Consider the following 72,089-nt stretch of genomic DNA (forward strand, 5'->3'; position numbering starts at 1 on the left):
TGCTGCCCTTAGTGCATGGCGCAAACTTCCCTCAAAAAACAACACAGGTACCCCCTTAATTAAAATACGTCAGGCTTCTGGGGAACCCTATTCTGATTTTGTTGATTGCCTCCAAACTGCTGCAGAACACATGTTAGGAGGTACGGCTGGATCCTCTGACTTTGTCCGTCAACTGGCCTTTGAAAATGCTTCTCCCGCCTATCAGGCCGCTATATGTCCCATTCGCCAGACCACCTCTACCATTATGGATTATGTCCGTGCGTGTGCAGACATTGACCCTGCCTACCAACAAGGACTGGCCATGGCTGCTGCCTTCTCGGGACAGACGGTCGCCGCTTACGTGGCTGGCCAAACACAAGCTCAGGTTACTTGTTTTAAATGCAAAAAACAGGGCCATTTTGCTAGAAATTGTCCCTCGCCTGCCGCTCCCACGGTATCCCGTTCATCTCCGTTTCCCTTCACTAATCAACAACCTCAAACCACGGCTACTACTACCTCCGCTTCTTCCCGACCCCCCCAACTCTGCCCACGCTGTCGTAGGGGTTACCATTGGGCCCGCGAATGCCACTACCTCACTGACTCAGATGGAAATCCCCTACCGCACCCCATTCGGGAAACTTCAAGCGGGGCCAGCCCCAGGCCCCGCAACAAACAATGGGGTTCGTTCCATCAATGACCAGTCCCACCCCGATAAGTGGCCAACTTCCCGAGCCACCTCAGGTAGCACTGGATTGGACCTCTGTGCCGCCACCAACACATTATTAACTCCAGAAATGGGCCCACAGGTGTTACCCACCATGTCCACGGGACCGCCCCCAGTGGGAAACTGCGGCCTCCTCCTCGGCCGTTTCTCTCTCAACCTCCAGGGCCTGCATGTCTTTCCTGGAATCATAGATCAAGACTTTACGGGCACCCTTTTGGTTGTTGCCTCCGCATCTCTCCCATTACAAATACGCCAGGGCCAAAAAATTGCCCAGTTGGTTCCTCTCCCCCTGTTGTCCGGGCCGCAACAACAAACCCTTCCTCATCGAGGGTCGCGCACTAATGTCACAGATGTCCTTTGGGTTCAGCCCGTAACTAAGGACAAGCCCTCCCTTACTCTTTCTTTGGATGGCCGCTCTTTCACCGGCCTTATGGACACGGGAGCAGATGTCTCTATCATCCGCCAGTCTGATTGGCCTCCCTCCTGGCCTACCGTAGCCACGCTCACCAACCTTCAAGGTATAGGACAATCTGCCAATCCATTACAAAATTCCAAACTCCTACAGTGGACAGACACAGAGGGCCATACTGGCCACGTTAAGCCTTATGTCTTGCCCGGCCTCCCGGTTAATATCTGGGGTCGGGACCTCCTCTCTCAAATGGGTCTCATGATGTGTAGCCCTAACGAGGTGGTTACCGCTCAAATGCTGTCTCAGGGCTTTCTTCCGGGTCGCGGCCTTGGATCCCGCCTTCAAGGCATTACGTAGCCCATCCAACCTAAGGGCCAGGTAAGCCGTGCCGGACTGGGAAGTTTTCCGTAGAGGCCATTGACGTTCCTGTACCCTCCCCGGACATTATCTCTATTTCTTGGAAATCCGATGACCCGGTCTGGGTCGACCAATGGCCTCTGTCCCAAATTAAACTCCAGGCAGCATACCAACTGGTGCAGGAACAGTTGGATGCCGGTCACATTGTGCCTAGCACGTCGCCCTGGAATACACCTATTTTTGTCATTAAAAAATCGTCAGGCAAATGGCGACTCCTTCAAGATCTTAGGGCGGTTAATGCCACTATGACACTCATGGGCGCCCTACAGCCTGGCCTTCCCTCACCGGCTGCCATCCCAAAAAACTTGTTCCGGGTTGTTGTGGATCTTAAGGACTGTTTCTTCTCCATCCCACTTCACCCCAATGATCAGAAAAGGTTTGCATTCAGCCTTCCTTCTATCAATTTTCAACAACCTCTTCAGCGTTTCCAATGGGTGGTTCTTCCACAGGGTATGGCTAACAGCCCTACTCTCTGTCAACTTTTTGTTGCCCGCGCCATCCGGCTGGTACGTCTTCAATGGCCCTCTATTTACATCATTCATTATATGGATGACATCCTATTGGCAGGCAATCCCCCCCAAGAGGTTCTAGCCTGCTTCCACTCCCTTCACTGCCATTTAACTCGGGCAGGGCTAACAATCGCCCCTGAGAAGGTTCAAATTTGTGACCCCTACACCTACCTTGGTTCTGTCTCGATGGTCCGTACATTACTGCTAAAAGTGCAACTATTGCGACTGACCATCTTCACACCCTTAATGATTTCCAGAAACTTCTGGGGGATATTAATTGGCTTCTCCCCTATTTAAAGTTGCCCACAGCAGACCTTAAGCCCCTTTTTGATACCCTCCAGGGCGACCCTGATCCTGCGTCTCCGCGATCTCTGTCCCCTGAGGGCCAGATTGCCTTACAAAAGGTACAAACTGCCATTAATGATCATTTTCTTGTAAGTTTGGACTATTCCAAAACATTTTCCTTGCTATCTTTTCCACTCAACACTGTCCCACTGGGCTCTTTTGGCAGGACAACCCTGTCCTGTGGCTCCATCAATCAGTTTCCTCAAAAAGGACCTTTCTCCCATATTATGACCTTGTGGCTGACCTTATTGTTCAGGGACGTCTTGCATCCCACAAATACTTCGGCCTTGAGCCTTCTTCTGTGGTCACTCCTTATTCCAACCACCAGACTGACTGGTTGCTACAGTCCACTGACACTTGGCCCATCGCACTGGCTTCCTATCTGGGCGTTTTGGATAACCATTACCCTCCTGACAAACTTGTTCAGTTTGCTTCCAGCCACTGCTTTGTCTTTCCCAAATCCACACAAAGATCGCCCCTTCTGTCGGTCCTCACAGTTTTTACCGACGGATCCTCCAGTGGAACATCCGCATATGTGGTGCATGGTCATTCCACTGCCTGGAAAACCCCTCATTCCTCGGCCCAGCTTGTAGAGCTTGAGGCGGTGATCACTGTTCTTTCTTCCTTTGCCCATCAACCCCTTAATTTATATACGGATAGTGCTTACATCGCCCAGTCGGTCCCCCTACTTGAAACCGCCCCATTTATCAAAACATCCTCCATGGCTGCGACCCTTTTTCAACGCTGCCAGGAGGCCATACAAGACCACACTGCCCCTTTCTTCCTTGGCCATCTTAGGGCCCATTCGGGTCTTTCGGGACCCTTGACACACGGAAACAACTTGGCCGATGCAGCCACTCAGACAATCCACGTTCTTTCGGTCACCCAGGTCCAACAAGCCCATGACCTCCATCATCTCGATGCCCGGTCCCTGCGTGTGTTGTTCCGTCTCACCCAAGACCAAGCCAGGCACATTGTTCGCTCCTGCCCAACGTGTGCTACTTCCCTTCCTGTCCCTCACTTGGGTGTCAACCCTCGTGGTTTGGCCCCTCAAGACCTCTGGCAAATGGACGTCACCCATGTTTCTGAGTTTGGTAATCTCAAGTATGTCCATGTTTCCATTGATACCTTCAGTGGATTTTTAGTGGCTTCTCCCCATGCTGGGGAGGCCACCAAACATGTTATTTCCCATCTCCTTTACGCCTTCTCTGTTTTAGGCGTGCCTAAGGCCCTTAAGACTGATAATGGACCGGGCTACACTTCCAAGGCATTTTCTGAATTCTGTGCCACCCTTTCCATTACTCATACTACTGGCATACCACATAATCCCCAGGGACAGGGCATCGTTGAAAGAGCCCACCAGACACTCAAAACCGTTATTCACAAAATCCGCCAATCTTCTTGGTACCCCTCCCGGTTGGCGCCCCGCAATGTCCTGTGTCATGCCTTGTTTATTTTAAATTTCCTCCGCCTGGATGATGCTGGTAAAAGTGCAGCCGACCGCTTTTGGCACTCCTCCACCTCCACTCAGTTTGCGTTGGTCAAATGGAAGGACCCACTTACCGGCTCTTGGAATGGTCCAGACCCTGTTTTGATTTGGGCTTGTGGAGCGGTTTGTGTCTACCCCCACGACGCTGACTCTCCTCGCTGGCTCCCAGAGCGCTTGGTTCGTGCTGTACCTGCGCCACCCAGCGCCACTACAAAACCTCCGGACGCCGCCGAGGCGCCCCGTCCACCCCTTCCGCCCAGGGTGGCTGAGTCCCTCTGAGGCGTCTCTTTTGTTTCCTTTTCAGGATGCCTGTGGCCACCTGGATTCTCCTGGTTCTTCAACAGTACCCTGTCACCCGTGTCTTAGCCGGCCTCAGACCACCCGCCTCTCTCGCATCCGCGTCTTCTTCCTTGGATACGCCCTGCAACTGCAAGGCATTACCTCTGCCCTGGCCACGGGTGCCTCCGGTTTGGCCATCTCCATTTCCAGGAACTTGCAACCAACCCCTTATGGACTGGCCTTAATGGACTTTTGCCGTATTTGCTTCCCCTGTTGGGTCCCCCCTGTTATCTCTTTTTATTGTTACTTGCTATAGGTCCTTGTGTTTTAAACAAAATTGTTGGGTTTGTAAGGCAACAAATACAGCCCCTTCAGGCGAGACCTATCCAGGTGCACTATCACCACCTGGAAATGCTGGAAAGCGGGGACGCATATACGGATCTCCGGTCGCCGTCTGCGCCTGGCCAGTAGGTAGCACAGCCTACATGCTATGGGAGTCCCACCGTCCTGACCTTTGGCAGCCTTTTAACTTCAGTCATTATCCAGCTTCCTGGCTGGGCCCCCTTGAGGATGCTGGAATGGATAGCCAATGACGGGTAAGATGGAATGCGGGACAAGACCAACCTAAGACAGCCCGCGCTCCCTTTCCATCTAGGACCGTCGGGTGATGACGGGTAAGGCTCGTCCCTGCAATTCACAACCTAAGACAGGCACATTCCTCCTCACTAATAAAGAGAAAAGGGGGATCTGTTGGCGCCTTACCTCGTGGCATCAGGATACTTCCCCTTTCCGTGATTGGCTGTGCTCCTTTCGGCCCAGTGCGCATGACGACCTCTGGCACACCAAATAAGGTTATGTGTTTAATCATTGGCTAGGCACTGTTGGCCTGCTTCTTCCGCTTCTGGTCCCCAGCTATAAAGCCCCGCCGAAAACGAAAGTAAAAGAGACCTGCGATAGCTGAACCAAGAGTGTGCGTGTCTCCCTCCGTGGTGTACCCCTGTTCTTCAGGTCGCTGCTCTCCCCTCGAGAACCTCGTTGACCAGTCCACGGGCTCGGGCAATAATAGGCCACAGAGTCATCACAGATGTCCCCTTTAGGATGGCCCTCTGATCTGCCACCCCAGGGTGGGTAACACGCATCTGTGGCAGCCACTGTGCAGTCACTCATGGTGTTATTTGTAAATGGGCCTCCAGCACACGACCCCAAGGGTCTTCAAGAGCCACCCAGCGCATGTGGGGATCCTTCACAGTTCAGCGCTATTCCCAGTCCACAGTCTGCCCTGGGTCCACTCATGTTGGGGCTGGCAATAAAATGTTGCCCTGCTGTCCAAATCCAGGCTTTAGCAAAATATCTGAAGTTTGTATCTGCAATTGCATGGGAGCACCGGCACGATGCAGCCACACCTCCACTGGAGCCAGGCTGCCTTTCCTGATCCTCTCATTTAGTGTTCATAGCACGTTCCACAGACGTCGGCTCCACCCAGCCAGCATCAGAGTGGGGACAGTAGCTCTCAGTCCTTACTTTAGCAGGCCATTATAACGCTCTATACTCCCTGCAGTTTTGGGATTATAGGGAGTGTGAAACTTCCATTCAACACCCATGTCCTTGGCCCACTGCTGCACCTGGGCTCCTGTAAAATGAGTCTCTTGGTCGCTCTCCACTACTAGCGGATGTCCATATGCAGCACATAGGTGTGCCAGTGCTGCCAAAATTGCCTTTTGTTCCACAAGTAGAGCAGGGTAAGCTGCCAATAACCTGGTAGCAGTGTCCACACAGGTGACCGCATACTTTTGTCCTTCAGAATGAGGTAGTGGTCCAATGATGTCAATCTGCCAGCGTGTCTGGGGTACCTTCCCCCATAATACTTGGCCTGTGGATGCAAAAGGTCTCTGGGAGTAAGTCCTAGAACACACTACACATTGTTCACAAACAGTCTAAACCTCCTCTAAAGTTATAGCTAGACCCCAAGCACACACAGTGGCCCACATTGTCTTTTGCCCTGCATGGAGCAAGCATTTGTGCAGCCACTGCGCAGCGTCCTGCCCCCGAGCAGTTTCAAGCCATCAAATCCGGTCTAGGGTATCTGCCTCATCATTACCTGGTGAGGCTAATGGGGCATGTGCTATGACATGATAAACAGTCACCTGCTTCTGATGCCCTAGATCCCATAGATCTTTCCATAGGGCCTGGCCCCACAATGGCCAATGCATGACTGTCCAGTCATTTAAATTCCACGTGGAAATCCACAGCGTCAGGCCCCTGTACACAGCCCAACTGTCAATACAATTACTAGAGGGAAAGGCTCATGGGCCACCACCATCCATACTGCTCGCAGTTCAGCCCATTGGTTGCTCTGTCCTGTCCTGGTTTCAAACCAAATAGTGTCCTTTTCTGGGTGTACAGCCACAGCTGTCCATGATGCTGACTGGCCCTGACTGGAGTCTGTAGACCAGGCCTCCGCTGAAATTGGTGCTCGTCCCTCCTTGTAGGGACTAGCTTCAGTTTCAGCTTCCACACAGGCTTCTGAAGTTGGTTCCATACTGACATACGTCACCGGACCAAGAACCTCCTGCAACTCCACCCTCAAGGGACTAGTTGACAGGGTGCAGCGCTGTTCTAGGTAGGCCCCCCAACTTCGCCAAGGTGGGTGTTTGAGCAGTACCACTATGGAGCTTTATTGTCCAGTCCCATACCCATCCAGCTGTTGGGTAAGTGGTTCTCACTAAGACAGGCGCTGTGGCAGTTAGACTTCCAGTAGCTAGAAAGGCTGCATATACCTCAGCTCTGTTTTTCAGTTAAGGAATACCTAACCTCAGCCCCCTTCCAGAGTTGGGAACAGAACCCAACAGGCTGTCGTAACCTCTCCGATTTCTGCCAGAGTCCCCACCCAAACCCTTCCTGAGTAACATGCACATCGAGCACACAGGGTCGGGCTGGGTCAAAAACCTGCAAGGCCTGAGCAGTCTTTATAGTTCCTTTGGCCGTGGCAAATGCTGTGTCTGCCACAGCTGACCAATCCCACCTGGCCCCCTTACATATCAACATATACAAGGGTCGTAGGAGTTGGGCCATGTGAGGTACAAATACCCTCCAGTAACCCAGCAGGCCCAGGAAGGCTTGTAGCTGCTTCACTGTGGTTGGAGTGGGGTAAGCTTGCACTTTATCTATTACAGCATCAGGGATAACCTTTGTCTTACCCGACCAAACAACCTCCAAGCACTTAACTGACAGTCCAGACCCCTGCAGTTTACTTTCATTGATTGCCCAGCCACATGTTTTCAGGTGTGTCAACAGGAGAGGTACTGCCTTTTCCAAACCTGCAAGAGAGTCACTAGTCAACAAAATGTCATCAATGTAATGATACAAACACACTGAAGATGGCCTTTCCCACTGGGCCAAATCTGCTGCCACTAGCCCATGGCACAGAGTAGGGCTGTGCAGGACAGTAAATGTGGAAGCACAGTAAATGTCCATTGCCGGCCTTCCCACGTGGAGGTCTTGACTCTCTGGAGCTATATCTATTGAAAAAAAAGCATTTGTCAGATCAGCTACAAAATGATACATACCTAGCTCGTGGCTCAGACGATCCATCAAGTCTGCTATTGAAGGCACTGCAGCATGCAAGGGGGAACTACCTTATTTAACTGCGATAATGTACTGTCATGAGCCAAGAACCATTGGGCTTCTTCACCGGCCACACCGGCGAATTGTAGGGACTGTGGGCAGTATGCACAATGCCCACTTTCTCCAATTCTGATATTGTGCCCGTAATTTCCTTGTGGCCTCCAGGTAACCAGTATTGCTTGGTATTAGTCACTCGCCAAGGGACTGGCAGTTGTATGGGTGGATGCTTAGCATGTCCTCGCACCACTGCCTTTACCACATGCACTCTAAGGTGAAACTCTCTGGCTGTGGTCTCTAGCCATAAGCCACGTAGTACATCCACCCCCAGGATGTACTCCGGGATGTGCAATACATATACTTTATACTCTTTAGGGGGTAATCACCCAATCCCCAGGGGTAGCCTCACTGCTGTCACCTTGAAAATCTGGCCTCCATTGCCATCAATGTAACAGGCAGACCCTTGAAATTTTTCTGGATTTCCATAGAGCAGAGTACATTCTGCTCCGGTGTCTACAAAGCCAAAACCCTTTGCACATTAGTCGAGGACCAGTGGATGGCAAGCTCCACATGTGGCCTCTGGTCCCCGCTCATCCCCTGTGGATGGGTTCCTTGGCCCTCACCCTATTCAAAAGCGATCAGGCCTTCGCCCTAGGATGGGGTTGGCAGCAACTGGTCTTCCAGGCACAGGGCATGTGCCTGAAGCCTGAAGCTTCCAGGCTTCCCCTTAGCAGCAGTCCTTCTCATGGGTGTGAACCTCTGGTCTTCTTGCAGCTGCTTCCATAATTCTAACAAATACACATTGGGCTCTGCATGTATTTTAGTGCAATCTACACCTGCTCTCACTAAATCTGTCCACATTTGGTTACCGGTAACTTTAACAGGTTCTGTGATACCAAGAGGCTTCCTTGACCTCCTTGGCATTCCTTTTGACTGTTTAACAACTATCCGTATTCATTTCTGAGTTTGAGAGCGCCAGCTCTCAACTTCACCCCAGCTAGCTCTCATTGTTGTGACGTCGTGTATCTGACGTCTCACATAGGGTGCTGGAACTGCCATGAGGGATCCAAATGAGGATGAGGGGGTATCCTTTAATACCAAGTCTCTCATCCCTGTTGTGAAACACTTGTCATCAGCACCACGAGTATTCACACTGAACATGGCCTGCCGCATCCCCAATTCCCAGAGTACCTGAACCAGCTCAGTGTATGTCTGTCATCTGCTCACTGTCTCCGGCACATCTCCTGCATCAGCCCATACTGTTCATATGGCAGCCATTGTCCATTCCAGCCGGGTGTGATTGCCTTGGTCATACTGCCGGCAATTCTGCAGCCTCTGTCTCAAGGATGAGTGTAAAGTCACTGAGGCCAGTCTCTCCATCTCTTGTACTGTGCAAATAATCCCCTCCACCCCCAGGTCCCACAAATGCAGCAGCCAGGCTGCCAAGGGTTCCCCTGGTTTCTGACAGAACTGTTTGCCCAAGTCCACCAGTTCTGCCTGAGTGTATGGTCAGTACGTAGTAAATTCTGTCATTTGTGGTGGTCCAGCAGCCTCACCCCCTGGGGCCATGCATGGGTCGCTACTGCTTCATCTTCTGAGTCACCACCGGGCGGGCCTGGAGCATGGGACCAGCCTCCTCCTCCTCTCCAGAGAAGTCCAGCATCTCTGGAGTGGCAGGTTGTTTTGCCACCAACGGCTGAAACTCAGGCAAAGGGCCAACTTCCCTCTCCTCCTCTCCTGAGGAGAAGTCTGGCATCTCCAGAGTCGCAGGTTGGTTTGCCACCACCGGCTGTGACTCAGGCAAAGCGCCAGCCTCCCTCTCCTCCCCTCCTGAGAAGGAGTCTGGCATCTCTGGAATGGTGGGTTGGTTTCTCTGAACTTTTTCCTCCAGAATCCTCAAACGTTGTTGCAGTATCCACATCTCTTCCCGCATCTCATCCCGTACTTGGATTCTGGATCGCTCTTTCTGCCTGGACTCTCACAGAGCTGTGAGAAACACCCATCCCACGGTCCCTGTGGCCTCGTGGGCACTGTATCTATCCAGGGTCTCTTCTATTTTGTATAGGGCCTGTTCCAACTGCCCCGGGGACCCATCTACCTCTGGCCATTCCTGGGGAGGTGCCCACTGGGAGAGGAGGCTGGCCCCTGAGTACCATCTGCTCGTGGTTGCCCACCCCACAATCCCTCCCCAGGTTTCAAAGGGTTCCATACCCATCTGCATTGAGCAGTCCTGCTTTGAACCATCCTGCCATCTACACCAAATGTTGTGCAACCAACCCACACTGGGTAGGTCCATTACCAGTTCTAGCAGGCCTGTTGGTTTCTTCATGCTCTCCACTTTCAGTCATCGCCATACTCCGTAGCGCTCTGCCACTCCACTCCACTCCTCTGTCCTTGGCACCGCACCACACTGCATTGTACTGCACTATGCTACGCCACCCACACATGCACACCACGCATGCCATGCACACAGTGCCACACCATTTGGCTGCATGTACATGCACAGTGAGAGGGTGGAAAACCTGACATTTTTCCTCCCTACTCACTCCACAGACAGATTCCTCAGCTCCTCACCCTCACTCAACAATGAGTGGGACATTACCCAGAGGTGATTTTAAGAGACTCACTGGCCTTCTTTAACATACTTAGGCTGCTTAACAGCCACTCAGGGCTTCCCAATCTCAGCACCGTGAGCTTTTGCTTTTCTAAGTTGGCTTTTTGATACTTCATGTCTGCCTGGCTGCTAGGCAGTACACAGGCTGCTTTGATCAAGAAGGCCCACTGGACACTCCCAGATTCCCATCTCCTGGGGTGTAAAAACAATGCCATCCTCCCCCAGCGTCCCCAAAACATAACATTATCCTGCCAAAGTTCCTCCGCCTTCTGGAGGGATTGTCAGTCCTACTCCATCCGTTGTTCCTTGTGTCAGCAGTGGTGAGCTCCGAATCGTGGTCCTTTCTTCCCTGATGATTCTGCTGCCTCAGGGGTTGTGGGCTCTGGTCATTGTAGGCCGTGTCCTCCTCCACTCGAGGTGTCTTCCTGCAGCTCGGGGACCTTATCCACCTCCTGTGCTCCTGCAGCGTCTCTAGCTCTTCCCATAGCTCCTGGTCTTTGGTCATCTGCTGTGCTGCCATGGCACATCCAGCGTTGTCATAGGCAAACACAGTCGGCTCCTCAATTCCTCCTGAGGTCTTCGGAGGGCTCCATACCCTTCTGCACTGATCATGCTGCTGACTACACCAGCTGTAGTGCCAGGAAGGGTGCAGATATGGTTCTATGATCCGGCAGACAGGTAAAGGAGGAGTCCTGGAGCCCTCGGTGGCTTTCTCAGGCTTTTATTGAGCTTTTACATCTAGTGCAGCAACTAAGTACATGACTGGCAGGCTTCCCAGCCCCAGGCAAATCTTCACTCTGTGCTCTTGGTTCTCTGGTGTTCTCTCTTCCTCTCTCTCCCCCTCTCCCTCTCCCTTCTGCCTCTGCTTCTCCTGGCCAATATATCAATACTCCAGTCATGGCCCACAGAAGTAAACAACACAACTTATAACAATGTAACAAAATGCTGGTGACCCATCAGGCAGAGCAATCCTAATGGTGGGAGGGCAGAAAAGCCTGAAGATCATTTACCCTACAGGGTTGTTTGGTGTGATCACAATAATTTTTGCAAGGGGACTCACAAGAGAACCTATGTGGGACCACCTTGTCTTGGAGCTCAAGTGTGGTTCTACCAATTTGGGAGAGAATGAGTTCAGCAGTTTAGCCTAAGAGACACAATAGCTCCCTCTCCTGGCTCACTCAGCAAGTGATAAAATCCATAGCTGCTTACTTACCCTAGGGAGGCAAAGAGTTAGTAGAAGCCTGCAGAATCTCTGTGCTAATTGTTGAGGGTTGTAGCCTGTATGAGGCCAGATCATAAAGACCAGAGGTTGGGCTGTTATGAGTGTTTAACACTTGTTATATGGAGCACAGGGTGCCAGATGTGTAACCATGGTTTTATAACAAACCACAAGAGAAATTTAAGTAGAAAAGTTTATTACAAGTCCTAGAGAAAGGACACAACTACCGTGTGAAGCCTGGGAGAGGTCAAGACAGTGTGACGACAGACAGGAACTGGGGCTCGTGCCATTGCTAGGGGTTCTTGGTGAAGTGCTTTGGAGTCCTTGAGCTAGGGCTAGATTGGTTAGTTCAAACAAAAGAGAGTCTGGTTTTGGTAAGCTCCACACTTACCTTACCTAGAAGTTGCATGAGTCATACAGGCATTGGGAGAAAGGGGACATTTGATCACAACAGCTATTGTGGAAGTGATGAGGACTTATATTTACTAGCCTGAGTTTGCACTTGCAATGACCTGTTTGGTTGGTGGGTCCTCACCTATATGCTTGCAACTGCAAGACACAACTCAGGTTCAGGGTGCAACAATGGAGTTCATTAACAAAGGGGACATTGGGGAAAAGGAAAGAATTTCTAAGGTCATAAGTGCCCAGCTGTCCTAGCCCAGATAGTGTCTGCAGTGTCCAGTAATTCAAGGCAAAGGTTGCTTGTGTAAGATGGTGTTGCCTCTTCCACAAGAGCCTGGAGCTGTTGGCACTGATAATTGGTGGACCAGGATCCAACTTACAGTGGTGACTAGAGGTGATCACATGTAATGCTGCTGAGGTGGCAGTTCAGCAGCCAACAACACCTTGGCTTGGAAGCTTGGCTTGGAAGCACCAGACACCAGACCAGACAGCACCAGAGGCAACAGTATCAGGAGGTGGTGCTGGGGGATCAGAAGTGGAGGGCAGCTCTCAAAGGTAGCTGGACACATGTCAGCAGTGCCAGTCAGCTCCAGTCAGCAGACAGCAGGACCAGAGACATCAGTGTTACAGCTCTTAGAGATACTGGGCATAAAGCACTGGCAGACATCCCTCTTAGAGATGATGCCAGAAAACCCAGCACCAATGTACATGTTCTTCAAAGACACCAGGAATATGGTGACAGGAGGGATGTTGGAGGCAGGAACAAGAGGTAGGAGCAGCAGTGGGGCTTCAGTTTGAAACAGAGGTCAGAAAAGAACTTCACAGAGGTCTTCGAGGTCTGTAAAGTTCTGGGAATTTCTGCAAAATTTTGCAAAGTCTTGGAAAAAAGTTCTTCCCTGACTTACATCCTTTCAAGTCTGACTCGGTCATTTGCATTTCAGGTCCTGCTCAAGGTCAAATCCAGTTGGTCTGTTTACAATCCTAAATGATCTCTAAACCTTAAATGGTGCTGGTGAGAGCTTGAATCTTATTTATCACTTGGGAGCTTGAGCCTGATGGAGATGTTTTCAATTCTGGAATGTATTTCAAAACTGAAACCCTGCCCACAAGTAAAAGATATATGCTGTGTTGGTTTGCCCATCTAATGCCAGCTGGGCAGTGCAGGGGGCTAAGTATAGCTGGGATATATTTCCAAGTGGCTAGAGCATAGGTTACTGTCGCCTTAGAAGCCCATGGAGCTCTTCCATGGTCTGTGCACTGATTTCAGGAGCCTCAGCACTCTGCAGGCTCTCTTTCACCATGACTCACTCTGTGCTCAGCCTTCAAACCTGGCTTGCTCCAGGTGTCAGCATGCAAAGCCCTCTCAGGTATGGTTACCCATCAAATCCAGTCCATGCCACGATCATGGCAGAGAAGGTAATTTCCCCCACAGCAGAGAACCAGGAGCCAGAGAAGGCAGGGAGGGGTCTCTTACAAATCCAAATTTTCTCCCTCCATTTATGCTCTACTTGAGTAAATCTCAAATTTCAGAATGAATCACCTAAGTTAGAGGGGAGAAAAATAGAGGTTATTTTTTCTATGGAACAAATGACAAGTAACTTCACAGAAAACAAGCCTCTCATTAGTGATTAAAAACCAGAATCAAATCTGGGTGCATTTCCCTGGTATGTAATCTTTGTACAAAACTATTAATGCCAAAGTTGACACTGACATGGCATATGGTTTTGCTTATTTCCAGGTTTTAAACAGTTTTTGTTAACAACATAAGCATAGTTCATGGACAATATTGAGCAGCTACTAAAACATGAATTTTTTTTTAAAGATTTATTTTTATTTATTTATTTATACAAGCACTGGGTACAGTCAGAAGCGCGGGAGGGTGAGAGAATTCACCAGAGCCAGAGCGGGGAGCAGAGCAGGCAGAAGGACCGAGGTACAATGCTGAGGGGAGCAGCGGGCGGCAGGAGAGGTCTGCACGCCAAGTGAGACCCTCCTCCGGTGGCCGGGGAGCAGCCGGGGATCGAACCGGCACTGCAGAGGCTGCGGGCTGCTTTGCAACCCAGCGCTCAACCGCCATGCCCCGGGGGAGGCCCTAAAACATGAATTTTGATAAACATAACTCAAGGACCAGCAGGGAGGCAGTGCTACTACACAAGGACTTGGCGGGGGAGGAGAAGGGGAGGGGCTTAGTTTACCCCACTCATGAACCTGGGGGATTCACAAAACCTGGGCCTCAAGAAAGTGGCCAAGGGCCTCTGAAGACAGTGAAGCGACCTCGGTCACAGCAAAAACATAAATGGAGATTGTGGCTTACAAGGTCCACACCTTGAGCACACAAAGTGTGGATGCAATAAAAGTAGCCAGGATAAAAGTCTACTGTCCCTGTAGCTAAATGGTTTCCTAAAGCAATCACAAAAAGCTCAGAAAAATACTTTGCACTTTGCAATTTGATCAATATAACTTCCAATACAAACTGATTACAAAATTTACACACAGATCCATTTTTTATATCAGTCAATTCTGGCAAAATTCTGTCATAGTGTAATCATGTCTTATGAATTGCTTAGGTAACTGACTCGCTTGCTTATCAGGATGACTCCTAGTTTCTGTGGATAATTCATATCACACATATACCTGCCTTTTCTCTCTAGTTCAAAGTAATACAGTGTCATAAGGCTACAAGCTAAATGGAAAGGGGACTATATATATGATGGAAAACATATTAATACACAGAATGCTTAAAATTCACACAAGAAGCCAGAGGAACATATTTCCATGACTTTATTTTGGGGGTGAACCTATTATGAGAAATTATAAAAGTCTCTATTTCTGTTTTCCACACAGTGTTCTATGCTGTGCCGCACCCCCTCCCCACCCCTGCCAAGCTGCCTTGAGATTCTAAGTTTATATCACCCAGAGTCCAGTCAGGAGACAGAAACTACTTCAGTCTCTGGAAGAGGGAAAAACTGATACAACCATTAGCTAGCAAAAAAGAGGTTAGATACTAAAAGAATAAAAGAAACTATAAATGGCATATATGGGAAGCAGACACTGCCTCTGGGGCTGAAGTAGAACCGGAGAAAGAAAGCAACATGGGAGAGGGTCTCAAAAATCCTAAGTGTCAGGGCATATGGGAGAAGATGGAAATGTGGACTCTGGAGGTAAAGTAGGAGTTATACCCCAGACCAAGGCTGATGGGAAGAGACCTCCCACTGGGACACTGGAGTGATTCCCTGGGGGCCCCTCTGGAAATGTGCCTGCTGCCAGGGAAGAGAAGCTGGCCATCTGCAGGCCTCTGGATTCACACCATAGGGTCCAGAAGAAGAGCAGCATAAGCAGGAGAGATGAGTGTCCTCGGCTGTGACTGGAGTGTCCCCTCCAGGGCTCATCCTGACACTGTGCAGGGGGCAAAGGGACAGGCTCATGGGGTCCAGCTCCAAGGTCACAAAGCTGAGCAAATACAGGATGGATGTGGAGCCAGAGGCAAGAAATTGGTAATGGGCAGAGTCCACAGTTTTGGCTGCTCAGCTTCCATGCACAATTTATACACATTTGAACGTCCATATGACACCACCACTCTAAATATTCACCCAACAAGTAGGCTACCCTTATCAGTAAAGATCCCACCCTTTCCCCAAGAACACACGGACCCAATCATTATAGCCAACACTGCTATATTATTTATTATTCAGATTTAGTCACAATCCCTTTGACTATTATGTTCCCTAAAGCCTATAATAGGAAAAAAAAAAAAAAAAACAACTCTAGAAACTTTTATAAAAGGATAGGGTAAGACAAGAGAAGAAGATATGATTGATATATACAAATAACACAACACACACACTCCCCAAGCCAGAGAACATGCAAAGCTGTGACACTCTGAAGGAGCTGGTTGCAGACCAGAACCAACTTCCTCCACTTTCTGTCCCAAGTTTCCTCCCCCTCAGCCAACACCACAGCAGGCCAGAGTTCTCTACCTGGTGGAGCAAACACACCTTCACTCCTGAATGTCTGAGTCCTTGCTGGTCCTGCCCTTCTGTTGGCTGTGTTTTTCCATGAACCTTCACCTTTGAACTTGAAGTACTAAAAGGCAATATATTGACTACTGAACCATGCTGGAGGCAAAAGGTCTCTGTGGTTCACTCTGTGTCTGAAAGGGTTCTGTTTAGTCACCTCTCAAGTCAGGCAGCTGCTCAATTCAGGCACTGTCAGTAATTGGTATTGAAACAAAAGAAGAACCCAGACCATTCTTCGGAATCCCCTAAATTAACACAGCACATTTACTGGTAACAGAAGTTTCCTGAAGGTGTATGACATCCATACACCTATTTTCAGAATAGGAAATAAGGAGGAGAAATGAGATTCTTCTCATACAAACCCATCAGCCAGCTATCTCCCCAGAAAGTTTGGATGGCCAACATTTCTGGACACATAATATAGATCCCCCCAATAGAGGTGGGACCCCTCTTTTATCCTTAGATTCTTCTGCACAAATTCAAATTAGATAAAGTAAACCCAATTTTATTCTTCAGAGTTATTCAGTGCTCATCCCTTTTCTTATCTAAGTTACATGGAAACCCCATGAAATATGTTTCATTACTAAAAAAATTTAAAACTGTCTTCCCATTGTAAAAATCAAACAATACTCAATGTTTTCTGTTGCTGAACACAGGCATGAACTCACTTCTCTCATAGTCACACCCCAGGGGTCTGTCCTCAGAGCAGCAGGATGAGACTCTCTGTCACCCAAGACTCACTCAGAGGCTGTGCCAGAGATTGCTCACTCAAAGAGCCTCTGTTAAGGGGAGGGACAGAGATGGGGCTCTAGGGGTACACAGCTTCAGAGTTGGAGGGGAGGAGGGGGCTTCAGCCCCATCCACACCAGAGCCTGAGGGGATCCCCTCCCATAGGGGACCCAAAAGCTCCTCCAGAGAAGGAGAATTGTTGATGGGCACAGAGGGCTTCTGAGGCCCAGCCTCCAGGAGGCAGAGGGTCATGGACACGTCTCCTGAATCACATCTGAAGTATGGAAGGAGAGTCCCAGAAAAGGAAGCCGGGGGGAAGGAGAAGATGTGGGAGCCATCAGTCATGTCATAGAAGGAGACATCCCCATGATCATAGTCCAGGAAAAACCCTATCCTGTGGGGAACCTGCCTCAGGGGTAGTGAAGTGATATCAATTATAGAGGGACAAAATTCTAAATCAACATACCGCACAGTCCAAAACCCCCTTTCTGTGGTCTCTCTATACCAGCCTTTCCTGTTCACATCACTCCTACAGACCCCCAGAGTCCACACACTTCTGTCTCCATTCTTGACCTCCACCTCCCAGTAACAGCGCCCTGATGTGATGCCTTCAAGGCCCAGGATGCTGCAGGAGTCTCCTGCATCCTCATAGGAGTCCTTCAAGGTCAGAATCTTCTTGTCAGGAGAGAGGACAATGCTGTCATGAGCAGAGCCTGGATCTAAAGTGACAGACCCTGCAGAGAGAAGAAGCAAGTATGCAAGAACACCCTGATCTTTAACAAGGGCACACAGCTCACCTCAGACCCTTAGTTGCATGGTGAGAGGACTCACCACCTTACCCCAGACCCTTAGCTTCAGGAGAGGGATAAACTACATGAGATGAGAGTGTTGTGACATGAAGCCCACAGTCCTTTAAGCAGGGAAAGAACCACAAGCCTGACTTGAGGGTTAGATGTGACACGTGGCTATATGGGGACCAACCTGGACCAATATCAGCCACATCCACCACCCACAATTTTGTGACTCTCACTACCACATCCCACCCCCCCAACACTGATGGTGCCAGCATCTATATCAGCATGGAGGACTGATGGAGAAGCCAGAAGCTGTGGGGCAGCAGGAGGAGGAGCACCCGGAAAGGACACAAATTCACTCACAAGCCTGGAACTTCTCCTTTCTCCAATCTGCAAGAAATCACACATTTCACATGAGGGATGCAGAGACCCACACATTGGGACTAGCACCTCATCTTCTGAAACATCGTGATGGAAGATTTACAGAAAAAATGTCCTGGAAACATTAATCTGATGCATCTCTTTCTTTCTTACAAACACACACATGCACACACACCACACAAACACACTGCAACCTTCCCATGAAGACTAAGCCATGAATTTTAATGCCCAGATATTAAGAGATGGAGGATCAACCTGAACAAAATGGTTATTACCCAGACTTGACTATGAAAGTAAGCTTTTTCTAGTCTCTAGCCTCATTTTTTCTTGAAAAAAGTAATAGATAAAATTTTCAAAGACTTCTATTACTTATAAAGAACTAATTAAGTTGACTTTAAGGTTGCCTTTAAGCCACAAATAGAAAGAATTACAATTTGATTTAGCTGAACGTGGAAGATAACTATCAACCATGAGTGAAGGGAAGTCAGGATACAGCATTAGAGAAATCTTGTCCAGTTAGGAAACAAAAGAGAGGTTTTGAGGAAGGGAGAGAGGTTCTAAGTTGCAAACAAATATATGCATTGAGAGCATATATGTGGCTTTTATTACATATATCATATGGAGGTGGTAGCAGATACATTATATAGATATGGGAAAATAAAAAAAAAATGAATCTAATCATCTGCTCTCTCAAGTATCATTGAGAAAGAGTGAAAGCATAGAGGAAAAACCCTACTTGGGTAAGCCCCAAAAGATGCCCATGTCCTAAACCCCAGACATGTCAATGTCACACATGGCAAAGTGAACTTTACAGCTGTGGTCTAGACAATGAAATTTTAGATGGAGATTAGGAAGGAATATGCAAGCAGACCTAAATTAACCCTGTGAATCCTTAAAAGCAAAGGGCTTTCTAGGCTCTGTACTCAGAGAAATTGATGTGATGACAGAAGCAGAGTCAGAGACATGTAGTGTTTGCTAGTTGAAGACAGAAGAAAAGGCCCATAAATGAAGGAATGCATGAGTCCTCCAGAAGCTGGGAAAGACAAGAGCCTACACAAACAGAAAACAGCCCTTGCTGTACTTGATGGAATCTGACCTACAGAGATAGAAGACAGAAAATCTGTTAGTCTAAGCTGCTAAGTTTTTGGTCATTTGTAGCAGTTAAGAGAAGACATAGTCTCATGTATGGTGTGTGCCACATCCTACATAGAATTTGATTCTGGCAGAGAAAGGGTCTGAGAAAACCTGAGGGCCCCCCATCACCTGGACAAAAACCAAAAAAAAAAATTCCATGCTCTGCTGGAAGGTGGAGAACCAGAGGGGTACACAGAGACAGAAATCAGGGGAGGGCCTGGGTCAAGAGACAGAAGCCATAAACCATATGCATCCAAGTGACCAAGTCTGTGGATTTCACCCTGGAGTGAGGTGGGGGGACAATGCCCCAGACAGCTAGACAGGTCTGTGCCTCCTCCATAGACACCAAGCCCAAGATCTTAAGAATCAGATCAGGTGAGCCTCCCCAGGGTGAGGACTGAAATAACTAAAAGAAAATCATGGGGAGCCCTCTGCCCCACTGTGGCCAAGCCCATAAAATCCCCAATCACCATATTTCCTTTGGGAAGAAGAAATGAAGATAACTGACCAACGCAAAGCCAATAGATGTCCAAAGATCCTGAAATGTCTTCAGTGGGGAGAGTCATTGCCTCCAAAGGACCAAGACTCAGGATTAAGATTAGAACATTTAGGGAATTAAACTACATTTTCTTGCATATTTGGGATGTAAATAGGTGGCTATTATTTCCACTTAGAAAAGTTCATTCAGATATATTGGTTTTCCATCTGTATTGATGTTCTAGACACAGAGAAACACATAAAATAACCCATGGGACCCTCTGAGAAAAGTGAACTTTGATTTTCTTCACCAAGACAAAAGTTGATAATTATAAAATTTTATATAGTAATTATAGGAGATTACCAAAGGAAAAGCAGAAAAACAAGAAAGAGGAGAGAAGGGAGTTGGACATTTAAATTTGGGATTTTATAAATATTGACCACTATGTGATTCTTCAGTTAATCTCCACACCATATCATTAAAATATATTTTTTTTTATTTTATGAATAAGATGAGGTCGGAAATTTGCCTTCTCCACATAGGAACATGCCAAAATGAAAATGTTAATTCTAGTATAATGGCATTTATCCCTATAAATAAAAGGTATATAAGGCACACGTTACAACACCAATACTTTATCGGCAGAGGAAGGAGAGATGGTAAAAGGGAATCATCGGATCCTTATACTAACAAACAAATCCCAAAAACAGTGAGACTCTCTAAGAAGGGTTCCTCACACATCTGGCCCCCCAGGCTACTTCACCCCAGGGCTCACCCATCCCTCATCCCTGTTTCTCACAGTCTCTATCACAGACACCAAACAGAATCATCCAGAACCAAAAAAAGGGAAAGCTATACAGACTGGGAGGACACTGATCCTCACATGCTCAGCCCTGCTATTCCTCAGATACTTCTCTGCAGCAGAACCCACAGCTCCATCCCACCTGACTGCTGTGCAGGCTGAGCAGGGCCCACCATCAGAAGCAAGCCCAGTTTGATGGTTACCTCAAAAATGGCTTAAATCAATAAGTTTTTACTGAAATCTCTCAAAGAGACATTAAGAAGTTGATTACATTTCATGCATCCAAATAACTCACAAACCCTCTGGAGCCTCCCCAGCTCAAACCACCATGCTGTCACCTGTGGTCCCACCAACCCCAGCCAGACAACACCTGTGTAAGACAAATCTCGCAACTCTACTCTCTATGTCATCCCTACGCTCTTCCCACTGAATCTTTGCTCTTCCTCCCCACCCCACCCCCCCACCAACCATCCTTATTTTCTCCCCATGCTTTCCCCTGTAACCAATTTTAACTCTGCTAGATGTCTTGTATAAAATTGTCACACAATAAACCCAACCAGAGCCAAGCATCAGGCCTACCAAAATTCTCCTAAAGTGGGAGACTATGGCTGTGAACCATTAAGTGTCACATTTTTTTTTCCTATTATACAAACATATACACAGGATTTTGCATTATTTTCAGATCTTTCACAAACCCTACACAAGAGCATAAACTTCCCAGAGGGTCTGAGATCTAGATGCACAACACCTGCCCAAAAATAACTGATTCCTCAGCAACCAAGGTGGCCTAGAAGGAGAAAGCTGGCAAGACGCAAAATGAGGAAGAAGGATCCCAAACCAAGGACCCCTTAGCAAGATCTGAGACCTAAGCAAACCAGGAGAATTTCTGGAATCTAAAGATCAGCAATTCCTGATGTAAACAACTGTTAACCTGCTTAGTCTCTCCTCACACTGACTTCCCCAGTGTCCTCACCAACAGGAAGGACTAGGTGACAAGGGGTCAGAGGGTGTCCTGACCCCACATGATTTGCAGGGAGGACAAGGCAGGTGGAGGCAGGTCTGTGCTCACAAAGGTGGGGGGGGGCTGCAGCTCTCAGATGGAGGCTACAGAGTGAAAGGAGACCAAGGACCCCAACCTCTTGCTGTTGGGTGTCCCCTGATAGAGAAGGGGCAGAAGGGAGGCTGGAGGGGATTCCCAGGACCCTCAAGGCCACTCACCTGCATATAGCTGGGCCTTCCTCCAGGCTGAAAGGGAACACACAGGTGAGACCTCAGCACAACTGCCTGCTCATGTGAACCATAGGCTCTGGGCTCCCCCTGTTCTACAGGTGAGACTCTCTGGGGGTGGAGGGGAGAACATGAGAGGTCATGACCTTCTGCCCTGTACAGAGAGCAGGGGTGGTAGAAAATCCCTGATTCAGGTCAGAAGCCTACAAGACAGACTGACCCAGCCCTGCCTGCTGCTGCTGTGGGGCTTTGGGCAAGTCATACAGAGACTCGGCCTCAAAAACCTCAAATATTCTTTTTTTTTAAGATTTATTTATTTATTTATACAACACTGGGTACAGTCAGAAGTGCGGGGAGTTGAGAGAATTCACCAGAGCCACAGCGGGGAGCAGAACAGGCAGAAGGACCGAAGTACACTGCTGAGGGGAGCAGCACAGCAGGAGAGGTCTGCGTGCCATGTGGGACCCTCGCCAGTGGCCGGGGATAGAACTGGCACTGCAGAGGTTGCGGGCAGCTTTGCAACCCAGCGCTCAACCGCTGCACCACCGGGGAGGCCCACCTCAAATATTCTTATTCTTTCTTTGCTCAGTTTTGAAACTAAGAATTAAAAATTATACTATTTAAAAATAAAATATAAACTATTCCTTATTGTAACAAAACCTAAATCCAGTCTATTTTGGGCAAAGAATGATTTAAGGATATGAGGCAAGCTCCAGCTGTTCCGGAGTGCTGACAGCCCCCACCACACCCCACACATGGTCAACTCATCCACACTCAGCATTCATTGATCAGCAGCTTCAGATGCTGGAGAGAACAGACTGCTTGAACGCTGTCTTGGAGGCAGTGGGCAAAAGACCACACTCTTCAATTTAATGTCCCCATTTACTTATTCACCTTTAATGAAACCTCAGGGCAACTGTCTGTTGCTTCCAGGTGCTGACCAAGAATGAGATGCATGATGGGCCTCCCCAGTGGCGCAGCGGTTGAGCGCTGGGTTGCCAAGCTGCCCGCAGCCTCTGCAGTGCCAGTTCTATCCCCCGCCCCGCCAGCAAGGGTCCCACATGGCGTGCAGACCTCTCCTGCCACCCGCTACTCCCCTCAACAGTGTATTTCGTCAGTCTGCCTGTTCTGCTTCCCGCTCTGGCTCTGATGAATTCTCTCACCCTCCCATGCTTCTGACTGTACCCAGTGCTTATATAAATAAATAAATAAATAAATCTTTAAAAAAAAAAAAAAAAGAATGAGATGCATGGAAGGTTAGAAAGCCAGCAGCATGGTGGGAAGGTCAGGGTTGGCATGAGACCAGGATGCACAAGACTCCAAAGATTACCACCCACCAGGATCCACTGACTGGGAGAACCTGGGAACATGGTCTTGTTGCCCACCAGCTCCACCCCAGGGAAAGGATCCCCATGTCTGTACTTAGACAGACAAAGGGGGAACACCTTGGCACAGAGGGGACAGGAGACCCAGGACATCTGGAGCATCACTCACCAGCCAGGTAAGCTGCCTTCCTCTGGTCTGAAAGACAACACAGGAATCAGGTGAGCTAAGAACCAGACTGTCTCCTAGGAAGGGGACACGGAGAGTTCAGGAGGGAGAGCAGAGCTTACCTAGGATTGCCTGGAGTTTACCTGAAAGAGTGAAAACAAAAAAGCTTCAATTCCTGTCCCTAAGAAGAAAAACTGTGTGCCTAAAGGATCCACAAAACAAAAACCTCTCTGTGTCATAAAACTCCCATCTCCAGACCCATCTGAGCCTCCAAGTTCCATTGTTCTCTGGGACTCAGCCTCCTGCTCTGATCTCCCTATAAAGTGGACCCTGGGCTCTGGCTCTGTGTTCAGCTTCTCCCTCAGTACCCACTGCCACACTCACCAGCCTGGCCCCTGTCCTGCCTTACCTGTGTCCTTTAGGGCCTCCTCCTTGGTCTGTCTGTCCTCCTCCTTAGCCTGGTACAGATTCCTCTGTTCCTGCAGCCCCTGCATCTGTGTGGAATGTTCTCTCCAGGTGTAGCAGGAAGCTCCCAGGAGCAGGAACAGCAGCAAGGTCAGGATCACTAGGAAAGCCGGCTTCCAGGGAGAGACCCGGGGAAAGAAGGGCTCTGCAGACAGAGACCCCCATAGAGACCCCATGAGGACACAGCCCTGTATGTGGCACCTGGGGGTGCCAGCCCCTCCCTCTGACCCTGCAGGGAGGGGGGAGGGGAGAGCAGCACTGACCTGGGATGACAATGGCCATGGCCTTCTCCTGGCTCAAGATGTGGTTGAGGATGGAACAGGTCACATTCCCTGCAGAGCTGTCTCTCACCACCAGAGCGGCCTCCACGCTGAACAGTCCCTCAGTGTCCTGGGCCTGGACCTTGGAGAACCTCAGGAACTGCTCCCCACCGGGGTGTCTCCACTGCACCTGCGGCTCCGGGAACCAGCCTGAGACCATGCATACAATGCGTACCCCATCCTCCACTGGCCCTGTGATGTGCAATTGGGGGGCAGAGCCTATACCTGCAGAGGAAGATGAGAGCCAGGTGGGGCAGGGCCTACCTGTGCACACCTCCAGGAAGTCTGTCCACAGTGCATTCTGGGTAGTCTAAGGAAAGGCTGCTGCCTGCAGGATGCAAGGCATGACCCAGTCTCAGTGTCAGATGGTTGGAGTATGGGACTGAAGGGGCACGGAGGGCAGGGGCTCCCAGCTACCAAGTTGAAAGTCAATGTCCAAAGGAAACAGAAGAAATTAGTCCCAGATTCCATCCTAATCCTCCACCTTTCTCACCTCACACTCTCCTAAGGCCATTGTTCCATACAAGCTTCCTTTCCTCTAAATCACTCCCACATTATAATAATGACAACCCTACCTCCTGAACTCTCTTCCCTGAAATCCACATCCCTGTGTGTTATCATTTCTCCAATTCCTCAAGTACATTCACATTCAAAGTTCCAGAATGAATTGACTCTACCCCATCAGTGATAGATATGAAAATATCCCCAATTCTTCATCTTTATTTCTAACTTTCCCTCTGCCTCATACATTTTGGTGTCTTCTCACTATGCCCCTGGTTGGGGTCATGACTGACTTGGCCTTGAGGTCAGCCAGGGTGACTCAGACTCTTGGCATAGAGACTGCCTGGGCACCCTCTGCCTGGGAAGGTCATGCTGGACAACCTTTTCCAGATAACACTCAGGCAGCTCACATCACGACCTTGCTACCAGACTCTAAGCACAAATAAAAACTAAAGTAAGAGACTTAATTCTCCTTATTAGAAATAAGGGAAGAGAGTCACTTCCCCTCCTTTACTTAGAGGATTTATTTTGAAAAACTTGTACTTGTAGGTACTTTCTCTTCTTTTTGAAATGTATATAAATCCTTTTTGAAAAATAGATAGGTTTGGGGGACTCCCTGGTGGCACAAGGGGTTAAGCACAGCACTATGAAGCTATCCACAGCCTCTGCAGCAGGACTTCAATCCCAGGCCAGGGAGCTACCCACATGGCGCAGCAGACCTCTCCTGTCTCGCCCACTGCTCCTTTCAGCAGTGTATTTCAGTCAATCTGCCTGTTCTGTTCCCCACTCTGTCTCTGGTGAATCCTCTCACCCCCCACACCTCTTGCCTGTACCCAAGTTCTTATATGTATAAATAAATAAATCTTTTTTAAAAAAAGAAAAGAAAAATAGATAGGCTTTTCGCCAGCTTCATGATCCAGTAATATCTTTCTCAAAGAATCCAGGAGCCATCTCATGGAAATGTTAACATCAAAGGAGATAGCATTCCATGTCCCCCCTACTTGTGGGGGGAGGTGCCTAACTTCTGTGGGCACCTTGCTCCAAGTTATAAAAATCACTTTTTGTCATAAAGATGTGGGAATTTATTTTTCCTCCAAATAAAGCCAATTAGCTAGAAGTCACCCCAATCACCAGCGAAGTTTTGAAGTGAAGTATGTGGGATAAATAGTTTTGTCAAGTCCTTTCATATGAAAGGTGATGATTGTTCATCTTGAAGACATCTATGTAATGCATGGTATCTGCTGGGCTTTATAAAAGGCTAACCTCTCTTTGTCTTCACAGTCTCTTAGTAGATTAGATTGGGATGCACATCAAATCTGAATTAATTCTTCTTCAAGAATAAACTTGTTTTCTTTCTCTACTATCTTTGTGATGAGAATTTCTATGTTTGAAGACTTTTGTTTTATATTTTGTCATATTTTCTCTGCATGACCAAAGATGTATGAATAAATCCAATAAACACTTCCAAGTGAACCCAAATTAGCAAACTCCCTTAATGCCTGACTTAACAAAATAGTTATGGCTCTATGCCACTGAGATTTCATGGCTGTATGTGGTAAAACATCATTACAACAATAGGTGATTAACACATAATCACATTTATTCTTGTCACCAAACATCAAAAAGTTAAACAAAACCCTGGAAGTCTGCATTCTCCTTTTCCCCCTACAAACTCTCTGTGAGCTCAAATCTGCCTACTCAACTGAGTGTCATTTCTAATTTTCATTGACATCTGACCCCCATATCCACACACTGGTACTGCTGAAGTCGGGCTATCCTCCATGGCAGTCCTCTCTCCACTGTGACTATGCTCCACGCCTCCAGCCATGCTCACCTCCCATCCATCCTCCTCTCAGCTGCCACAGTGAACATCCCCAACCTATTCTGCTTAAAATTTCCTCAATTTTGCACCCAAACCCCTTAACACAGTACACAAAGTCTTCCATGACCTGCCATCTTTCTACCTACCCCCTCCAAATTCCTTCTATTTACTTCCCAACGTATACACCCTGTGCCTATCAAGGCCCAGCACTCAAGCCCCAGTGAATATCTCTCAACTGCAAATAACCACAATTGCCATGCCTCCTGGTACCCAGTCCATCAGCCTCAAGGGCTCTGGGAACCTTCTCTGGTTACCTCCAGTGACTGCCCAGGTGCATACTCCAAACCTCCTGACCACCACAGGCAGCCTAAACCACCTCTCTCTGTGCACCCCATACCAGGAACATGGCATTCCTCCAGGGCTGCCACCTGCTACCACCCTCTCATTCACTCATCTGCCAACCACCATGACTTCCTCGTGCTCCAGACACGTCAGCCCACTCCTCCCTCAGGAGTTTCATCATGCGTGTCCCCTGGGTGTGGAACTCTTCTCCCCCCAAGAAGAAATCCCTGCCCTCCATTCCTATTTCCTCTGAGCTTTTTCTCAGATCATCAAAAGGCCCAAGCTGAGCCCCTGTATTACACAGAAGCCTTCCCTCCTTCTACCCCCACATCCTGGCCCCGTGCCTGCTTTACCTGACCATTTATCCTAAACACTTATCACCTTCTAAATTCCTCTATTAATTCTTGTCCATTTATTTATTTATTGACTCTAGAAAACAAATTCCTTAGGTCAGGGATCTGTTAGGCTCACCACAGGTGTCCACAGCAATCCCTGCACATTGCCAGGGCAGGAGAGAGTCCATAGGTTTGTATGGAGTAAGAGAGACAAAATCTGTCTTTCCTGTTCTATAAAATGAGGGGCTGATTTACTTGGTCCCTGAGGTTCCTTCCAACATAATCCTATAACATATAGATTAAATCACCAACCTGCCACCTTCAGCTCCAAATCAGCCTGTCTGTAGACTCTTCCCTTCCTGAAGAAGCAGGTGTACTGCCCGTTGTCAGAGACCTGGACCCCGCGGATGCGCATGGCCGCCTCGCCCTGTGCCAGGGAGTCCTCCTCCAGGGACGTGCGCCCCCTGTACAGGGCCAGCTGCTCCTCACTCTGTGCACGACCGTTTTTGTAGCTGAACGCGGCCTCTGAGAACTTGGAGCGGAACCACCTCATCTCCATGTCGCTCATGTTCATGGGGGGTGACACATGACAGGGCAGCTTGGTGTCCCTGCCCAGCACCGCCACGATGGGGTACTTTGGGCTGATCACTCGGAAGTTCTCTGTGGACACAGACATGGAAGCGAAAAGGCTCAGAGACACACCTGGGCAGGGGGCCGTGCCTGGTGCTCGAGGGCCAGCTCAGGGGGCAGATGTCCCATGTGAAATGGCCCTGACCCGAGGGAGTGTGCAGGGAGTCTCCCAGTCTGAGGAGAGCTTCTGGCCCCAACTTTGTGATGCAGAAATGATGTCAGAGGCCCCCACATCTCCCTGTGCACTGGCCCCGGGCCCTTCGAGAAGGACTAACTGTGGTTCTGTCCCTCAGCACTGGAATCACCATTGCTGGGCACCCTCCCCACGGCCCAGGGCGCACTCAGCGGGTGCTGCTCAAAGGAGCGGGACGATGCGACATTAGTGTCCCGGGGACACACGCTGAGAACCACACTCTAGTGTGACCAATTTCAGGACAGGACTAAAAGTGGCTGAAGAGCTTTCTATGCTCAGGTGAGAAGTGTGTGGTCCCTCTGCCACCCCAGGGCGCCCCACCTCCACTCTTAATATCTTTCTATTTTTGTTAAGGACCTACCCTCCCATCATTCCCAGGAGCACAAATCTCTGCTTCTGAAAAGTAAGTTTCACCCATGACACCCTCTCAGAACTCTGGGCCTTCTGAGACCAGGTGGACAGAGTGACATGGATCTTCTGCAGGGTGAGCTCTGCTGGACTTCACCGGGTGACTTCTCACCTCTCCTGCTCCAACTTGGCCTGAGCCACCACGAGGCCTCATCTGGAGGACTAGGTAGTCTAGTCTCCCTGTCTGTCTCTCCTGTCTGTCTGTATCTAGTCTAGATACCCTGCATCTGGGACCCTTTACACCTGAAAGTTGTGTCCCTACTCTTCTCAAATCTCACAGTGTCTCCATATTCCCACAGTGACCCACAGACACCATAGGGGTGTCTTTCCAGAAACTTTCTGACACGCAACACCTCCTTCCCCTCTTCTCTCCCTCTGCTCTAGCTCTCTTCTGTCCTTGAACAACCAGCACCCAGCCAGGCCAAAAAAGGCTGTTCCCTCCATGGGATCGTCACCCACAGCTAACTCCACCTCCCCAGGGCTTTGCTCCCATCCCGCCATCTACACTGACCCCCCCCCACTTATGGACACAGCTGCCCCCATACCACTCCCTCCCCTGCTACCCAACCTGCTCCCTGCCTGTCCCTCCTCTCAGCCCCTCTACAGGTGGAGGTGGGTTTCTTGTCTTTATTATTCACTGTCTTCTGCAAGAAAGCAGCTCACTGAGGATGGGGACTCTATTTAGTACACAACCCCAAGTATGTACCTGATACCTTACAAATATTGGTGGAATTCAATTAATTAATGACTGACAATTGCTTCTGATTTAAAAAAATCTAACAGGGCCTCCCTGGTGGCATAAGTGTTAATCTCAGTGCTAGCACCTCCTGCTGCATCCTGAATTCCATCCCCAGTCAGATACCTGACCCACATGGCACAGCAGACCTCTCCTATCTCGCCTGCCACTCCCCTCAGCAGTGCATTTCAGTAAATCTGCCTGTTCTCCCTACTCTGTCTCTAGCCAATCATCTCACAACCCCCACCCCACATCTCTGGGCTATACCCCAATTCCTCTATGCATATATAAATAAAGCTTTTAAAAATTAATTAATAAAACAAAAAAAAACAATCAAAAGCAAAAGGTGGTAGGAAAGGTATTTTCACATTTTTTGACAGGTGACATTTTGAAACAGCATAGACCCCTGACTGAGCAACTGTCATCCCTCCTCCTCATGTGACAGCTCAGTGACTGCTCTGAACTGTGTCATCACACTAGTGCTCAGGGAACACCCCCATCTTTCTAGAGCCAGGGCCTCCACACAGCCATCCTTCCTGAAGGAGGAGCCCCCGGAGCCCCTGGGCCCCATGCACCCAAGGGAGACACAGGGCAGGGAGGGACATACTCACCTTGGGAGCCCCCAGGGTGCAGCTGGAGGAGGAGCAGCAGGGAGGGGAGGAGGCAGAGCACAGAGCTGGGGCAGGAGCAGGGCGCCATCTCCTCAGTGCTGGGGAGAGACAGGGCAGGAGGCAGCCAGGCCCACACAGAGGAGCAGGGCAGCCAGGAGCTCTGGGCTCAGGGGGAAGCAGGGCCCAGGGACCCCCCCCCCCCGCCCCCAGCACCAACAGGAGACTTTCTTATAGGTACATTATGTTAATAGGAGGAAGAGTAAGCTTACAGCTTTGACACCAAGAAAGGACTGACGAGGCCTCCATTCAGCCCTTCTGGAAGCCTCTGTGACTCTAGAGTTTATTCGGTTTGCTTGGGAAGAAAACCCTGCAGCCCTTCCCACACCAGTGGCCCCAGAACCCCCAGACCCCATTTGACCATCCATTCCATTCCCAGCACCTGGGCCCCGGGAACAAACCACTCTCCCCTCCCCATCATCACACCAAGTAACTCACCAGGATAGAGGCCCAGACCCAGGCTCCCATGAAGGACAGGCCAGCACCTGCTTGTGGTCCTGTCCCCCTCAGTGTGATCAGGTGTCCCTGAGAAGCATCAGGACACACAACACTGTCCCCAAGAAGTTGTGGTCCCCCCACAGGCCCCTGTCCTGCTCTGTCTGCTTGTTCACCTGTAGGTCAGTCCCTCCCCAGCCCTGACCTGCCAGGGACAAGGATAAGGTCATGCCCCAAACACACCAGAAACCAGGTGAGATCCCCAGAGAAGTCTTTGCCCTCATCCTCTAACTCTGTGGTGATTCCTGCCTCGGGATGAGGGACCTGGTGGGACAGAGCAGCAGAGAAGGGAAAATGAGTCCACTCAGAGTAACACCTTCAAACCACCTACTGGCTGGGGGTTGGGGGAGGTAGGTGATGGTCCTGGGAGGACAGATTCTGGAGTCTGATTGTGAGGACCCTCCAGACTCAGCCACTCTCTATTTGAAAATCTTCATATACTTCCTAAATCTTCCTGCCACAGTCTCATCATCTGTAACACGAGAATACTAACAGCATTTCCCTTCTAAAGTTGGAGTGGGAATTACAGGAAGTTATATTTGAACAGTCCCTATATGTCATTAGAACAGGGTCCTGCCCCAGTGAGGGTCACACACACATCATGAGATTAAATGAAGTACAACCATTAGTGAGGTTGTGCTGGCTCTTAGAACTGTACCTTCCAAGGCCACCTCCCACCCCACTCTAGCCCCATCACTATCTCAGCCCCATCCTTACAGCCAACCGCTCCCCACTTTCTCTTCTTGGTAGACAAATGTCTTTAAAACTTACATACCTATTTTGAAAAAGTGGGGTTTCTAGAGCATCTCTTGAAGCTTGAGAAGTTTCAGGGCTTCCAGCAGAGCCCAAATCTTCCTGCACAGTTTATACCTGCAGTAAGTGGCTCAGGAGCCATGCTGGGAGCCAAGGGGCCCTCATAGTTGAGAGAAGGAATTTCTCAGGAGAGTTAAGAAGCAGAGCTTGGCACAGATTGAGGGGATCTGTAAAGTCCAGACCTGGGGCCCCAGTAAAGCACTCCAAAGAAATACAAGACACGTTCTCAGGCTTCTTCCACTATTTGAAAGTGAAAGCTGAAATGCAATCCCAGCAGCCTCCACCCTGCCCTCTGGACAGTGCACCCCAGTTCAGTTATCAGCAGGGAAAGAGCAGGATCAGAGGAGGGGCCAGCAAAGGGGAGGGGCCGGCACACTGACACCCCTGCAGGCACAGGTGAGGCGCCCACCCAGCACCCACTGTTGAGCACCCACTGCACTCCAGGCTGCTTGACTTCCAGGACCAGAAGTAAGGGTGAGTTGGGACCCAGTCCGGACTGACTCTGAGCCCACAGGCCACTGCCTGTGCCGACGGTAACCATACAAGTGACCCCAGGTCAGCTGTCACCGCACATGGCAGAGCCTGTGAGGAGCCCCCAGGGGACTTGTTCTCTTCTCCTCACAGCAGCTGACCCAGGAGCCCCACACCCTGGACACCAGGAGTCAGCACTGGGCACCAGGAGCTGCCAGGATCTGGTCCAGCCCACACTGCTTTGATGGGGCCTATGGCTTGTTCAGATGTTAATTCACCCGAGACCTGGTCACAGTGACAGACCCTGTCTTTCCAGGACACGGGGTCACCAGGAAGGTCCAATTCTATGTTCCCAAGGAAACCATGGAGCCTGGGCCTCCCCTCCCCCCTCACTTCCTGTGGCTTCCCCTTCTCAGTGAAGGGTACCTGTGTCCCCCCAGTTATCTTTGCCAGAAACTCCGGGGTCATCTTCACAGTTCACTGTGCCCCACCCAGTCTACTTCCAATGAACCCAGATATTCAGTCCATGTCCATGACCAGACCTACTCCACATCACCCTCATTTTTCACCTGGCTCAAGGGTCTCCTGTCCCACCTGCTGTCTCACCTCCTCCAGGCCATTTCCTCCCAAGGTCATGACTCTCTTAGCCAGCTCATGTCAGTGCTCTGCCTAACCCCTTCAAGGGATTCTTCTGCTTGAAAGAGGGGCTCCAAGGCCTCCCCTCCTTCTCTGACCCCCTCCCATTGCTCTCCCAGGGGCCCCACCTGGTTAGGTGACTCCTGCAATTCAGGGAGCTCTCCCAGCCTCAGGCCTCCTCACAGTCCTGGATGCTGCTGCTGCTGCCTCTGCTCCCCAAGCCCTCACCTTTCAGGCCTCACCTGAAGTGACCTATTCAAAGGGGCTCCCCCAAACTACTGATGTGCATTGTGCCCCCACACCTGTCTATTGGGGTTGGGGAACCTGTCACAACAGACCTGATGTGTATATTCTGGGGAATCATGTGGGGGCCTGGGAGGAGGCCCTGTGAGTCCTGCTCCATGTCCACCAGGAAGGGCTCTCACCAGCCTCAGCTGAGCTCATCTGCAGAGGAGACACTGCTGCTGCCCATTTGCCCCTCAGCCTCATCCACTCAGAAAACCCCTCAGTCCACGGAGAACACAAGATGTCACTTCTGACCTCAGCGCTAGCCCCAGAGGGACACAGCGTCCACCACACTCTCCGGTCTCCTTTCTATCCTCCCAAACATAAAAGGGTCACCAATCACATCTCACTGAGCTGGAAACATTCAGGTCAGCACCTGTGTTTGTCCCCAGGCCTGCCCGGGGCTCAGGGTCACCAGGTAGTGACTCTTTCGATTATGGCCCTCACAGCACTTGTGCGGGATTGACCTCAATTCACATTTTAAACACCAGGTGCCTTACTCCCTCACAGTGTCCCAGCCTAACACCAGCATGACTGTCCCTGCCAAGGCTCATTCTCCCCTGTCCTGAAGAACCTACAGTGTTTGTCTTCAGAGAACCAGAATGACTGACCCCTCCTGCTCAGAAATACATAGACACATGAAATGGCAGTCTGGTTTTGTAACTAGTGGCTGAAGCCAAAGACTGTCACAGGTGGTGCTCCCTGGAGGGGGATGCTGGTGAGGATGGATAGCCCCAGGCAAAATACTAAAAATCATCCCATTTTGGGGTGGAACCACTGATAAGAAATATAAGGGACTGCAGAAGCAGCCCTGGATTATTTGGTGTTCAGCCTTTGAGCATTCAGTGTTTGACGATCTTCAAAGATTCCTGGGTCAGTGATCTCTGCCCCCACCATGTGAATCTTCCAGGAGGCTGTTGCAGGCCTTTGAAGGACATAGAGTGGCCTCCAGCAGCCAACCTCAGAGAGGAAAAGCTCGGCGGCTTTGCAGGTAGCTGAGAGACTGAAACTGTTCCTGGTTCTCCTGCTGGTACAGCCTGGCAGAGAAGGCAAAGACCCGGAGCCGGGAACCTCGCTGAGCTGTGCAAGTGTGGCCATTTGTTGGGTCGTTCAGCCATTGCAGCCGGTGTTTTGAGTGTTGCTTGTCTGTGCTGCACTGGAGCATCTCGGCAGCTCCAGGGAGTATCTCCTGTTGTGTCTTCTGTTGTCTGCATGAGTTGGATCCTGACTTATTGTCTGGCTACTACGTGTTCCAAGTCTGCAGTGGTGGGAAGATGCCTTATTAGTACCTTTTAGAACTTGAAAACACTGACACTGCCTTGGGTTAGGTAAATGGCCATTTTTGGCCTCAGTAACTCTTTGTTTTTCCCCTGGATTGTTGAATAAATCCCATTATTGTTATTCTATGAACCTGAGTAGTCTTGCAATTGTGCAAGCAGGTGAACAAATCAGACAGTGACAAACTAATTGGGCAGTGTTCTTGGACAATTTTAGTTCCCCTTGATGCCCTGTATCAGTTTGAGATGTTAAAATTCTGGAAAAATTCAGGATTTCTGGATATACCTGAACACACCCCACTTTGCCGGAAGCCAGCTCCAGCAAACTGTCGTGTCAGGGGTTCCTGTTAAGGACTAGACGGCATGGACAAATCTTAGGGAGTGAGGGGGAAGGGGAATGAGGAGACAGGAACACTTGATCAGGGTGCAAGTATCTCCTGCTGAGGGTCTCAGCAGCCCTTTACTTATAGATTACAAGGAAACCAGTGGGAGTGCATAAACATATGTATTAAAGCAGGAAGACAACAATCATCACATCTTTTCTCAAGAACAGCCAGGGGTCTATTTGCCCTCCTGCAGACTTTGTAACGTTTGTTATTCTTTGTTTTGAAGAAGGCACAGTTGCTAAACAAAAGTGTTCTTGGAATAGTCATTAATCTTAAACAACCAATCATCTTATTACTAGCAAAAAAAAAAAAAAACTTATGTGACTGAAGCTGTTACAGGACAGCCCCAATATTGAACGGGTTCCTGGCTGTGGGTCCTCACCCGCGCGCTTAAAAGGGACTTATTAATACTCCACTACAGACACACACAAAAGGTTAATGAAAGGTTTATTTACAAGGGAAAAGGAAATAAGGAAAATGTACAACTCAGGGAGAAAATAGGGAAATAAAGTCTTTAATGCGTCCTACCCGATCCGCCAACCTGGAAACCCAAAGTCACTCTCAGAGCTGGCCGGACGCTGCGAGCTGGTGGAGAGCCAAAATGGGGGACCCCTCCAAAGCCCACGTGTCTGGCTTTATATCAACCTGGCTGCTTAACCCCACCCTCAGGTCCCAGCCACCTTCCCTTTGGTGGTGATGGGATTTGGAGTTCCCAGTGTCTTTGGCTTTGGCCTGGGGTGGGGGTGGAGTCCACAAAGCCTGTATGGAATTAGCTTTAGGACATCCTTTTCCCCCTAACAAAACTAACATTTCTATGTTTGCCATAGTGAATGATTAACTAAGGGCTAGGGGAACCAAAGGACAGGGAGTTATGGGGGGAAGGAAGACAAAGGGATTTTTTTCTAACTAACCTATAAACTTAAGACTAACATATAACCATATGATCAAAGCAAAAACAGAAGACTTTCATATAGAAATCATCATCTAATAATATATTGTTTTAATAAAATATTAATTCAATATTAAGGAATCAAGGGCCTGGAGGGCATCAGTGCCAGACAAGCCACACTGACTCTTCCCTAGCCCCCAGCTCTCAATTAAGGGAGGAATTCTCCTAATCTAAAAAAAGAGTTTTTCTACCTATTACTCCTCTACTTATCTCATCATCCTAGTTTCCGTATCTAATTTTAAGATCAAGGGAAAATTCCGTTTTCTATAAGATTGCTGATTGTTGTTTTAAGGAACTACAAATATTTCATCGAGTCAGGGCGGAGATGATAATAGCTTCGGGTCCCCAGAATAGTTAATACATGACATATCAGTTGTTGTAACATTGATTATTTCCAAGTGCATTATTTGTGCTGCTATGGTTATTAGCTCAATCAGTCACAAAATTGTTTTTGACTTATTCTTGAATGCATACTCTAACAGCTACCATAGCAATTGTCACCTCCAGGGGAATCAGCCCTAAACAAACAGGAAGAATTTAGCAGGAGTGGGCCATGGCACCTCCTGGCTTATCAGAAATTTCCTCAATCTTGGAGCATGGCTCTCCACCTAACTGCTATCTCTAACTTCAAAACAAAAGAATTTCCTTCTCCAATATGGCCCTTGCCTCAAAAGACCCCAAATCCATATCCAAGACTTGGCCAAGGGATGTTTACAGCCTTTTGTTCCCAGAAGTTTTTAGGTGTGACATATCACTTGCTAATCTAAAACCAAAATTTAAATCACTGCTTCCAAGCAGAAAAATACTAATCGTTTCGAAATGTACTGTTTATATCACGCAGTGCCATTGTCCTCAAATTAGTTATTTAGTATTTGGTCATGCAACATTTGCAGTTTTACTTTTCAAATATGTGTATTAACAATTGCCATATCAGGGCCTCCCCGGTGGTGCAGTGGTTGAGCGCTGGGTTGTGAAGCTCCCCGCGGCCTCTGCGGCGCCGGTTCGATCCCTGGCTGCTCCCCGGCCACTGGAGGAGGGTCCCACATGGCGCGCAGACCTCTCCTGCCGCCCGCTGCTCCCCTCAGCAGTGTACTTCGGTTCTTCTGCCTGCTCTGCTCCCCGCTCTGGCTCTGGTGAATTCTCTCACCCTACCGTGCTTCTGACTGTACCCAGTGCATGTATAAACAAACAAATAAATAAACAAATAAATATATAAATAAAAATATGTGCCTCTTTAAAAAAAATATATATTGCCATATCAGAAGAATCAGCTATCAACAAATGAGAAGACTCTCAGGAATCTGCCCCAGGCCCGGACCTTTGTCAGATAACAAGAGTTGCATGGCCTGCACCACCACTTTGTCATCCTTAAAGTTTCATTTTGATCATATCCTCTTAGACTCAATAATATTGGAAAAAATCCATCTTAATCTGATAATGATGAAAGAGACAAGGACGATAACACTCCTCTATTTTTACCCCCCACTGCCACCATTGCCCCTGTCTGATGTGGACAATTCTCAGGAAATAAGACAATGTTGAGGAAATTAGTGAAGAGATAGAGGAGAAAACCAACCTCTATTAAATGCCTACCAAGTGCCATGAACTGTCTGCACAGGTGATGTCTGTTGTGCAGACACATGAAATGGCAGTCTGGTTTTGTAACAGTCTGATTTTCACACCTGCAGAAGAGATGAAGGCACTTGTGTCCTGCCCTCTGTATACTAACTTGATCCAAGACCTTCCTGGGGGGAGGGGCTGCAGCTGCAGGATGTACCCCACCCCCACCCCAGCTCTCAGCCCCGCCCAGTTCCCAGCTCCACACCTCTCAGGGGTGGACCTTGGACTCAGAACTGCCCCAGGAGGACACACCCAGAAACCTCATCTCCCCCATGCTGCCCTTGGGTCCATGTGGGAGGGTGGGTGATACCGGAATTGTCAGGCCTAGTCTCCCAGCCAGGAACGGATTCCAGGCTGCAGGGCAGCGCTGAGCCCCAGCCGCTAGACCCCCATGGGTTGGTGTCTCACAAAGCCGCAGCAGGAGCTTCGCAGACGCTCAGGCAAGCAAGCGAAAAGAGGCAGGTTTGTTTAGAGAAAAAAAAAGTTTATTGAGGAGAAAAAGAGCAGAAATAAAGTGGGACTCCCAGGCCAGGGAACCAGGCCTGGGAGGGGCAAGGAAGCCAAAGAATTAAGATCGCAGATCCAAACCCCTACCCCTGAGGGTCTCTGAAGCAGCAGGGCACCCAGAGGAAGCAGGGCCATCCTGCAGCTCCTGCCTGGGGGCACCAGAAAGAGGAGCTACTTGGTGGGGGAGGAGCCCAGGGGTCAATGAAAGGCCCCTAGACTTGTCCCCAGGTTCCATGAGGCTCTGCTGCCACCTTGTGGCCAGTGCAGGGTGGACACCAAGGGAGCAAATGGATGATGTAGACAAGCATCTTGGACATGGGGACAGGAGAGCAGGAAACTGAGATGAAAGACCAGATTTTGCAGATATATGAAGTAAAACATAGGTAAAATGAATCTGGGATGGTACAACTCAGATGCAGAATTCTTTGTTTTGTTTTTAATTTTATTTATTTTTGCATGGAAGAGCTGGGCTGTAGACCAGAGGTGTGGTGGTGTTACAGGGCAGGGAGAGGGGCACGCCAGGCCCCGCAAACCTGCCTGCTCCAAATAGGTTCTGCCATCTGCCACATCAACACAAAACATATGAGACTTTAATGGGATGGAACTTTAATACAATTAGGAAACAGTACAGGAAAGGCAAAACATATAGCACCCAAAGCTACCCATCCCCTCGTGGGTAAAAGTCCATCCAAATGGGATTGGCCCAGAGCAAGGCCCCAAAGCCTGCCTCAATTCTAAAGCATCTTCCAGTGGGGACCCACAGAAAAGGATCAGAAACAACCAGACAAGTCTGGGAGGAAAAGAGAAAAATCAAACTAAAGACAAAACTGCCATTGTTACCTCCACATGAGTTTCTCACCCACATCTGTGTCACCCAGCCCACGACCAAAAGGCAAGTGCAGTTTCTTCACTTGTCTCTCAGCTCCATGTGACTCCTCCAGGTCTCTTTCTGGCTCCATTCTGCTTCCTTTCTTCCTCAGTCTCCTCTGCAGCTTATCTCTCTTAGCTCCACTCTCCTTTTGGGTGGGGCAGGAAACCTGGAACCTCCCTCTTTCCTGGGGACCACCCTGATACAGTGGGGGGTGGTGGTGGTGGTAATAGGATTCACCAGAGACAGAGCAGGGAACAGAACAGGCATATCTACTGAAATACACTGCTGAGGGGAGCAGAGAGTGAGACAGGAGAGGTCTGCTGTGCTATATTTGGATTAGACCCCTGATGGGGCATCAGACTGTCCTTAGCAGTGATCTCTCTGAGACTTAGCCCTTAAGCCACCAGAGACCCCAGATGAGGAGCCCCTGGCAGGCTGTGAGCACAGGGAGGGTTCTGGTGGTGAGATTTAATCACATTTTTATTCATTTTCTTAAAAAATAGCTCTTTTTTGCATTCATCCTTTACTTTTTTATTTATTTTCTTAAGTTCAGTTTAAAATAATTGCTTTTTTCTTATAGTTGTTAATTTACGGACAATATTTGATTTCTCCCCTCAGGTGTGGTTCTCCCACCACCTCAGCACCTGATCCATGTCAACAGTCCTGTGCTCTGCCCTCTCCTGCTTTAACCTCTACCTCCTCTGGCATCCTGCATGCCTCATATCTATGGTTGCCTTCAAATTTTGTCTGTTCCTGACCCTTTGTTTGGTTTCTCTATATTCCACATATAAGTGAAAGCTCACACAATTCATACTGAATGTGGGCCTCAGTTTCCCTCAGCCAATAGAAGGAAACAGAATTTAAGGAGAAGGAAAGTAGTTTAATTTGTCAACAAACTGCGGAAGGAAGCAGACTCTTGTCTGAAAGACCACAGTCCTACTCTTTGTCAGAGGACAGGGTTATTTGTACAAATCGAGAAAAGGGGGAGATGGGCAAGGGTCTGCAAAGGGGAGGGGGAATGGGTAGACAACTTCTTTTGATGCAGGCATATGGAAATTTCTGAGATTTTTGGTGGACCCCAGCTTGCTTTGTTAGCACCTCTGTTTAACTCCCTTTTCCTTGGAATAGAAGAAGACAAATCTGTTAAACAAGGGGAGAATTTGCAAAGGGATAGAGGGAAGACAAACCTGTTAATGTTAATCTAAGAGACCAGTCATTTGCAACTACATCACATGAATACCATTCAGTGATCAAAAAAGATAAACTTATGCCATTTGCATCAACATGGATGGAGATAAAAGGAATTATATATACTAAGCAAAGAAATAAGGAAAAGGGGAAACATCAGATGGTTTCATTTATATGTGTTCATTTCTCAACAACAACAAAAAACCTGAGTTCCCACAGGGGAGCAAAGAGGCAAAGTCAGCAATAGTTTCCAACTTAACCTCACCCATTGGTTTATCCCTCATGCTCGCCCATTTCACTGCTGCCCTGAGATCTGAGAGCATGAGGGTCTCCACTTTCATGGAACACAACACACACACACACACACTCACACACTCTTGTATCTTCAAGTCAAATGCTTTTCTACTCCAGCTGACCCTCTCTTCCTACCCTCAAGGAGCCCCTGTTAGAAAATTAGAGGATACAATCCCCCACTTACTTGTCAGTGTACATATGTTGACACCTGCTGGGGCTGGGAAGGGGGGTAAGTCTCACAATCTGGCCACATGAAGGACACAGGGTAAACAGGAGAAATCATAGTCTCAAGTGAACCAGAACCTCACCTCAAACACTCAGGGTAGCAGGAGGGAGGGAAGGAGTGGCTGCTCCTGGCAGAGGTACTGATGATGTAATTTTTAGAGTTGTTGGGTTTGGAGAGTGGGGTCCTTGGGTACACTCTAGTAATGATTCTGTTACAGGCGGAGAGGGACAACCTAGAACCCCCAAACCTGACTGTTCTAAATATGTTCTGCCATCCACCACATCAAAACAAAACATAGGATCTTTAATAGAAAGGAACTTTAATACAATTAGTGAACAATACAGAAAAGGCAGGGAATATAATTTCTAAATCCAGCACCCAATGTTACCCATCCCCTCATGGGTAAATGTCCAGCCAAACAGGGTTGGCTCACAGCAAGGCCAAAATTCTGCCACAAGTCTAAAGCACCTTCAGCAGAGACCTTCAGAAAAGGGTCAGAAATAGCCAGATAAGCCTGGAAATGTTACTGGGCAGCCCCAATATGAAACGGGTTGCTTGACTGTGGGTCCTCGCCCATGCACTTAAAAGGGACTTATTAATGTTCAACTGCAGGCACACACAAAAGGTTAATAAAAGATTTATTTGCAAAAGAAGGGGAAATGAATAAATGAATAACTCAGGGAGAAACAGAGGGAGATAAATCCATGAATGGGACCTACCAGTTCTGCTGACCTGGAATCCCAATGGCCAGCTGAGAGGTGGCCAAGAGAGACCTCCAAGGCTCACATGGCTAGTTTTATACCAAACCTGGCTGCTTAACTCCACCCTCAGGTCCCAGCAATCCTCCCTTTGGTGATGATGGGATTTGTAGTTCCCAGTGTCTTGATGCATTTGGTCTGGAGTGGGGATAGAGTCCACAAAACCTGTGTGGAATTTGCTCAGTACATCCTTTATCCTCAACCCAAAGGAAAAGAGAAAATCAAAATCAACATAAAAGCTGCCATTGTTAACCTCCCCACGGGTCTCTCACCCACACCTATTTCAACCAGTCCAGGACCAAGAAGCAAGCACAGTTTCTTCACATGTCTCTCTGCTCCTTGTGCCTCCTCCAGGTCTCCTTCTGGCTCCATCCTGCTTCCTTCCTTCTCAGTCTCTTCTGCAGCTTCTTCTCTCTCTGCTCAGCTCCACTGTTCCATGGGTGAAGCAAGGAACCTGGAATCTCACCTTTTCCTCAGTACCACCCTGTTACAATTTCACCAGAGCTCCCCTTTCATCAGCACTGGCTGGTTCCCAGGTTGAGTTTCTCCACAACAGAGACATTAGTTATATCCAAAAGGGCAGATTTATTATAAAAGGAGAAAAGAATAAAGGACACTTGCATAGACACAAATGGGCAGAAAAGGCTTCCCTAAAAGTGTCAGATTTGCTATATGCCCTTCCTGTTGCTACACTGTCTCAGACTGAGTATACAGAAAAACATTCTTTATAGCAACAGACTTTCACAGACTTCACATAATTATTGGAACTTCCTTCCTCACAATTAAAATATCCTGCCAATTAAAATATCACTTCACATCTAAACACCATTTTGAATTTGAAGCAACCACCTGATATCAATACTTGGTAGACGTAGGCTGACAAGTCCTAGATGTTTGTATTTATTGATGAAGATCATATTCTTTTAATATTAAAAAGTACAACTGACTTCCAAAAAGCTAATCTAGGTTAATTCCGAGGACGAATAATTAACCTACATTATCAATAATGTTTTTATCATCTCTATTTGTCTTAATCACATTCTGAGTCCCAACTAAACATCTACACAGAAAAAACAAGCCAGTATAAATGTGACTTCCACCCAACAGGATCAGCCCGACTCTTTTTCTCAATAAATTTTTTCTGTTGCTATCACTTTCTCCTTTTTGACCTAGAAATTGCCCTCCTCCTACTGCTGCCATGAACTTCTCAGACAAATGATGTAAAAAACAATGCTCATAATAGCACTTATCCTAATCTCTTCATTAGCCATAAACTTAGCCTATGAGTGAATTTAAAAGGCTTACAATGGTTGGAATTTATTATTTAACCAAAACAAATGATTACGACTCATTAGATTGTGGTTTGTTCCACAATTATCAAATGTCTTTACTATATGTAAATATCATAATTGCACTTTCAGTATCTCTATTAGGGTTACTAATACATTGATCTCAGCTAATATGTTCCCCATTATGTCTTAGAGGGTATAATATCCCTCTTTATTTTATTATTATTATTTTTTATTTATCTGTTTGTTTGTTTGTTTTGTTTATACATGCACTGGGTACAGTCAGAAGCGCGGGAGGGTGAGAGAATTCACCAGATCCAGAGCGGGGATCAGAGCAGGCAGAAGGACCGAAGTACACTGCTGAGGGGAGCAGCGGGCGGCAGGAGAGGTCTGCGCGCCATGTGGGACCCTCCTCCGGTGGCCGGGGAGCAGCTGGGGATCGAACCGGCGTCACAGAAGCTGCGCACAGCTTCGCAGCCCAGCGCTCAACCGCTGCGCCACCGGGGAGGCCCTAATATCCCTCTTTATAAAAGGAATAATTCTAAACCTCAATATCCACTTCACGCTAGCCAGCAGAATACCAATTATTCTATTAGTATTTGCAGCACATGAAGCAGTTGTGAAATTAGCCCTTCCTAGTAATGGTAGCTAACAACTATAGTGTTGGTTATACATAAAATCTTAACCTCCAACAATGCTATAAATTATTATCCCCTACGAGATTATCAAAAAATAACATAATCTGGGGCCTCTCCTGGTGGCGCAATGCTTGAGCGCAGGGCTGCAAGGTTGTCCGCAGCCTCTGCAGCGCCGGTTTTTTCCCCAGCCTCCGGTGAGGGTCCCACAAAAAAAAAATAAATAAAAATAACATAATCTGGATCAATACTACAATATAGTCTCTTAATTAGCCTATCAAGACTACTGTATCTAAATCAATAAAAAAAAAAAATAGTCTGAATTTTTCCCTGTAGTGCCAGCGAGGCACAGAGCAGTTTCTCCATGATCAGGATAGACGGGTAAAAGAGAGTCCTGGAGTGCTCTGTGGCTTTTCCAAGCTTTTATTGAGCTTTTTACATCATTTGCAGTGAGACTGGAGGGGCCGGGAGGCTGGCAGGCCTCCTGGGCCCTGGCAAATGTTCACTCTTTCTGGGCTTTCTGCATTTTCTCATGGTCTTTGTTCTCTGCTCTCTCTGGTGCTCTTCTTGCTGCTGCTGCTCCTGGTGTCCCTGTGACGCCGCCCTTATATGCCCAGTCTCTCAGCCCAGGGTGCTAACCTATGTAGGCCCATACCCTACTCCAGGTGCTGCCATCAGACACAGGTGTAATAATACAGGTGTGGTTCTTAGATGCCAGTGAAAGGAGGGCAGAAAATCCTGAAAATTTCCACTTACCCTATACTCCCCAACCTTCTTCTGATACTCCTTACCACCCCCACTTTTTGCCCTAACAACATGACTATTACATTACCCTTAATATTAATACTTAGCCAATTTCACTTATCCATTGAACATCTTACATGAAAAAACTTTAAAAAAGTGTGTACCTCTATAGTTTCTATAATTATTCTACTATGATTTTTAAAATTATAATATTTTACTGCAACAGAACTAATTTTATATTACATTCCATATGAAGTTACACTAGTGCCCACCCTAATTATTACAACCTCTGAGGTAATCAAACAAAATGACTAAACACAGGACTTCATTTTTTTTTTTTTATTTTATAAAGTAGTAGGATCCCTTCAACTTATCATAACATTAACTTACTTATCAAACTCTATAGGTTCACTAAGCCTCATAATTATTCAACTCCTAACCTCACCCTCACCAAACTCATGACCCTCAATGTTTTTATGATTAGCATGTATCATAGCATTTACAGTAAAAATACCTTTATACAGCCTTGACCTACAGCCCAATTGCTGGGTCAATAGTCCTTGCAGCAATCTTCCTTAAGTTATGAGATTATGGTATGATATGAATTGCAAACTTCCTTTCCCCACAAACAAACTTCACAGCATACCCATTCCTAGCACTCTCCCTATGAGGCATTAATTAAACCAGCTCCATCTGCTTATGCCAAACAGACTTAAATCATTACTGTATATTCCTCCATAAGTCACATAGCACTAGTAATTGTAGCTATTATGATCAAATACCATGAAGTTCTATAGGCGCTATAGCCTTAATAATCGCCCATGCCCTTACATCCTCCATACTATGTGCCTGGCAAATTCTAATGAACACATTCTACAGACGCATTCTACAAACACACTCACAGGCAAACTATAATTCTAGGCTGCTGACTACAAACCTTCTTATACAAAACATCATAGCAGCATGAAGACTGATGACAAGCCTCACCTAGCAAGTGTTACCACCACCATTTAATTTAATCAGCAAACTATTTGTAATATTATCATCTTTTTCATGATCCAATATGACCATAATTTTAATTGGATTAAATACTGTCTTATACTCCCTCTACATACTTATTCAAACTCAACAAGGAAAACACACTCCCCGTATTATCAACATCACACCATCATTTGCACAAGAACATGTCCTAATGGCTCTGCACATCATTTCTTTTCTATTACTATCATTTAACCTGAAAATTATTTTAGGGACCACATACTATAAATATAGCTTAACTAAAACATTAGATTGTGAATCTAAAACAGATAACTTCTTATTCATCAAGAAAGTATTACAAAAACTGCTAATTTATGCTCCCGTGTATAATTACATGGCTTTCTCAAATACTTTTATAGGATAGAAACAAACCGCTGGTTTTAGGAACCAAAAATCTGGTCCAACTCCAAATAAAAGTAATTAACCTATTTATAGCTCTTTTCTTACTCTCTCACTATTCATTCTTATCATGTCCATTATAACTCTAACCAACATTTACAATGAAACCCCAATTATGGAAAAACCACATTCTCTTATGCCTTTGTAATTAGCCTAATTCCAACCCATATATATTCATTTACTCTGGACAAGTACCAGTGATCTCAAATCGGTATTGAATGACTATTCACTCAATAAAATCAGCTAAAAACTTACTTTTCAATATTTATACCTGTAGCACTATTTGTAAAATGTTGTATTACAGAATTCTCAATATGATATATACTCAAATTCTAGTATTTTTTATTTATATATTTTTTGATATATATATTAATGCCATTAGGGCATGTTCTTGAGTAAATAATGGTATGATGTTGAAAATACGGTAAGTGCGTTTTCCTTGTTGAGTTTGAATAAGTATGTACAGGGAGTATAAGGCAGTATTTAATCCTATATATGTATATATATTAATACATATTAATATATATATCATTGTTCTTTTTTAATCACATCGTAGGTTTTTTTTTTTTTTTCAGATTTATTTATATAAGCACTGGGTACAGTCAGAAGTGCGAGAGGGTGAGAGAATCCACCAGAGCCCAGAGAAGAGAGCAGAACAGGCAGAAGGACCGAAGTATTCTTCTGAGGGGAGCAGCGGGCAGCAGGAGAGTTCTGTGCGCCATGTGGGACCCTCATCCAGGGGCCGGGGATCGAACTGGCTCTGCAGAGGTTGCGGGCAGCTTCGCAACCCAGCACTCAACCGCTGCACCACCAGGGAGGCCCGGAGTTATTACTTTCTATGAGGGGATAGAATTGGATAAGAATACACCTGCTACGATGATCGATAACTAACTACTAAGATAACTACCTAAGATAACTAATTACTAAGATAACTACCTAAAAGTGATTCAGGGCAGCAAGAGTCACTAAAATTGGCCAAGGACACTGCCCAAACAGTTTATCCGTCACTGTTATGAGTTCCTCACCCACGAGCACAATTGCAAGACTACTCAGGCTTAGAAAACAACAATAATGGTATTTAACAAACCAGGGAAAAACAAAGAGTTACTGAGGCCAGATATGGCCATTTATCTCACCTGAAGCAGTGTCCAGTGTTTTCAAGTCCTAAACAAAAGCAGTTAAAATGGTGTTTTCCCACTACCGAGGACACAGAGCTCCTCTCCCAAACAATAGGCCACGTGCCCAAGATGGTGTCTTCCCACCACTGTGAACCTGGAGCATGCAGGAACCAGACTATAGGCCAGGTTTCAACTCATGAAGATAACAGAAGCCACAGCAGGGATGCTCCCCGAGCAGCTGAGATGCTCCAGCACAGCACCAGACAAGCAACACTCAAAATAGTAGCTGTAGTGGCTTAACAAACCAGAAAGCAGCCACACTCTTGCAGCTCAGTGAGGTACTGGGCTCCAGGTCTTCGGCATGAAAAAATGTTCAACATCCCTTATAATCAGGGAAATGCAAAACAAAACCACATTGAGATACCACCTTACACCGATAAGAATTGCACATACCAAAAAAACTAGCAACAATAAATGTTAGTGAGGATGTGGAGAAAAAGGAACTCTCCTACATTGCTGGTGGGAGTGCAAACTGGTCCAACCACTGTGGAAAGCTGTCTGGAGATTCCTCAGCCTACTAAAAATGGAGCTACCACATAACCCAGCAATTCCACTCTTAGGGAACTACCCAAGGGACACAAAAACATTGATTCAAAAGAACACCTGTACCCCTATGTTTATTGCAACACTATTTACAATAGCTAAAACCTAGAAACAACCGAAATGCCAAAAAAACAGATGACTGAATCAAGAAGATGTGGAATATTATTCAGCAATCAAAAAAGATAAACTCAAGCCATTCACAGCAGTTGGAGCTTGAAGGAATTACGCTGAGTGAAATAAGTCAGAAGGAAAAAGAAAAATATCACATGGTTTCTCTCATAGGAAGAATATTGGGGAACCAAATAAGACATCAGTGCAAAAACAACAATAACAATACACAACAAAGCAAAACAAAAACAGACTATTATAAACCAGAGACATCCTGCATGGGAGTGAGAGGGATCAGAGAGAGGGAGGGAGGAGCACAGGGGACTGTGGTGATGGAACACGGGTGCATTGGTGAAGGAAATTCTATGGGAACTACACCTAAGGGGGTGGGGAAGAAAATACTATTTAAAAATGATAGATATGCAAAAAATTTTAAAAAGTGAAACAAAAGGATAGGAGATAAACTTTAAAAGGTGCTATAGAGAAAGTACCATAAAGGAATGAGTGAAAGATCTAATTACAAGTAACAAACAGCAAAGCTTACCCTTTTACCTTTTGCAAAATAAACTAGAACCTATCCTTGGCAAAGAGGATTTAAGTACCCCGAAACCAGATGAGCTACCCATGAGCAGCCGATTAGAGCAAACTTGTTGTAGTGCCAGCAAGTCATGGGACAGGTTCCCTATGGATCCAGGGAGGAGGGTAAAGGAGATACCTGGAGCCCTCAGTGGCTTTTTCTGGCTTTTAATGATTTTATACACCATTTTTTAGTGAGGCAAGCAGGGGCAGGGCCGGGAGGCTGGCAAGCCTCCCAGTCCCTGTGAATATTTGCTCTCTCTGCACTCTCACTGATGTTCTCAGGTGGTCTCTCCACCAATTTCCACCACACCATCCTCTGTGACACTGTCCTTATATGCTCAGTCTCTCAGCTCACTTATGCATAATGTCATTCATTACAGTGCGTGACTTGTTAGGAATTGAATTGCAGTATTCTGCTGCTGCTGCTCATTTACAAATAACTGGTCTCTCTTTGTGCCCCATGAGATAAGCATTACCAGATCTGTTTTGCCTCTTATACTTCATATATCTGGATCCAGCATGGTCTGGTCTTCGGTGTCTGGTCTTGCACTCCGAAAACAGACAAGAAAAGAAATCAAGAGTTAACCACCTGGGCCTCCCTGGTGGTGCAGGGAGTTAGTTTCAGCACTATGAAGCTATCACCAGCCACTGCAACAGGAGTTCAATCCCCAGCCAGGGAGCTGCACAGCAGACCTCTCCTGTTTCGCCCACTGCTCTTCTCAGCCGAGTATTTCAATAGATGTACCTGTTCTGCTCCCTGCTCTGTCTCTGGTGAATCCTCTCACCACCACCACCACCACCCTGCAATACCTCTTGCCTATGCCCCAGCTCTTGTATGCATAAAGAAAATAAATCTTAAAAAAAAAAAGAAATCAAGAGTTTACTATAAAATTAACCAATAATGGATTGGTATGATTATAAAGCTGACTCAAAGAACATTTTGAAGAATAGGTTCTTTATTGTCCAGCAAGAAATGTAGTGGAAATAAGTCTTCTAAATTAGAGGGGAGAAAAGTGGTTAATATCGTATGGGGCAATACAATTGTAGTATTTGAGGTTATTTTTGTTACAGGGCAACCCCATTGTGAACCCTGCACTTAAAAGGGTCTTATAATGAGATTCAACTGTCAACAGTTACAGGGCAACCCCGATGTACCTGACTGTGGGTCCTCACTCACATGCTTAAAGGGACTTATAATGAGACTCAACTGCAGGCACACACAAAAAGGTTAATAAAGGGTTTACTTACAAAAACAGAGAAATGGAGAAATGAATAACTCAAGCAGAGAGAGATAAATTGGTGAATGTGTCCTACCAGTTCCACTGAGCTGGAACCCCAATAGCATACTGAAATCCAGCAAAAATCCAAGAGACCCCCAAGGCCCACATGTCTGGTTATATACCAACCCTGGCTGCTTAACCCCACCCTCAGTTCCCAGCAACCCTCTCTTCTGTGATGATAACATTATGGGATCTGTAGCCCTTGGTGTCTTGGATCTCCTTGGTCTGTGGTGAGGATAAGGTCCATAAAACTTATTGGTGGAGTTTGTTCAGAACATCCTTCCCCCCACCCCACAATTCCTCTATGGAACAGATGACAAGTAACTTCACAGAAAACAAGCCTTTCATTAGTGATAAAAATCAGAGTCAATTCTGGGTGCATTTCCCTGATAGTATATGATCTTTGTATGAAACTATTAATGCCAAAGTTGACACTGACATGGCATATGGTTTTGCCAGTTTCCAGGTTTTAAATAGTTTTTGTTAATAACATATGAATAGTTAATGGACAATAGTTGAGCAGCTACTAAAACATGAATTTTGAAAAACACAGCTCCAGCAGCCAGCAGAGAGAGGGGGTCCCGGGGGATTGGGGCAGGGGTGGTGCATGGCCTGTGGCTTAGTTACCCCACTCATGAATCTAGGGGATTCACAGAACTGGGGCCTCAAGAAAGAGGCCAAGAGCCTCTCAAGACAGTGAAGTGACCTCTGCCCAAGAAAAAACACAATTGGAGGATCATGGCTTACAAGGTACACAACTTGATGTGTCGATGTAATTAAAGTAGCCAGGATAAAAGTCCACTTTCTATGTAACCAAATGGTTTCCTAAAACAATCACAAAAAGCTCAGAAAAATACTTTGCACTTTGATCAGTATAACTTCCAATATAAACGGATTACAAAATGTACACACAGGTCCATTTTTTAAATCAGGCAATTCTGACAAAATTCTATCATAGTGAGACCTTAATCATGTCTTATGAATTACTGAGGTAGCTGGCTGGCTTGCTTAGAAGGATGACTCCTAGTTTGCGTGGATAATTCATACCACGTATATACCTGCTTTTTCTCTCTATTTCAAACAAATGTGTCTGGAGCTCATCCAGAAGTAATATAGTTTCATAAGGGCACAAACTAAATGGAAAGGGGAATATATATGATGGAAAATATATTAATATACAAAATACTTAAAATTCACACAAGGAGCCTGAAGAACATATTTACATGACTTTATTTTGGGAGTGAACATATTACAAGAATTTGTAAATGTCTCCACTACCCTTTCCCACACAGTGTGTAGTGCTGTGCCCTCCCATGGGAATACTGGAGAGATTCCCTGGAAAAGTGCTGCTGCCAAGGGAGAGAGTGGGCCATGTGCAGCCCTGTAGAGTCACATCGTAGGATCCAAAAGAAAAGAAGCATGGCCAGGAGAGAGGCGAGTCCTCACCTGTGACTGGAGTTTCCCCTCCAGGGCTCATCCTGACACTGCACAGGTGGCAAGGGGGACATGCTCCTGGGGTCCAGCTCCAGGGTCACAAAACAGAGCAAATACAGGATGGATGTGGAGCCAACACTGTTATATTATTTACTGCTCAGATTCAGTCACAACCCTTTTGACTATTGTGTTACCTAAAGTCTATAATAGAAACATAACCTCCAACAACTTTTATAAAGTAAAAGGGTGAGAAAAGAGAGGAAGATATGGTTGATATAGACAGACAGCATAACACAAACACACACACACGCGCGCGCGCGCGCGCGCGCGCGCGGAAGCGAGAGAACGTGCAAAGCTGTGACATTCTGAAATAGCTGGTTACTGACCAGAACCACCTTCCTCCTCTTCCTGTCCCAAGTCTCCTCTCCCTCAGCCAACACACAGCAGGCCAGAGTTCTCTACCTGGTGGAGTAAACACACCTTCACTCCTGAAGGTCTGAGTCCTTGCTAGTCCTGCCCTTCTGTCGGCTGTGCTTTTCCATGAACCTTCACCTTTGAACTTGATAACTGAACCATGCAGGAGGTGAAAGGTCTCTGCTGTTCACTGCAACTGAAAGGACTCTGCTTAGTCACCTCCCAACTCAGGCAGCAGCTCCCTTCTTTCTACCTGGTATTGACACAAAAGAACCCAGATCCTTTTTCTAAATCCCCTAAATTAACACAGCATATTTTTACATGTAACATCCATTCAAGAATAGGAAAAAAGAGGAGAAATGAGACGATTCTCATAAAAACCCATAAGCCAGCTATCTCCCTAGAAATTTTGGATGTCCAGCTTTTCTGGACACAGAATATAGTACCCCCAAAATAGAGCTGGGATCCCAATTTTAGCCTGAGATTCCTCTACACAAATTCAAATTAGATAAAGTGTTTTATTCTTCAGAGTAATTCAGTATTCATCCCTTTTCTTCTCCAAGTTACATGGAAACACCATGAAATATATTTCATTATCAAAAAATTTAAAACCTCTTCCCAAAGGAAAAGTCAGCCTATAAGAAACTACTACAAACAATAGTGAAAGTTTTCTTCTGTTGCTGTGCACATGGCACAGACACACCTCAGGGGTCTGTCCTCAGAGCAGCAGGATGAGACTCTGTCACCCAAGACTCACTCAGAGGCTGTGCCCAGAGACTGTTCACTCAAAGAGCCTCTGTGAAGGGGAGGGACAGTGCTGGGGCCCTAGGGGTACACAGCCTCAGAGTTGGAGGGGAGGAGGGGGGCTTCGGGCCCTGGGGGAGCCCCATCCACACCAGAGCCTGAGGGGATCCCCTCCCCTGGGGGACTCACAGGCTCCTCCAGAGAAGGAGGATGGTTCATGGGCACAGAGGGCTTCTGGGGCCCAGCCTCCAGGGGGCAGAGGGTCATGGACACGTCTCCTGAATCACATCTGAAGTATAGAAGGAGGGTCCCAGAGAAGGACTCAGGAGGGAAGGAGAAGATGTGGGAGCCATCAGTCATGTCATAGAAGCAGACGTCCCCGTGATCATAGTCCAGGAAAACCCCCACTTTGTGGGGATTTTGCCTAAGAGATAGGTGAGTGTTACCATTTGTAAAGGCGCAGAATCCCTCCTCAAAATGCCCCACAGTCCAAAACCCCTTTTCTGTGGTCTCTCTATACCAGCCTTTCCTGTTCACATCACTCCTACAGACCCCCAGAGTCCACACACTTCTGTCTCCATTCTTGATCTCCACCTCCCAGTAACAGCGCCCTGATGTGATGCCTTCAAGGCCCAGGATGCTGCAGGAGTCTCCTGCATCCTCATAGGAGTCCTTCAAGGTCAGAATCTTCTTGTCAAGAGAGAGGACAATGCCGTCTTGAGCAGAGCCTGGATCTAGAGTGGCAGACCCTGCAGAGAGAAGAACCAAGTATGCAAGGACACCCTGACCAATAACAAGGGCACACACCTCACCCCAGTCCTTCAGCTGCATGGGGGAAGAAGGATGCAGGGGAGAGATAAACTTCATGAGATGAGAGTGTTGTGACTTAAGTTCACAGTCCAATAAGCAGGAGAAGGAACCACAAGGCTGACTTGGGGGTTAGATATGTCACATGGCCATATAAGGACCAACTGGACCAATATCAGGCACATCCACCAGCCACAATTATGTGACTATCACTGCCACAACCCACACCCCAACACTAATGGTACCAGCATCTGTATCAACATTGAGGACTGATGGAGAAGCCAGAAGCTGTGGGGACTGCAGGAGCATCCAGAAGGACACAAATTCACTCACAGGCCCGGAACTTCTCCTTCCTCCAATCTGCAAGAAATGACACATTTCATATGAGGGATGTGGAGACCCACACATCAGGACCAGCACCAAGTCTTCTGAAACATCATGATGGAAGATTCACAGGAAAAAATGCTTTGGAAACATTAAGTTGATGTATTTCTTTTTCTCTTACAGATGCACACATGCACACAAAACACACAACTGCACTGAAATCTTCCTACGAAGGCTAAGCATGAATTTTAATACCCAGAGATTAAGTGACTGTGAATAACTTGAACAGAATGGTTATTACCCACACTTAACTATTAAAGTAAGCTTTCAAGTCCCTAGTCTCACTTTTTTCTTGAAAAAGTAGTAGATAGATAAAACCTTCAAAGACTGCTATTACTTATAAAGAGCTGATTGAGAAAAATTTAAAGTTGTTGCTAAGCCACAGGTAGAGAGAATTACAACTTACCTTAGCTGAACATGGAAGATAACTATCAACCATAAGTGAAGGGAAGTCAGGATGCAGCATCAGAGAAATCTTGCTCAGTGAGGAGACAAAAGAGAGGTTTTGAGGAAAGGAGAAAAGTTCAAAGGAGGAAAGAAAAAAAATGCATTGAGACGATACATGTGACTTTTCTTACCATTTTTGTGTGGAGGTGATAGCAAAAACATGTATACAGATATGGGAAAAACAAAACAAAAAAAAAAAAAGATGGATTTAATCATCTACTCCCCCAAGTATCATTTAGAAAGAGTGAAAGCATTGAGAAAAACCCCTGCTGGGTTGAGACCCCAAAGATGTCCATGTCCTAAACCCCAGACATGTCAATATGTCACACACATGCACACATTACAAAGTGAACTTACAGCTGTGATCTAGATAATGAACTTTGTGATGGAGATTAGTAAGGAATATTCAGGTAGGCCTAAATTAACCATGTGAATCCTTAAAGCAAAGGGCTTTCTAGGCTTTGTACTCAGCAAAGTAGATGTGACAACAGAAGCAGAGTCACAGAAACACTGTGTTTGCTGGCTTGAAGACAGAAGAAGAGGCCCACAAATGAACAAATGCACAAGTCCTATAGAAGCTGGGAAAGACAAGAGCCTCCAGAAACAGAACACAGCCCTTGCTGCACATTGATGGACTCTGACCTACAGAGCTAGAAGACAGTAGATCTGTGTTAGTTTAAGCTGCTAAGTTTTGGATCATTTGTGGCAGTTGAGAGAAGACTAATAAGCTCATGCATGGTGTGTGCCACACCCAGCATAGAATGAGGTCCTAGCAGAGAAAGGGTCTGAGAAAACTTGAAGCCCCCATTACCTGCACAAAGACACAGAAAATCTCCCATGCTCTGCTGGAAGTTGGAGAACCAGAGTGGTACATAGAGACAGAAATCAGGGGAAGGCCTGGGTCAAGAGAAGGAAGCTATAGACCATAGGCATCCAAGTGCCCAAGCCCATGGATTTCATGCTGCAGTAAGGTGAGGAGACCAAAAATGCCCCAAAAGGTAAACAGGCCTGTGTCTCCTCCATAGACACCAAACCCAGGATCTTAAGAACCAGATCAGGCTAGCCTACCCAGGGTGAGGAACTGAAATGATTTTAAAAAAAAATCATGGGGAGCCCTCTGCCCCACTGTGGCCAAGGCCACATAATCTCCAACCACTATATTATCTTTGGGAAGAAGAAATGAAGGTCACTGACCAATGCAAGCTAATAGATGTCCAAAGATACTGAAATGTCTTCAGTGGGGAGGGTCATTGCCTCCAAAGGGCCGAGACTCAGGATTAAGATTAGAACACTTAGGGAAAGAAATAAGAAACATTTTCTTGCACAATTGGGATGTAAATAGGTGACTATTATTTCCAATTAGAAAAGGTCATTCAGATAAATTGGTATTTTCATCTCTACTGATTTTCTAGACACAAGGAAGATCACACAAAATGTGGGGCTGACCCATAGGACTCTTTGAGAAAAGTGAACTTTGATTTTCTTCACTAAGAAATTAGATGATAATCAACTATAAATTTTTATGTAAGTAGTTGTTAGAGATTACCAAAGGAAAAGCAGAAAAACGGGAAGGGGAGAGAAGAGAGTTGGCATTTAAATTTGAGACTCGATAAAACATTGAGTACATCCCTCATGCCTGTTTCTCACAGTCTCTATGCCTGACAGCAAACAACATCATCCAGAACCAAAGAAGGGAAAGTTACACAGACTGTGAGAACACAGATCCTCACACACCCAGCCATGAGAATCCTCTGGATTCTTCTCTGCAGCAGGACCTGCAGCTCCATCCCACCTGACTGCTGTGTAGGCTCAGCTGGGCCCCCCATCAGAGGCAAGAGCAGTTTGATGGTTACCTCAAAAATGGCTTAAATAAATAAGTCTTGGGGCCTCCCTTGTGGTGCAAGGTGTTAAGATACAACCTCTGAAGCTATTCGCAGTCACTGCAGCACAAGTTTAAGAGATTTCAGTAAAGACATTTATTTATTTATTTTTAAAGATTTAATTATTTATGCATACAAGAACTGGGGTACAGGTCAGAGTTGTGGGGGGTGAGAGGATTCACCAGAGAGAGAGTGGGGAGCAGAACAGGCAGACTGACTGAAATACACTGCTGAGGGAAGTAGCAGGCAAGATAGGAGAGGTCTGCTGCACCATGTGGGTAGCTCCCTGTCGGGGATTGAACTTGTGCTGCAGTGGCTGCAAATATCTCCATAGGTTGCATCAAAGAGAAACTGAGACCTAAGCAGACCAGCAGGATTTCTGGCATCTAGAGATCAGCAATTCCTGATCTACAAAACTATACAATTGTTAACCTGCTCAGCCTCTCCTTACACTGACTTCCCCACTGTCCTCAACCACAGGCAGGACCAGGTGACAAGGGGTCAGAGGGTGTCCGGACCTCACATGGCCTGCAGGGAGGACAGGGCAGGTAGAGGCAGGTCTGGGCTCACAATGAGGGGTGGAGGGGCCTGTTGTTTCCAGATGGAGGCTACAGAATGAGAACAGACCAGGAACCCAATACTACCTGGTGGGGGTCCCTGATAGAGAAGGGGAAGAGGAGGCTGGGAGGGGTCCCAGGACCCTCAGGGCCACTCACCTGCGTACAGCTTGGCCTTCCTCCAGGCTGAAAGGGAACACACAGGTGAGATCTCAGCACAACCACCTGCTCATGTGATCCAGGGGCCCTGGGCTCCCCCTGTTCTGCAGGTAAGACTCTCTAGCGGGGTGGAGGGGAGAGGCTGAAAGGTCATTACCTCCTGCCCTATGCAGACAGCAGGGGGTGGTGGGAAATCCCTGGCTCAGGTCAGGAGCCTGCAGGACAGACTGACCCAGCCCTGCCTGCTGCTGCTGTGGGGCTTTGGGCAAGTCACTGAGTAGCTCTGGGCCTCCAAACTTAAAACATACTTATTCTATCTTTGTTCAGTTTTGCTACAACGATCAAAAATTATACTGTCTGTGAAAATATTTTATGAAATAAAATATAAATTATTCCATATTGTAATAAAACCTATATCCAGCGTTTTCCTGGCAAAGAATGATTTAAGGATATGAGGCAAGCTCTGGTATAAAAATCTCCAATCTGCCTCAGAGAAAACCCCACTGTTCTGGAGTGCTGACAGCCCCCACCACACCTCACACATGGTAAACCCATCCACACTCAGCATTCATTGAATGCTGTCTTGGAGGCAGCGGGCAAAAGACCACGTTCTTCAATTTAATGTCTCCATTTACTTATCCACCTTTAATGAAACCTCAGGGCAGCTGTCTGTTGCTTCTAGGTGCTGACCAAGAATAAGATGCATGGAAGGCTAGAGAGCCAGCAGCATGGTGGAAGGTCAGGGTTGGAATGAGACCAGGATGCTCAAGACTCTGCAGATTACCACCCACCGGGATCCCCCTGTCTGGGATACAGCCAAAAACTGAGAGAACCTGGGAACATGGTCTTGCCACCCACCAGCTCCACCCCAGGGAAGGGGTCCCCATGTCTGTACTTAGACAAAGGGGAGACACCTTGGAACAGCGGGGACAGGAGACCCAGGACATCTGGAGCATCACTTACCAGCCAGGTAAGCTGCCTTCCTCTGGTCTGAAAGACAACACAGGAATCAGGTGAGCTAAGAACCAGAATGTCTCCCATGCAGGGGACACAGAGAGTTCAAGAGGGAGAGCGGAGCTTACCTAGGATTGCCTGGAGTTCACCTGAAAGAGTGAAAACAAAAAAGCTTCAATTCCTGTCCCTAAGAAGAAAAACTGTGTGCCTAAAGGATCCACAAAACAAAAACCTCTCTGTGTCATAAAACTCCCATCTCCAGACCCATCTGAGCCTCCAAGTTCCATTGTTCTCTTGGACTCAGCCTCCTGCTCTGATCTCCCTATAAAGTGGACCCTGGGCTCTGGCTCTGTGTTCAGCTTCTCCCTCAGTACCCACTGCCACACTCACCAGCCTGGCCCCTGTCCTGCCTTACCTGTGTTCTTCAGGGCCTCCTCCTTCGTCTGTCTGTCCTCCTCCTTAGCCTGGCACAGATTCTTCTGTTCCTGCAGTCCCTGCATCTGTGTGGAATGTTCTCTCCAGGTATAGCAGGAAGCTCCCAGGAGCAGGAGCAGCAGCAAGGTCAGGATCACTAGGAAAGCCGGCTTCCAGGGAGAGACCCGGGGGAAGAAGGGCTCTGCAGGCAGAGATCCCCATAGAGACCCCATCAGGACACAGGACAGCCCAGCCCAGCACACCTGGGGGTGCCCAGCCCCTCCCTCTGACCCTGCAGGGAGTGAGCAGGGGGGAGCAGCGCTGACCTGGGGTAACAATGGCCATGGTCTTCTCCTGGCCCAGGATGGGATTGAGAATGGAGCAGGAGACACTCCCCACAGAGCTGTCTCTCACCACCAGAGCAGACTCCACGCTGAACAGCCCCTCAGTGTCCTTGGAGTAGGCCTCAGAGAACTCATGGAACTTCTCCCCATGGGGGTCTCTCCACTGCACCTGAGGCTTCGGGAACCAGCCCGAGGCTATGCACACCACGTGCACCCCGTCCTCCTCTGGCCCCATGATGTGCACTTGGGGGGCAGAGCCCACACCTGCAGAGGGAAGATGAGAGGCAGGTGGGGCAGGACCCACCTGTGCATACCTCCAGGGAGTTTGTCCAGGTGAATTTTGGGGAGTCTGAGGAAAGGCTGCTGCCTGCAGGGAGCAAGGCATGACCCACCCCCAGAGTCAGATGGATGGAGTATGGGATGGAGGGCAGGGGGCAGGGGCTCAAGCTATCAGGTTGAATGTCGATGTCCAAAGGAAACAGAAGAAATTAGTCCCAGGTTCCATCCTAATCCTCCACCTTTCTCACTTCACACTCGCCCAAGGCATCTTTTCCATACCAGCTTCCTCTCCTCTAAATCACTCCCACATTATAATAATGACAACCCAACATCAATTCCCCTCCCGGAAATTATGCCCCTGTGTGTTACCATTACCCTGATCCCTTACATACACTCACACTCAAATTCCAGAATGAATTAATGACTCCACCCCATCTGTGATAGATATGCAAATATCGCCAATTCTTCATCTTTATTTCTAACTTTCCCTCTGCCTCATATATTCTGGTGTCTTCTCACTCTGCCCCTGGATGGGGTCATGATTGACTTGACCCTGAGGTCAGTCAGGGTCACTCAGGCACTCATGCCTGGTGGCCCTCTGCCTGGGAAGGGTGTGCTGGACAACCTTTCCCAGATCACACCCAGCCAGCTCCACATCACAACCTCGCCAACGGACTCTAAGGACAAATAAAAACCAGAGTAAGAGACTTAATTCTCCTTGTTAAAAATAAGGAAAGAGATTCACTTCCCCTCATTTAATTACAGCATTTATTTAAAAAACTTGTACTTGTAGGTACTTTCTCTTCTATTTGAAATGTATATAAATCCTTTTTGAAAAATAGATAGGCTTTTTGCCAGCTTCATGATCCAGTAATATCTTTCTCAAAGAATCCAGGAGCCATCTCATGGAAATGTTGACATCAAAGGAGAAGGAGAGAGCACCCCAAGTTCCCCCTTCTCATGGGGGAAGGAACCTAACTTCTGTGGGCACCTTGCTCCATAAAGATGTAGGAATTTATTTTTCCTCCAGATAAAGCCAATTAGCTAGAAGTCCCCAATCGCCAGGTAAGTTTTGAAGTGAAGTATGAGGATAAATAGTGTTGTCAAGTCCTTTCATATGAGAGCTGATGATTGTTCATCTTGAAGACATGTATGTAATGCATGTATGTAATGCATGTAATACATGTATGAAGACATGTATGTATCTGCTGAGTTTTATAAAAGGCTAAACTCTCTTTGTTTTCACAGTCTCTTAGTAGATAGATTGGGATGCACATAATATTCTGATTTAATCCTTTTTCAATAATAAAAGTGTTTTCTTTCTATACTATCTTTGTGAAGTGAATTTCTGAATATGGAGTCCATTGCTTTATATTTTGTTATATTTTCTCAGCATGACCAAATCCAGTGAAGACTACCGAGTAGAACCCAGATTAGCAAACCTCCTTATTGCCTGAACTAACTAAATGGCTGTGACTCTATGCTACTGATATTTGTGTGGCTGTATGTGGCAGAGCATTATGACACTATTAGTGATTAACACACAATCACCTTTATCCCTAACACCAAACAGCAAAAAGTCAAAACAAAACCCTGGGTGTCTGCATTGTCCTCTTTCCCTACAAACTCTCTGTGAGTTCAAATCTGCCTACTCCATTGAGAGTTTTTTTTCAAATTTCATTGATATCTGACCCTCCTATCCACACACTGGTACTACTGAAGTCCTCCTAGGCAGTCCTCCCTCTACCGTGAATGTGATCCACGCCTCCAGCCATGCTCACCTGCCATCCATTCTCCTCTCAGCTGCCAAAGTGAACATTCCCAACACGATTCTGTTTAAAATTTCCTCAATTTTGCACTCAAACCCCTTAATAGTGTACACAATGTCTTCCATGACCTGCCATCTTTCTGCATTCCCCCCTAATAATTCCATCTCTCTATTTACTTCTCAACTTAAACACTCTGTTACTATCAAGGCCCAACACTCAAGCTCCAGTGAATATTTCTCAACTGCGAGTAACCAAAATTACCATGCTGGGGGCCCCTGCCTCCTGGCACCCAGTCCATCAGCCTCAAGGGCTCTGGGACCTTGTCTGGTGACCTCCAGTGCCTGCCTGGGTGTGTACCTCCAAACCTCCTGACCACCACAGGCAGCCTAAACCACCTCTCTCTGTGCACCCCATACCAGGAACATTGCATTACTCCAGGGCTGTCCCCTGATACCACCCTCTCATTCACTCATCTGCTAACTACCATGGGTTCCTCCTGCTCCAGACACACCAGCCCACTCCTCCCATGGGAATGTCACCATGCATGTCCCCTGGGCTTGGAACTTTTCTCCCCTCAAAAGTAAATCCCTGAACTCCATTCCTATTTCCTCTGAGCTTTTTCTCAGATCATCAAAAGGTCCAAGCTGAGCCCCTTTATTACACAGAAGCCTTCCCTTCCTCCTACCCCCAAATCCTGGCCTCATCCCTGCTCTATTTCACCTTTTATCCTAAACACTTACCACCTTCTAAGATTCTCTATTAGCTTCTTGCCCATTTATTTATATATTTACTCTAGAAAATAAACTCCACAGGCCAGGGTTAGGCTCACTGATGTACCCCATGCGCCAGCCAGCCCCTGCACATGGCAGCCCCTGCACATAGCAGCCCCTGCACATAGTAAGAGCCCCTGCACAAAGTAGGAGCCCCTGCACATAGGAGGAGCGAGGGCAAGAGGGAGTCTTTAGGTTTGTATGGAGTAAGTGAGGGAGACTGAGCCTGTCTTTCCGGGTCTATAAAATGAGGAGCTGATTTACTTGGTCCCTGAGGGTCCTCCCAAAGGAATCCTAGCAGATACATCAAGTCACCAACCTGCCACCTTCAGTTCGAAAGTAGCCTCTTCATAGAAGTTTTCCTTCCTGAAGAAGCAGGTGTACTGCCCGTTATCGGGGACCCGGACCCCGCGGATGCGCATGGCTGCCTCGCCCTTTGCCAGGAAGTCCTCCTCCAGGGACGTGCGCCCCCTGTACAGGGCCAGCTGCTCCTCGAAATCTTCACGACCGTTTTTGTAGCTGAACGCGGCCTCTGAGAACTTGGAACGGAACCACCTCAGCTCCATGTCCCTCACGTTCATGGGGGGCGACACACGACAGGGCAGCTTGGTGTCCCTGCCCAGCACCGCCACGATGGCGTCCGTGGGGCCGATCACTCGGAAGTCCTCTGTGGACACACACATGAGAGCGAGAAGGCTCAGAGACTCACCTGGGCAGGGACTGCGCCTCGCGCTGGGAGGGCTGGCTCAGGCGACACGTATCCTGTGAGATGACCCTGACCCGTGGGAGTGAGCAGGGAGTCTCTGAATCAGGGGAAGAGCTTCTGACCCCAACCTTGTGATGCAGAATGATGTCAGAGACCCCCCCCCCCCATCTCCCTGTGCACCGGCCCCGGGCCTTTGGAGAAGGACTAACTCCTTAGTTCTCCCTTCCCACCGCCCCACCCCCACACACACCTGAATCACCATCGCTGGGAACCCTCCCCACCGCCCAGGGCGCACTCAGCGGGTGCTGCTCAAAGGAGCGGGAGGATGCGACATTAGTGTCCTGGGGACACACGCTGAGAAACACACTCTAATGTGACCAATTTCAGGACAGGACTGAAGGTGGCTGAAGAGCTTTCTGTGCTCCGGTGAGAAGTGTGTGGTCCCTCTGCCACCCCAGGGCCCCCCACCCCCACTCTTAATTTAATATCTTTCTCCTCCACTGAATTAGCTGTGAAGGAAGAACCAAAGCAAACTCTTATTTTTGTTAAAGACCTACCATCCCATCACTCCCAGGAGCCCAATCACTGCTTCTGAAAAGGAAGCTTCACCCACTGACACCCTCTTAGAACTCTGGGTCTTCTGAGACCAGGTGGACAGACTGACATGGTTCTTCTGCAGGGTGAGCTCTGCTGGACTTCACGGGGTGACTTCTCACCTCTCCTGCTCCAGATTGGCCTGAGTCACCACCAGCCCTCATCTGGAGGACTAGGTCGCTAGTCTCCCTGTCTCTCTTTCCTCACCCAGCATCTGGGACCCTTTACACCGGAAAGCTGTGCTCCTACTCTTCTCAAATCTCACAGTGGCTCCACATTCCCACAGTGACCCACAGACCCCATAGGGGTGACTGTCTAGTACCTCTCTAACACCCCAAATCCTCCTTCCCTCCTTTTCTCCCTCTCTCCTTCTGCTCCAACTGAGCCTCACCTCCTCTGTACATACACATTCAGCACCCAGCCAGCCCCCAACAGGGTGGTTCCCTCCATAGGATCGTAATCCCTAACACCCCTCCCTCAGGGCTTTGATCCCATCCCACTATCACAATGACCCCCTTGATGGTCACATCTACCCCCACACCCCTCCCCCGCTGCTGCCCGACCTGCTCCCTGCCTGTCCTGCCTCTCAACCCCTCTGCAGTGGGGGTGGGATGGGTTTCATGTCTTTATTAGTCACTGTCTCCTCCAACAAAGCAGCTCTCTGAAGTTGGGGAACTTCTCCATTCTATACATAGCACATAATAGAAACATAATGGTGGAATGAAGTGAATTAATAACTAACAAGTTTTTGTGATGCAAATAAATCTAAAGCAAAAAATGAGAGGAAAAGTATTTTTACGTTTTTGTAAGTTACATTTTTTAAACACCATAAATCACTCACTGAGAAATAGTCATCCCTCCCCTCATGCTACAGCTCAGTGACTGCTCTTAACTACGTCATCACATTAGTGGTCGGGGAGCAACCCAAATCTTTCTAAAGCCAGGGCCCCCCACAAACAGCCATCCTTCCTGAAGGAAGAGCTCCCAGAGCCCCTGGGCCCCACCCACCCGAGGGAGACACAGGACAGGGAGGGACACACTCACCTTGGGATCCCCCCAGGGGCAGCTGAAGGAGAAGCAGCAGGGAGGGGAAGAGGCAGAGCACATAGCTGGGGCAGGAGCAGGGCGCCATCTCCTCAGTGCTGGGGAGAGAAAGGACAGGAGGTAGCCAGGCCCACACAGAGGAGCAGGGCAGCCAGAGCTCTGGGCTCAGGGGGGAGCAGGACCCAGGGTCTCCCCCCATTCCCCCGCAATAATACCAACAGGAGACTTTCTTACAGGTATATTATGTTAATAGGGGGAAGCATAAGCACACAGCTCTGACACCAAGAAAGGACAACGAGACCTCCATTCAGCCTTTCTGAAAGTCCCTGTGACTGTAGGAATGATTAGGTTTGCTTGGGAAAAAAACCCTGCAGCCCTTTCCACCCCAGTGGCCCAACACCACAGCTCCATTTGACTATCCATTTTGTTCCCAACATCTGGGCCCAGGGTCCAAACCACCCCCCCACTCATCTTCCTCACACCCAGTGACTCCCCAGGACAGAAGCCCAGACTCAGTCCCCCAAGAAGGACAGACAAGTGCCTGCTTAATGTCCTGCCCCTCTCGTTGAGAGCAGATGTCTTTGAGAAGCATCAGGACACACGACACTGTCCCCAAGGAGTCGGGGTCGCCCCACAGGCCCCTGTCCTGCTCTGTCTGCTTGTTCAGTTCACCTGAAGGTCAGTCCCTCCCCAGCCCTGACCTGCCAAGGCCAAGGACAAGGCCCTGCCCCCAACACAGCAGGAGGTGGGTCAAATCCCCACTGAGGGCTTCTTCCTCATCCTCATCCTCTCTAACTGGTGTAGACAGAGCAGCAGGAAAGGTAGATGAGTCCTGCTCATAGAAAACACCCTCAAACCACCTACTGACTGGGGTTGGTGGACGCAAGCAATGTTCCTGGGAGGGCAGATTCTGGGGGCTGATATGAGGTCCCTTCTGAACTCGGCCACTCTCTGTGTGACCTTCTTCATCAAGTCCCTTAAACTTCCTCCCTCAGTTTCATTATCTGTAACACGAGAATACTAACAGCATTTCCCTTCAAGGTTGAAGGTAGAATTACATGAAGCTGTATTTGAAGAGTCACTACATGTCATTAGAACAGCTCCTGCCACAGTGAGTGTTAACACATCATGAGATTAAACGACGACAACCCTCAGTGAGGTGCTGGTTCTTAGACGGCGCCATTTCCAATGCCACCTCCCACCCTACTCCATTCCCATCATATTCCAGCTTCCTCCTGACAGCCAACAGCTCCCCACTTTTCTAGGTAGAAAGATGTCTTCAAAACTTACATACCTGTTTTGAAAAGGTGGGACTTCTAGAGCATCTCTTGAAGCTTGAGAAGTTTCAGGGCTTACAGCAGGCCCCAAATCTTCCTGCAGAGTTTACACCTGAAGTTAGTGGCTCAAGAGCCAGGCTGAGAGCCAAGAGGCCCTCATGGTTTAGAGAAGTCAGTTCCCAGAGGCGTAGAGATTGAAGGGGGTCTGTAGAGACCAGCCCTGGAGCCCCAACAAAGCTCAGTCATGTTTCCAGGCTCCTTCCACCATTTGAAAGTGAAAGCTGAAATGCAATCCCAGCAGCCTCCACCCTGCCCTCTGGACAGTGTACCTTGGTTATCAGAAGGGAAACAGCAGGATCACAGGAGCCAGCAGAGGGGAGGGGCAGGAAATCTGGCACCCCTGCAAGCACAGGGGAGGCGCCCACCCGGCACCCACTTTTGAGCACCCACTGTTCTCCAGGCTGCTTGGCTTCCAGACCCAGAACTAGGAGTGAGTGCGCGGCCCAGTCAGGACTGACTCTGAGCCCCATGCAGGGCTCTGCCTGTGCCCGATGGTGACCACCCCAGTGACCCCATGGCAGCTGTCACCCCACATGGCAGAGCCTGTGAGGAGCCCCCAGAGAGGCTGTTTCTCTTTTCCTCACAGCATCAGACCCAAGAACCCCACACCCTGGACACCAGGAGTCAGCACTGGGCACCAGGAGCTGCCAGGACCTGGTCCTGCCCACACTGCGTGGACGGGGCCTGTGGCTTGTTCAGATGTTAATGTCACCCAAGACCTGATCACAGTGACCAGACCCTGTCCCTCCAGGACACGGGGTCACCAGGAAAAGCCTGATTTTATGGCCCCAAGGAAACTGGAGCTTGGACCTCCCCTCCCCATTCACTTCCATTGGTTTCTTTCCCCTTTTCTGTAAAGGGCATCTGTGCCCCCCAGTTATCTCTGCCAGAAACTCCAGGGTCATCTTCACAGTCCACTCCCCACCTAGTCTACTTCCAAAGCACCCAAATGTTCAGTCCATTTCCATGGCCAACACCTATTTCAACACACCTTCATTTTTCACCTGACCTAAAGGTCTTCCTCCCCACCTCCAGCCTCACCATCTCTAGTTCATTTCCTTAAAGCACATGACCCTCTCCCGTCAGCGCGTGCCAACTCCCGGCCTCATCCATTCAAAGGATCCCTCTGCTTAAAGGAGGGGTGACCAGGCTCCCCCTCCCTCTCTCACCCCCTCCCATTGCTTTCCCAGGGCCCCCCCTCCTGGTTCAGGTGACTCCTCCAATTCAGGGAGCTCTCCCAGCCTCAGGCCTCCTCACAGTCCCTGATGCTCCTGCTGCCTCTGCTCCCCAAACCCTCACCTTTCAGGCCTCCCCTGAAGTGACCTGTTCAGAGGGGCTTCTCCCAACCCCCGATGCCCATTGTCCCCCCCACTCATGCTTGTTGGGGTTGGGAGGCCTGTTCTCCCCTACAGCCCTATTGTGTATCATCTGGGAATCATGTGGGATCTGGGGGGCGGCCCTGTGAGTCTGTTCCATGTCCAGCAGGGAGGGGTCTCACCAGCCTCAGCTGAGCTTGTCTGCAGAGGAGCCGCTACTGCTGTCCATTGGCCACTCAGCCATATCCTCTCAGAAAACCCCTCGGTCCACTGAGAATAAGATATGTCACCTCTGACCTGAGCATCAGCCCCTGATGGGCACAGTGTCCACCACGTTCCCATGTCTGTTTTTCTATCTCCCCCAAACATAAATGGGTGACTAATCACATCTCACTCACCCTGAAACATTCAGGTCAGCACCTGTGTCTGCCCCCAGGCCTGCCCAGGGCTCAGGGTCATCAGGCAGTGACTCCTGCGAGTGTGACACTCACCACACTCCTGCCAGGTTGTTGTCCTCACATCACCTTCTACACACCAGGGATCCAACTCCTCACAGAGTCACAGCCTCACACCAGCAGGACTGTCCTGCCAGGGCTCACTCTCCCTCTCCTGAGGGGCCTGCTGTGTCTGTCTTCAGGGAGCCAGGCTGACTGACCCCTCGTGTTCGGAAATACACAGACCCCTGAAATGGCAGCCTGGTCTGAGATATTAAAATTCTGGGGAAAAACAGGATTTATGGATATACATGCATGTACCCCACTTTGTCAACCTTAAATGTTAATTTCTGACCATCTCCTCTTAGATGCAGTAATATTGGGAAAATCCATCTTAATCTAAAAATGATTATGTGTTTATGCTCCTCTCCCGCCACCAACCCTGTCTAATGAGGACAGTTCTCAGGTAATGAGATATTTTAGAGGAATTTAATGAAGAGATAGATAAAAAAAACCAAACTTCACTAAGCACCTAGGATCTGGGGTGCACAGATGGTGTCTGTGGCCCCTTATTCTCACACCTGCAGATAGAGATGAGGGTTCCCAGTGTCCTGCCCTCAGTGTAGCTACATTGACAGGATCTTCCAGTGGGGAGGGGCTGTAGCAGGATGTGCCCCACCCCCACTGCAGCTCCCAGCCCAGCCCAGCTCCCAGCACTACAACCCTGGAGGGGAGGGGAGCAGAAAGGGGACCTTGGACTCAGAACTGCCCCAGGAGGACACACCCAGAAACTTCATTTCCCCCTGAATGCTGCCCTTGAGTGGTGGGGTGGATGAGAAGGGACAGATCAATCACAGGACAGGTATCCCTGAATAATATGGGGTACCTAGACATGCTGCAGTAAGGACACACACCCCCCTCACTGCCTCTTCCAGCCCCTCAAGGCCTGTTCCTGCTGCTTTGTCAGCACACACTGAGCCCTGTTGACTGTTCTGTCTTATCAAATATAAATTATCCTGATCTTGATGGGTTAATAATTTACTTTCCTCTCTGTAGGACATGGGACACTTTAATCTTTGACTGTTACAAGTTCTTTTGAAATAGTTTTGATGGTGGATAAGAATAGAAAGACTGGAAAGGAGGTACCCTAAGACCAGAACCTGACTCATACAAGGAGGTGGAGGTCAAGGGGAATAACATGACCATTAACCCAACTGTAGAGGTTGTGACCCTTAGGCTCCAGTGCCTTATCATAAGGCAGAAGACCCAAGCAGGATCAGATGCTATAGGGAGTGGAGCACAGACCTGAGGGTAAAGATAAGGAGTTTGGGCCCACCCTGGAATCCCTGGTCCCTTTCTGGTTTTGCCTAGTTATCCAAAATTAGCAACAAATAGGCCACTCCATGGAGGAGTGAGCCCCTCACAAGGAGGAAAGGACTATATCAGTGCAGTCTCTGCACAGGATCAGAGCAGCACTCTCTCTGCCCACCTGTGCCTATGAAGATGCTTCTTTTCACCAACTCTCTTCCTCTGCAGGGCAGCAAGCAGCTTCTGGCTTGCCCATGACCTGTACCATGCGAGAACTTCTCTTCACTGACATCCCTCAGCAGAGGCAGGTCTACTGAAGGCTGCTCTCCTGCCCTTCCCTCTTGGGGCAGCTCTTCCTGCTGCCTTGTATCTATGCAAGTTTCTTTTATTTTTCTGTCCCTTCCCCTAATAAACCTGCCCTTTAAATGTAACAAATGTCTCTGTCTCATGGAGAAACTCGCCTGGGGAACTCACCGTGTGTTGCTGAAAGGGGAGCTCTGGTGACACCTTTCCCAGAGTGAACCCAAGGACCCCACACTCCAAACCCACTAACTCCAAAAACTCCATCAGTTTCAGGTAACTACCTAATGTAGCCCCCAAACAGTGGGAATGTAAAGTGAATTGTGTTTCTGAAATACAACTATTGATGGCAGATGATGGAGGATAAGGATAGAAAAACTGGAAAGGAGGTGCCACAAGATCAGAAACCTGGCCCACACAATGCCAAGAGCTAGAGGTGGTGTTATGGCAATTTCCCAGAGAAATCAGGTGGCACTCAGAGACATGGAGAGAGAGATTTACTTGTCATACTGGCAGGCTCAGTGGGATCGCTCCCTAAAGGCTGAGCACTCAAGAGTAAAAATGGCAGGGTTTTACACAGTTTGTATGAGGAAACTTGCTATCCCATCCATCATAGCATAAGCATTCTTTCTTTTTTTTTAAATGCAGATTTTTAAAATTTATTTATTTTAGATTTATTTATACAAGAACCAGGGTACAGATCAGATGTGCGGGAGGGTGAGAGGATTCACCAGAGACAGAGCAGGGGACAGAACAGGCAGACTGAATACAATGCTGAGGGGAGCAGCAGGTGCAACAGTAGAGATCTGCTGCACCATGTTGGACCCTCACCAGCCTGCCTGTATTGAACCAGTGCTGTAGAGGCTTCAGACAGCCTCATAGCCTGGCACTCAACCGCCTGTACCACCAGGGGAGGCCCAGCATAAGCATTCTTAATTGTTTGGGAAGGGGGTCAAGGTAGCCATGGCTACCACTAAGGACAAGCAGTGCAGTACAGCCAGCAACTTCTCTGCTCCAAAAAGCAGCAGAATCTAAGGAGCAGACTCCCCCAAGCAGAAGACTTGGAAAAGTAAGAGAATCTAAGCAGCAGACTTGGGAAACTTCCTGCTTCAGTGGAGGTAGGAGGGATTACCATTAACCCAGCTATAGGAACCAAGATCCTTAGGCACCAATGACTAGATCACAAAGCATAAGACCCAAGCATGTGTCAAGACTGCTGTGGGGTGTCAGGAACACAGACCTGAAGATGAAGATATGGAGATTGAGGCCATTGTAGACATCTGGCCCCTTTCAAATTTTACGTAGGTATTCAAAATCAACAATAAGCAAACCACTCCACAAAGGAATGAGCCCCTTCCAAAGAGAAGACTATATCAATGCAGTCTTTGCCCTGGCGCAGGGCCGCAGTCCTTCTGTTGTAGAGCAACCCCGATACAAAACGGGGTCCCTGACTGTGGGTTCTCACCCGCGCGCTTAAAAGGACTTATCAATGCTCTACTGCAGGCACACGTGAAAGGTTAATAAAAGGTTTATTTACAAGGGAAGGGGAAATGAGGAAATGTACAGCTCTGGGAGAAAAGTGGGAGACAAAGTTTTAAATGAGTCCTACCCGATCTGCCGATCAGGAATCCCAAAATGGCGCTCTCAGAGTTGGCCGCCAGCCAGGAGCGGTGAAGCCAGGAGGCGAGCGATCGCGAGCCAGAGAGACCCCAAGGCCCACGTGTTTGGTTTTTATATCCAACCTGGCTGACCAACTCTACCCTCAGGTCCCAGCCACCCTCCCTTGGTGGTGATGGGATTTGTCTTTCCCAGAGTCTTGATGGCTTTAGTCTGGAGTGGGGGTGGAGTCCACAAAGCCTGTATGGGATTAACTCAGGACATCCTTTCCCCCTAACAATCCCCCCCTTTCACTTTTTGCCACCATTTCCATGGTGATGAAGATCAAACATATGGATGCTGGGATACAGTCTCAGATGAAAGTTTTCCAGGGTTCCAGTCTGAAAGAAAACGAATCCTTCCAGGTATTGTCCATTGTGGAAAGCAAAAGTCCTCCATTCCTGGAAAAACAGTTCATCAGTCTCAGCCGAAAGAAAACATCTGGAGGCATTAGCCAGAACAAGACAGCAGATATGTCAAAATCACAGGAAAAAAAATGTTAAAATGGTTCAACTTATGCAAAAATGAATTCTCTCAACCTTGATCCCAAACTTTAACAGCATAGCAAAAGTTTGAACCATTTTAATATTCTTTCCCTGTGATTTTGATATATTTGCTATCTTGTTTTAGCCAATGCTCCAAATTTTTTTCTTTTGGCTTGGATAATGGACTATTTTTAAGTAATGAAACTGTCATACTGGACATTCATGGACAATGCTGCTAATTGTTGCTTCTCTTACACACATTGTAACCCTGAAAAAAAAATGTCTCCTAACATTACACCATGAGATCTGTGCCACCATAGATATGGTGGAATAAAAATTAAAAGGGGGGATTGTAACAGGGTGGTCCCCAGGAAAGGGGGAGGTTCCCTGCCCCACCCAAGGGAGGGTGGAGCTGAGCAGGAAGAGGAGAAGCTGTAGAAGAGACTGAGGAAGGAAGGAAGCAGGATGGAGCCAGGAGACACGTGAAGAAACTGCGCTTGTCTTTTGGTCGTGGACTGGGTGACACAGATGTGGGTGAGACCCATGGGGAGGTGACCATGGCAGCTTTTATCTTGATGTTGATTTTGCTCTTTTCCTTCCGGGCTTGTCTGGTTGTTTCTGGCCCTTTTCTGTGGGTCCCCACTGGAAGATGCTTTAGACTTGTGGCAGGCTTTGGGGCCTTGCTCTGGGCCAATCCCATTTGGATGGACTTTTACCCACGAAAGGATGGGTAACTTTGGGTGCTTCATTTAGAAACTAGATTCTTTGCCTTACCTGTATTGTTTTTTAGTTTTATTAAAGTTTCTTCCCATTAAAGTCTCATATGTTTTGTGTTGATGCGGCGGATGGCAGAACCCATTTAGAATAGGCAGGTTTGCGGGGTTTGGGCTGCCCCTCTCCCTGCCCTATAACACTTCTGCCCACCTAATGAGGCTGGTGTGTGCTGTTACTGTGATCACAGCTTGTGCTGCTGCCGCTTTTCACCCTGATAATCCTACAAGTTCTTTTCTAGTGAAACCATATGAAGGAATTCCCAGACTTTTCAGCTAAATAAGCAGAGAGAAGCAAAGTTTGTCTTAGAGAGTAAAGAAAGTTTTATTTAGGGAAAAAGGACAAAGAGCAAAGACTCTCAGATATAAAGTACCTGGGAGGGGCAAAAAAGCGGTTATGGAGTCTTGCTTCGGGAATATATAGTTTCTTTCCCTCATTATTCTAAAGTTTCATCATCCTCTCTGTGACTGGTTAGTTCTTGGGGGTCTCACTTAATCTGCTACTGTGCTTGGGATCTTCCTACATTGCATCCCTTATCTTTTGTCGCCCTTGATCAAGAATGTCCTGTTGCCCTTGTTGCCTGGAGTCCTGGGGTGTTTGACTATATCCCTTTGGAATTTGTTGCCTTCATCTATGGGTCTTCCCTATTCCTCTTGTTGACCTTATCTCTGGGGTTTCTCAGCTCTCCCAAAGTCCCCATCTACACTGTCCGTAAAGCTACCTGATTACCCTGACTTGCCCTATGACTCACTATGTGCCTGTGTGGGTGCTTCCTTTTCACCAACTCTCTCCCTCCACAGGGCAGCAGACTCCTGCCTGTCCATGACCTGTACCATAACGGGACTTCTCACTGACCTCCCTCAGCAGAGGCAGCTCTCCTCAAGGCCACCCCCGTCAACCATGCAGACCTTGTAAAATGTAGCAGGCCTCTTAAGGCCTAAGTTTCTTAGGCTGTCTCAGAAGGGCAATTTAGGAAAATTCTACTCCAAAACAATAGAGGCCAGGTTCCCGTCAGAAAAACAAGATACATGTGCAATTTGTACCAGGAACCCAGGTTGCGGTGAAACACTTTGTTGCTTGTAATTGCTTGTTTTTTGCTTCTGTATTCCCACTTGTTTTGGCATCTGCATACTCCCGTATACCGTTTTCAGCCTTAAAAACTCTTGTCACCCTCTGCTTGGGACTGTTCCCTATGAGAGGGACAGTCACCAGCCGGGGGACAGTCGCCAGCCAGCTAATAAAGGCTTGTTTCAAATTTGATTCAGATTCTGGTCTGTGTCTGGGGGAGACTCTCCAACAGCCTCTCTCAGCAAACCTGTTCCTTTCAGAGAAGCCCATTCTGTCCTTTTTATCTATGCAAGTGTCCTTGATTTTTCTCTCCCTTTTATAATAAACCTGCCCTTTTGGATATAACTAACATCTCTGTGTCATGGAGAAATTTGCTGGTGCTGCTGAAAGGGGAGCTCTGGTGAAGCCTTTCTCAGAGTGAACCCTAGGACCCCACACTCCAAACCCAACCACACTGAAAACGACATCAGGAAGGATTAAAACCTTTTCTTGAACTTGCAACCCAGTGAAGTTTGATTTATCTTGACACAATTAAGATGCAAGTTTCACTGGATCATCATCTACTACAGGAAATCATCAAAGCAGTTTTCTGACTGTTTAATTGCTGGGCAATGCAGGGCAGATAAAAGTGGGGATTAGGAAAGTAAAAGAAACACACAGTTGTAATGCAAACATCCCAAACTGGGTAGGCTCATGACGGGTTCTAGCAGCCGTATTGATGAGAAAGTATATTATTGAGCAAGTGAATATAATAAAGATTCCAGCAGAACTTCCAGCCCAGGTGCAATGAACATTCCAATGCAGGCATAATCAACAAGTTTGCTTACTTACAACTCCTTCCCCTTCAAGATTCATGGCCAGGGCCTCAGCACTCCTATCTATAAGGTCGGGCAGCCAACCAGCTGGTCTGTCTCTCCAAGGCCATCCCCAAATGCCTGCATCATCTTTCCCCCCTTGCCTTGCCCTCCTTGACTGGGGACTTTCTGCAAATGGTTGTGCCTGTTGAAAAACGATGTAACAGACATGGAGATAGTTGTGTAAAAAAGGAATCCTTGGTCTTTAAACATGTGCTCAGACCTTACAGGGCTACCCAGGTCTGGAACCTCATGCATGAGTAATAAATCTTCTGACCTCACCATTCCTGAAGTACCGCTTGTTCTTCCTCCACCTGGGTAAACGGCTAGAATTTATTTCTGCAACATTTTGGTGCATTGGCCCTTTGAGCCATGGGCTTAGGAGTGGAAGAGGGGAGGGAGAGACAACGAAGGGGAAGCAAGCTCTGCTGAGGACTTTCAGTGGTCTCTGACTTGATTGCTCCTACCCAGCCCCCACGATGCCTTCCTGGCCAGTCTTCCAAAGGGCTGAGTGAGGCCAGTACTTGGTGCCAACATTGGATCAGGTAAGGTCCCGGGACCCGGGTTCCCATGTGACCTGCCCAGAGTGTTAGAAGGAGAGGCTGATCACCTCTCAGGGAGACCTCGAGGATCTCGTGATTTTGGTTGGGAACCTTGGAACTCCCAGAAGGGGAGGGATGGTTATAACCTCCAGTGTGTGTGTGTGTGTGTGAGAGAGTGTGTGTGTGAAATCTCCACAGCTGCAGCTGTGCAGATAGATTGGGCTTTACCTATGGTTCTGTTGACAAGTCATATGGCTGAAAGGTGACTGG

At 47.8% G+C, this 72,089-nt stretch overlaps 2 protein-coding genes across 2 annotated transcripts; both read right to left on the bottom strand.

Annotated features, from left to right (window-relative positions):
• Positions 1–1,810: 1,810 nt before the first annotated feature.
• LOC311188180 (butyrophilin subfamily 1 member A1-like) lies at positions 1,811–60,087 on the bottom strand (the record flags this gene model as incomplete). The annotated part of the gene is made up of 10 exons (XM_084259340.1): positions 1,811–2,054; positions 2,210–2,327; positions 16,890–17,486; positions 17,910–17,936; positions 21,560–21,586; positions 23,063–23,089; positions 23,182–23,202; positions 23,469–23,669; positions 23,788–24,069; positions 59,724–60,087. The coding sequence occupies 10 exons, from the start codon at positions 60,085–60,087 to the stop codon at positions 1,811–1,813; spliced, it is 1,908 nt and encodes a 635-aa protein (XP_084115466.1).
• Positions 50,722–56,821, bottom strand: LOC311167607 (butyrophilin subfamily 3 member A3-like; the record flags this gene model as incomplete). The annotated part of the gene is made up of 7 exons (XM_084228688.1): positions 50,722–51,389; positions 51,781–51,807; positions 54,875–54,901; positions 55,838–55,864; positions 55,957–55,977; positions 56,244–56,444; positions 56,569–56,821. 7 exons carry the CDS (start codon positions 56,819–56,821, stop codon positions 50,722–50,724), a joined length of 1,224 nt encoding a protein of 407 aa, XP_084084814.1.
• Positions 60,088–72,089: the final 12,002 nt, after the last annotated feature.

The sequence above is a fragment of the Talpa europaea genome (genome assembly GCF_964194135.1).
Source record: "Talpa europaea genome assembly, chromosome: 2".
Taxonomy (NCBI): Eukaryota; Metazoa; Chordata; class Mammalia; order Eulipotyphla; family Talpidae; genus Talpa; species Talpa europaea.